Raw genomic sequence first — 72,089 nt, forward strand, 5'->3', positions numbered from 1 at the left:
CATCATTTAGGAAAATATCGTTTACATCCAATTATTTGATGTCCCAATTTCTTGAAATAAACACCATTAACATTATTTGAATGATTGCAACTTTCACTATTTGGCTAAAGGTCTCTTTGAAATCAATTGATCCAAGTGTTTAGTAGAATATTTTAGCAGCTAACCTAGCTTTAAGTCTTCCTACACTTCCATTAGGATCGAGTTTTAGCTTGAACACTTATATGTTTCCAACCATATTGCATTGTGGTAAAGTACAAGGCCCCAAGTATGATTTTGGATCAAGACACCAAATTATTCATCCATTGTCTTCTTCTACCTTGGAAAGGCTAAAACATTTTGTACGCAAATTGATTTACTATCAATTTAAAGGATATTTGGTGGTTATTTTGAAGAGTTTAAATGGTTGGTTGCATAAACTTTTAGTTTGAAAATGTTATTCTTTTATCATGTTTACATAAGATGTCTAGACTAGTTTTGTAGAATTGGTGATATTTGAGATTCAAATAATTCAATTTGTTTAAGGATGATTGGAATTGACTAGATGAGTGGCTAATTTGGTGTTAAAGATTGTGGAGAGGCTACAATTTCTATACTTTGAGAGAATAAGGTTATACGAACTGGAGTTAAAGGTTGGTTTTCGTTTGCAGGAGCTGAAACTAAAGGCTAACTCTTATTTGTACTCTCTTCATTACATACCCGAGACTACATTAATTTTTCTTTAGATTCTAAGATGGACTATTCTTTAAAATATCTAAAAATTGATAGGTAATGTATGGTTGTGTTAAGGGGCTTAACTTTTTAGTTCTACGAAAACCCAAAAAAAAAAAAAAGAATTCATTTTCATTGAACATAACATGTTGAAAAATACAAATTCTACCACTAGGGTAAAGACATAGGTACCCTTTGTGAGAATTGTTGTAGCTTAGGAAGACACACTTGGTAGTGTGAAATTGGAATTTGGTGGATTGAAATGGCCTGAGGTAAGGGAAGCAAGAACACCTTAAAGTTTTAAGAAAAAAGTAACCTAGTTTTATTTTATAAAGTTTTTCTAATGGGAACAAAAAAAAAATTAATATTGGTATAGGCAAGCAATATATAAGGTAGATAGAGGTCTAGAAAACCTCTCACCAAAATCTCAAAGGCATAAAGGCTTGAGTAAAAAGGGTCAAACTCATTTTTACAATGTGTTTGTTTGAATAGGGAAATGTTGAATACACTAGTTATGCCAACATGTGGAATGAGTGCATAAGGATGTCATGCTCAACCTATGTTTCCAATAAAAATTATTTGTTCTTGCATATCTTTGCTCCTGATCATGTGGCCAAGGATGTTGAAATACTACTCCATTGTTCTTAAAATAGTTCTCAAAAGGTCTATACTCATTACTCTAATATGATTGAAGTTTCTTTATTTTTAGTGTCCAAAGTTTTCTTAATTTGATTGTTCTTAAAATAGTTCTCAAAAGGTCTATACTCATTACTCTAATATGATTGAAGTTTCTTTATTTTTAGTGTCCAAAGTTTTCTTAATTTGGTTTTTGAAAAAGATAAAGGAGCTTAGAACTTCATCTTTAGTTTGAAAATGATATATTTAAGTGTATTGAGAGAAATCATCTATGAAGTGAATATAATATTTGTATTCGAAATTTGAAACAATTAGAGCAAGACCTCATTTATCTCTATGGATTAGCTTAAGTAGTGAAGAAGTTTGAGAAAAAAAAGAGTTGAAAGGCAAAGCATGGATTTTTTCAAATTGGCAAGCATTATAAAAGTTGAGTTTTCTATTGATTGAATTATCTAGATTACAAGATTTCTAGACATGACTCAACTCTACTAGATGGACAACCTAACTTTCTATGTAAGACATTAGACCTAATTGAATCAAAGAAGATAAGACATTAGACATCAACCTTTCTTTTTTACTCTACTAAACCTAACCTAATAAAAGGGATGATTGATGGATTCAAATAGGAATGAACAACTGACTTTGTATGATTTTTAGCCTCTAGAATATGCAGTTTATAGAGACAACCTTCAAGCTTCCTTTCCAAGAATACTTGGGGTTTTTCTTGTCTTTCACCAAACAAATATTAAAATAAAATTCAACAAATATTCTATTATTAGTTGTTAAAAAGGAAATACTTAACAAACTCTTTTTAATCTAAGGAACCAATGATATATTTCTCAAATAAAAATGAGAGGATAGAGAAGGTATTTCATTATGACCAACATAAGTAATAGGAAGTTTATTACCATTGTCAATTACATGTTTGTTTTCACCATGATAGTAAGATTTTAGAGAGAAGTTACTCAATTTAGTACTAACATGGTTAGTAGCTCCACTATTAGTGCACCATGATTGGTGAGAGACTAAATCAGCTATGACAATGAATACAAAAGCTTAATTGTTTTTTATGAGCTTAAAAAGCATAATCAAAGCAATAATAGCAATGACGCGTAGGTAAAACACTATTTCCAATGCCTTCCACATCTCATGAGTTGTTGAGAAGTCTACTACCTTAAGTAAAACACACTTTGAAATTGAGGATAATAACCAATACAATAATTTTTTATAGGTTAGGTTGATGTTGAATATGGTTTCACCAGGCTTTTTCGTTGCAGGGATGAGCTTCTTTGGGATGGGTAGCTTCCCAAATAAATAAATAATTGTTTAAGTCATGCCATTTCACAACTAGAATGACAACAAATTCCACATCAAAAAGTTGTTCTAATCTAGTTTTATCAAAGAGTTAAAGCTTATGACATTGCCAAACAGAGAGTTGTTACCAACAATAAAAGATTGAGATAGGGTAGTAGTGTTAATGGATTTGAGTCCATTGTTGTCATTGATATAGAGAGAGAGACAAGAATCTGAGTCAACCATAATTTATATTGATGGTGCATGTTTGTTTTGATATTAGGAAATAAAAAAATAGAGCAAAGAGAATTCTGGGTCTGAATATGGTTGAGCATAAAAATAGTATGCCATTGCACATTCTATTTATATGACTAAGATGATATATAAGGGTTTCTACACTACAAAAACCATGTACAAAAGGTTTTGTATAGGTTTAGAACCTTCATTTTGTTTCCTTAACACGTGCGCTATTAAGTGATCTTTCAGTACTTCATAGTAGTTCCTTGGTAACCCATTGCTACTCATACAACCTACATTTTTTAGCTACCTTGGAAACTCTAGTCGAGAGATTGATGTAGCCACTCATTGTGACCATTGGCAACCTCAGGTTATATCTAGGGTTTTTTTTTCCTTTTTATTTTAGGTTAGCCCTTTTATGTGCACTTTCCTTTTTAGGAAAACATACTTAGGCATTTCCTAGGACACCATTCCCACTTAGGCCTATCTAGGCCCACATAGGCCCATTTAGACACCTCCTTAGGTTGGATTCCACTTAGTTCACTAAGAACTTTTTCCATTTAGGTCACTTAGGCACATTTTAGGTAAGTCCACCCAACCCACTCAGGTTCACTTATATAGATTCTTTAGGCTTTGCACTTAGGTTTGTTTCTTAAGTTGTGATTGCATGATTGTGAGTTTAAGTGAGTATTTGACTTGAATTTTTCGGTTTTTATTGCGTGAATTGAATTTTCAATATCTAGTCATGTGATTTTGACGTTTCATTTTTTTTTTTATCATTAATTACACTAGACTAACATTTGAATTTTGATTGCAATGTTTAGTGTCTATATTATTATTTATTTTTTTTTTATCTATTTTTTTAATATTTACTATCTATTTATTTATGTGTTAGAAAATTGCATGAGGTTAATTTTTTTTTTTTCCAAATATTGCATGAATTGATATTCAAATTTCCTTATAAATGAGCTTGGGTTATTTTGTTTTAATTGAGTTGTGGGTATTTAGATTTTAAGTTGTATGCTTAGGTTATTTTATTTTAATTGGGTTTGGGTTGTCATTCCTCATTTTGGGCTTTGTTTGTTTTGCATGGGCCCATGAGGTTTCTTGGAAATGAATTCTTGAATATTGTATTTAAAGGGCACACAAGCCCTAGGCAAAAAAAAAGGAAAAAAAAAGTCCAAATAGAAAAGATGGTCATCCATGTGTTTTTTTTTTTCTTGTTGTATTCGTATCTTTGAGTTTTACCTTTGAAGGCTTGGTGGAGAGCCATGATTGATTTTGAACTACATTCAGGTGAGTTATTTCTTTCTCATCTCTTTCTTTGTATTTTGTTTCTATTCTTTTTAGGATTTCTTATATTTATCTTGTTTCATATATATTATATTTGTGAGCATTTTGATAGTAAAATATTTTATATATCTCTTTTATTCAATTCTCTACCTATTTCGATTATCTATTCGTTATACTCTATATCCTGTATGTATGCACATTCACCTAATTTTTTTCTACTCATCCATATATTTGTCATATTTATTTATTATTTTGTTGATATATGTTACTATGTGTATTGTATTTTGTTTCAAGTTTTCTATATTTGTGTAATTTATGTCCTAAATTTTCCATAAGTTCGTGGATGTTAGTTATGTTAGTCTTGTTATCTTATATTTCATTTTGTCTTAAATTATCTATAATTCTGTTTATGTTAGCCTTGTTACCTCATCTATCTTAATTTCTCTATAATTTTGTCTATGTTAGTCTTGTTGCCTCATATTTCATTATGTCTTAAATTCTCTGTAATTCTATTTATGTTAGTCTTTTTGCCTCATATTTCATTCGTTGTTATGTTTGGATTTTAATTTATTTTTCGTGCTTGAGTTATTATTTATTGTATTAAATAAATTTTCTAGAAAAATCAGTTTAAATAAAATTTCCCAAAAAATAATTTTTAAGAAATTTTAAAACAATTTTCTTTAATAAATAATCTAGAATTTAGCTTTCCATAAAGTGTAGAAATTTATTTTTTTTTCCAATAACTTGAAATTTTGGCTTTTTTTAATAAATCAGGAAAATTGTCTTTAATAAAAATAGTACAAAAAATCATTTTTAATAAAATGCAGAAAATCTATTTTAATAAAATAAGTTGGAAAAACTATTTTTACTAAATTCAAGAATTTGGTTTAATATAAAATAATTCAAAAAATCATTTTTAATAAATTCATAAAATTCCTTTTTTAATAAAATAATTCAAGAAATTCGTTTTTTATAGTATTCAAAAATGATTTTTAATTTAATAACCCAAAAATTCGTTTTTTGATATATCTAGATTTTTTTTTAATAAAAAATCCTCAAAGTTTGTTTAATGAAAATTCTAAAAATTGTGTTTTAATAAATATCCTTTAGAAATTTGTTTTTTTTTTTTAAATAAACTTGTTAATTGAAATTTGTGTTTTAATAAATGTTTTTTAGAAAATTATTTTTTTTAATAAGTTTGAAAATTCTATGTCATTGACATAAAACATAATAACAATAAAATAATTTGCAGGAGCCTTTGTGTAAAAAGAAAAATTGACTTTTGACTAAAGGTATCTTACAACAAGTAAAACACTTAATGATTTAACAAACCACTAGTGAGATGCTTGCTTAAGACTATAGAAAGACTTATGGAGTTTACAAAGTCAAGTCTCTAATTTTCAAAGAAAACTAGGTGGAATTTACATATAAATATTTTCATCCAAGTCATTATGAAGAAATGCATTATTGACATAAAGATGATGAATATGCTAATTTTTTTTTATAGATATAACAACTATAAGAGCTTTAACAACAATTAACTTCACGACAAGGAGTAAAAGTATCATGGAAATCAAGCCCTTCTTGTTGACTACAACCTTTAGCAATAAGGCAAGCTTTGTAGTATTCAACTATACCATCAAACTTGTATTTTTCATAAACCCACTTGCAATCAATCGTACTTATTTCAAGAAGGATTTGAACTAGACTTTAAACCTTATTTGCCTTGAGAGCATAAATTCTAGAAGCCATGGCATCACATCATTTTGAATCTTAAACAGTTATGTTTAAAAGATTTAGGTTATAACAAGGAAGAAATGACTATACTAAAAACACAATGAGTAGGAGAAAATGAAGCATATGATAAGTAGCAAAATGAAGGGTATGATGTGTTTACTGGGGGGCATCTCTCGAGCAAGATAATTGGTTGCAAATAGTAGCCATACCATAATGGAAATCTTTCAAATAAGTGGGTTAAAGAAGAAAGCGATAAGAATTAGTGATGAAGTACATGTGATGGTGGAGTGCTAGATGATGGTGAGGAACTATGATGGTAAGAGAGGGGAGTCAACAAAATTTGTCGGTGGTAAAGAAAGTATTGGACTAGAAGGAGGGTTGAAATTCATCTAAGAAAAATATAATATTGTGGACCCCGCATTTTGGCTCAATGCGTTTCCCACTCGATGGGGAGCTCGATTTTTATTTTGAAAAAATGATTTATTGATTATGAAAAATGACTTGGAGTCGCCACTTATTTTTGTTTTATTTTTAAAAGGGTAAACAAAATAAGAAAGAAAAACCCTAAGTATGACTCCTTATTTTGGAAAATATGGTCTACGAAAAACCGGATCGGGTTCGGGGGTCAGGTTACTTATCGGGAAGGTACGGTACAGACCGTAGCACCCCGTTAAGTCCCTAAAGTTGGGTCTCTACTAATAAAATGAAGCAATCATGACAATTGATGAGGAAATCAATGAATACTCAGAGTAATCATGCACGTGTAAGAATAATTAAAACATGCATAGAAAATTACCAAATTGGATGTGGATGCGTACCTGGGCAGTGATCCATAAAGTGATTCATGCCTAATTGGTGTCTCAGCTGATTCATGTCCAGCTGGTGCTCCTTGATTGAGGGATTAATCAACAAAATTTATAACCTATTACACCATATACTAGGGTAGCAAAGACAAAGCTACTATAGCATAGTGGCTCTAGGATCGTTCACTGGGATGGGTTTTCACTTCACAAATGATATTAATTCAAAGCTAAATTGGTGCCTTTTCATTTCAAGGTTAGCTTTAAAGGAAAACATAAAGATGTTTGAATGAAAAAGGAAAGATTTGGTTTTAAGCTAACTAAAAATAGTAACTGATTTTACTTATAAAGAAAAGTGTTTCTTGGAGTTTCAGGTCACTAGGCTCAGATTCATCATACAAAAAGGAGAGTTCTGGTCACTTGTTTCATTTCCTCACATTAGAGAATTAACATAAAGTCAATTCTCTAATAGGTGCTGCACAAATGCATCCCTCAATTGGATTTCAGCTTTAATTCTCTCACTGATGCAACTTGCAATGGTTTGAGCCTCTCACTAGCCTTTACCATTCAAGGTGATCTTTAACCTTGGATTACCCGTCAAAAGCTCGCAAGAGGTAACTAATGGATGTCTCCTAAGAGTCCAAAAGCTTACCAAGTGTTGGCTATTCTAGAAAATCCTACCTTCAAGCCACCTCCTAAAGGCTCGCAAGGGGTAAACTAGTGCATCTCCATGGTTGGAGATCACTTGCCTTACCAAGTGTTGGCCCAGGTGATTTAAAGGTGTTTTAAGTTAACTAAAAAGATAAAAACCATCAACGGGTCACACTTTCTCTTCATTAAAAACTAAAACAACAAAACTTCCAATTTATGCATGAGGAAACTTACCCGGTTACCTTAGCTCCAAGAGACAAAGAGTCTAGCCTCTCATCCTCTGAGAAAACATCTCAGAGAATGTTTGGCTAGCAAGAAAATGAAAATGAAAGAGAAAACAAAAATATATATGAAAAGCAGAGCAAGTGCTCTGTAAAATATATTCCTTCCTTTTACATAAGGTTCAACAACCTAACACCCCCAGAACAGGCTCCTCGGGCTCCCTTTAAACCAAAATTACACTTACAGCTATTACCTTGATATTTTTGCCAAATTCCTAACTTAAAAACTAAGGAATCCTATCACTGGTGGTTTACAAGGAGAATTTGGGCATTTAGACAACAAAAATCTAATAAAAAATATCTCCAAGTGTCGGTTACAAATATCGGGAAGCACTCAGGACCACTTCGCAGGTGAAAGGTGAGGTCTGCGAAATTTCGCAGGTGCACAAGAGGAGCTGCGAAATTTCTTCATAGCAGCCAGCTGCTTCAACACCTTAGCAAAGTGGACTTCCATCATGTGGTGTTTGGCTTCCATCGCGGCGTGAAGCTTCAGGGGAATTCCATAACACTGTGCAAAAAGGCTGCGAAACCATTCCGCAACAAGAATGGTGATTTCGCAGCACTTTTCTGAAGCCTTCTTTCAGCTTGGAGCAGTTGTCTTCCAAAGGCTGTAACTTCCTCATTTCAGCTCCAAATCATGCACCGTTTGAAGCATTGGATTCTTGACTTCCTGAGCTTTGAAATGGTATATAGAATGTAGAAAATGGACTTCGGGAAGTGCTCCAAAAGTAGCTGCAGTGACTGTCATCAAGTATGCTTCATGGCTGATTTCTCTTTGCTTTCCCTTTGCATTCCAGACTCGTTTAAAGCAAAAGTGCTTCAAAGCTTTGATTTTTCATGCCTCTAAGCTTCCCATTGCTTGCCAAGGATTCCATAAAACTCTCCTCAATCTCATAGTGCTTTGGTGATCAAAATACTAACAAAAACACCAAAACTTACACAATTTGATTAGAATTGATTGCAAGGGTCCTTAACATGCTAATTGGGTTAAAAGGCACTAACTACTACTCAAAAGTGTTTAAAAGAGTTAATTAAAAGCTATGAAATAGCACTTTTTGAGTAGTAATCATAAAGCGCTATCAAGAAGTGAGGTTAGTGCACAATTAAGAAATAATTTTGAACATGTCATAGAGTATAATAACATCAATCATGCATGTCAATTAAATCAATCAATCAATCAATTATAAAATCACTTATGTGGGGCCCCCACCAAAGCCCATTTATTTTGCATGAATTAATATCACAGATTCCATTATTCTAGAATTATGAAAAGTTCATTCATGCTTATTAAAATCAAGAGGAGCAAAAGATTGTTTGAAAACCAAAGTGGAATTAAAACTATTTGAAAGAAAATTGGATCTTTGAAATTTATTTGAAAAATTGGAGTCCCGAAGATTACTTGAAAATTGGAGTCTTAAAAATTAAATTTAAGAATTAGAATTTTGGATATTAAATTTACAAGAAATTTGATTTTGGATATTCAATTTTAAAAAAATGAAATTTTGGAAATTAAATTTGAAAGAAATTGGAGTTTTAAAAATTAAATTTAGGAAATGGAGTTTTGGAAATTAAATTCAAAAGAAATTGGATTTTGGAAATTAAATTTGAAAGAAATGAAATTTTGGAAATTAGATAGAAGAATTTGAGTTTTGGAAATTAAATTTGAAAGAAATCGGAATTCCGAAAATTAAATTTGAAAGAGATTGGAGTTTTAAAAATTAAATTCAGGAAATGGAATTTAGGAAATTAAATTTGAAAGAAATTGATTTTGGAAATTAAATTTGAAAGAAATCAGAATTTTGGAAATTAAATTTGAAAGAAATTGATTTTGGAAATTAAATTTGAAAGAAATCGGAATTCCGAAAATTAAATTTGAAAAAGATTAGAGTTTTAAAAATTAAATTTAGTTTGGAGCTTTGAAAAGATTAAATCAAAACTGGAGTTTTGAGAAATTATCTTAACATTAAAATTTTGGAAATGAAATTTTTGGGCATCAAAAGTTAAAGAAAGAAAGAAAAAAAAAAACAATAAAACAAAAGCCATATGGTCTTAGAATGGGCCGGAATGGCCCAACGTGTACAAGCACACCTTTAATGAATCAAACAAGTAGAAAAAGGTGTACAGGATCCATGAATGAATAAACAAATAAAAAAAGTGTACATGCACATCCTTTAATGAATAAACAAATAAAAGAATGCACCACAAAATGCTAATCTTGCAGGCTTCACCATGTTGTCCAATACAGGATTCCAACCAAAAACGAAAACGACACAATCTCCCATGCTACATACACTGAAGGTCAACTTTAGAGGGCGCCCTCTGCTCCTTTCCTCTGTCCCCTTCCCCAGAAAAATCTCTCCTCTGTCCTCAACTCTCTAAGGCTCCTCTCCCAGTTGGCCGACCACCAGAAAAAACGCAGCGAAAGCACCCATCGGCAAAATCAAAAGAATAAATACTAGGGCATGAACTAGAGTGAAAACTGAGGGTAGAACAAACAGGTGAGCATCCAACACATGAATGTATAGGATCTCATATCAGGTGATGTTCGTGGGCTCAAAACAGGTGGGATGAGGGAGAAAATTAAATCAATTCACACCAATCCATGTACGTGATAACCTCAAATAGAATGAGATATTGGTAGGGCAAACATATCCAAACAGCAAATGAAACAATCAATGAGCATGTGAACAAGCTAGAGATTAACAAAACTTACACATGACTCTTGTTATCCATCACCAGACAGACAAGCGGGACCCCAAGTAGCAAGAGAAGAAAAATGAAAGATCAATGATAATGAAGATGAACAAGAGGTACACAATAAACTTACCTGAGAGTTCTTTCACAGTTCTTGCCTGGCCAGCGAATCCCCCTTTCCCAGCTAAACGAACACTCCCCCAAGCTCTCTGGTTTCTTTCCCTTTTTCTGCAGCCATCCCCCGTTTTTGTCTTCCTCAACAAGTCATCACCAGTTCCATTGCTCCTCTCGTCAGCAAGAATGGCCTCCTTCATCAGCAACATGGCATCTTTCATCAGTAGCATGGCGTCTATGCTCCTCTCCATCTGCACGTCTCATGCAGACGACATCCCCTCCAGCTGGGGGTCCCCTACCCCTTCTAACAATATAATGAAAATTCCAAAAAAAAACAAACCTCCCGGGTCCTCACCACCAAAGGGGGTCTACAAATATGTTCTCATGAAAAATAACATCATGTAAAACAAATGTAGCATCATTTTCAAGATCATAAAGCTTGTAACCTTTTTGGCCATAAGGATACTTAATAAATATATATCATTTGGCTCATGGATCAAATTTAGTTTGCTTTAAAGCATGGGTGGAAGCATAACAAAGACAACAAAAAACTCTCAAATGGATATAGGAAGGTTTGAAATAAAAAAACATTTCATAAGAAGTTGGCAAAAAAAATCAGTTATGACATTCTATTAATCAAATATGTAGTAGTAAAAATATAATAACCCTAAAATTTAAGTAAAAGATGTACTTGAAAATGTAGAGCATGAGCAACATTAAAAGGGTGATGATGTTTGCATTCAACAACTCCATATTGCTGAGGAGCATTTACACAACTATGTTGATGGATAATTTAATTCTCACCAAAGGAAGTGGTCATGCCAAATTCATCCTTGTTATTTGATTGAATTTCTTTTTTACTCATCAATCAAACTAGTTGTTGATAAGCATGATGAAACATTATACAAGAGAAAGAATTATAAATTTGTGGAACATAAGATTGGCCTATGTAGTACAATTATAATCATCCAACAATGCTAAAAAATATTTTGCACCAGAAAAAGACTCAATATGATAACCTCCCTAAATATCAAAATGAATTAGTTTAAATAGAGCATGAATGAAAATACAATTAAGAGGAGAAGATAAATTAGTTTGTATAGCAAAAAGGAAAACATTATATTGTTGAAAATATGAAGTATTTATTCGCAACATTTAGAAGAAAAAGGTGTTTCAAAATTGCAGGTTAAGATGTGATATATAAACCATTATGTTTTTCACTTTTACAAATCATCTTTCTCAAGCACGTGTGAGTTTACTAACAAAAATGAGGTTAAAATGAAAAAAAAAAGGTACTCAAAGAACATCATAAAGGATAAGGCATAACCTTCATGAAGAATTTTTTAATATGCATTACAAAAGTAAGACAACTATAAGAAAGTTTAATAGTAGAAGAAAGATTTGATGTTATAAAATAAAATAAAAAGTCACAAAATTCACAACATTATTAGTTGTACCATTATCTATTATCTAAAAGGTAATATGAAATGGAGAAAAATTCAAACAAATACTTGATAGGTTAGTAGCGGAAGAACTGCTACCTATTTGGTTTGCCATGACTTAAGGCTTAATGACAGAAAGTAACTATTAAACTTGTTTAGGTGTAAAAGGTGATGCAACAAAGTTGTTTCTAGGGGATTTTTCATCAAAATGTGATTGTTGTGCTACTTGGTTAACAATTGGTTGAGAATTCTTTTTATGAAGACAATGTTCAAGAGGGGTATCCATGAACTTCATAGCACTTGTCAATTATATGACCAACCCACTCACAATAAGCATAGGTGAGACTCTCCTTTTTGAAATTTGATTCCTAATTGTATTGCTTCCTTGCTAATCGGTTTTGTTATTGGGTTATTAATGAAGTTGTTTCAATAGTAGGTTGTCTTGTTGCGATAACATTTCTTTATCTCTCTTCTTTCAAAATAAGAGGACATGCTTGATTCACAAAAGGAAAATGATCCATAGGTAAAATTTGTCCATAGATTACAACATACAAGTTATTTAAATCCATTAAAAATTGTATAAGATGTTACTTTACAAGTACCCTTCGAGCAAAGCATGTACAAGTGGGAAAAAATTGGAAATTTGCAAGTTCATCCCATAAGGCTTTTTAGGCCTATATAACAAGTGATAACAATTCTTGATCTTGTTTGAGTGAGATGATTTCTCTTTCAATCTGAAAAGTCCAGGAACATTTAGTTGAACAAAAACTCATTGAGATTATACCAAATTTCAACTCCAATATCTACATAAATATAGCCTTAGATAAATAATTTAGAATCTAAGATTTTACCATGTTATTACAATGATCCCAAAGACTATAAGTCTGTTTAGCTGTGTGATTAAAAAACACTTTTGTCTTTTAAAAAATAAAAAATTATTTTTAAAATTTCATGAAATTATTTGGCTATTGTTCTCTATTTCTAGTTTTTAAAAATAAAATGAAATAAAAAATAGTTTTTAAAGAACAAGTAGAAGTTATTTTCACAAATTTTTTTTAAAAAAAGGAAAACATAAAGGAATTAAAAAAACCATAAAAACAAATAAAATTGAACATGATATCATTCTTTTCTCTCTCCATAATCCAATACCAATACTAAAAATATTCAAATATGATATTCTTTTAAATTACTCATGTTTTTATAAATTTTCTTTAACTTAATAAAAATTTTCATTAATCAAATAAATTCCAAATCAAGCTATAGTTTATACATAAAATATATTAGTTTTTAAAAAATAATTCAAAACTCAAAACTTATTTAATTAGAACTGGAAAGTCATGAAACTCAATAACATTAAAAAAATCATAAACCAAAATTCATAAGGAAATGTCTTGGCTAGTTCTTCTTTGCATATAATCATGTATGTGTAAATTCTTTTTTACTAGGCAAATAAAATCCAAATTAAATAGGACTTAAAGCATTGGATTAATTAACAAGTCTAATTATTTTTAAAAATAACTTAAAACTTAAATAATGATCCAACTACTACCAGAAATTTATGAACACAAATTAGTTTAGAACAACTCTATTGTTTCTCTTCTATATAGAATTAATTTTTTTTCCACTAAGAAAATAAAATCCAAATTACACAAGACTAAAAACATTATATTCATTAATGAGTCTATTAATTTTTAAAAATAATTTTTTAGTCAAATGGAGAACCCATTAATACCATAAATGTGTGGATAAAAATTGGTTCAAAATGATATTTTATTTTTTTTACACATAATTATATTTTTATAAATTTTTATATTAGAGAAATGAATTTCAAATCAAGCAACACCTTTTATTAAATTTATTACTGAGTTTAATTTTTTTTTTTTAAAAAATAAGTTAGAACTCAAAAATAAATCTAACCATAATAAAAATAATATAAAAAAAGTTGATATATTATAAGTCATGATTTTACCGTTTTTCTTATCTACACAACCATATTTTTTTAATTTTCTCAATAGGTAAATTGATTCTAAATTAAATAAGACATAATTAATAATTTTTTAAAAAAATAATGAATATTTTCATTTTTAAGAATAATCTGGAATTAAAATTTTGATATAATTAATTACATATTAAATAAAAACACTTCATAATACTGTATTCATAATTGAGTACTAAATGTTTACATGTAATGAAATTTTTAACTCATTAACATGTTAAAAAAATTAATCTTTATTCTTATTTATTATAATAAAATATTATTAACAATTATTGTTTTATTATTATTATTATTATTATTCATTTTTAACAAAAAAGACATCTTAGGAAAAATGTTAATATCTATTTTTTAACATATACTAAAATAGTATATTTTTATTAAAAAATATAATTTATGATTTTATTATAATATTACTATTCATGTTTTACTAAAAACTATTCATTTTTTAATTTATTTATAATCACAGTCCAAATTCATTTTTAATAAAACTTGAATTACATTTAATTAATATTATTTAAAAAATCAAAATCAAAAATTATTTTTAAAAACAAATTATTCAAACAAGTTTTTTATTTTTTATTTTTAAAAATAATTTTCCAGGTACCTTATTTTTTATAAAATTAAAAAAAATGTTTTTAATTCTCTAACTTAAAAACAATTTTTAAAAACACAAAACATAAAAAAAAAAAAAAAAAAAAAAAAAAAAAAAAAAAAAAAACATGGTTAAATAGGCCCTTTAATTTGGATTTATTCTCTATAATTTGGATTTATTGAGAACGCTTTGTGAATTAAACCATTAATGAAATTGACTTGTTTTTTTTGCACTCAAAGCCATAAGCATAGCCCTGCTCTAAGTTGAATAGTTTCCACGACAAGAAATTGAGACATAAACATAAATACTAGGTTATCAAGTGCTCTAATACCATATGATAAAAGCTTGTATCGAAAACCTATTAACAACAATCATAACATTTTAACCAATTTAAATTTAAATTTATAAAATATCAAATCTAAAATATTTTTTGGCTACTTCAACTTTCAACTTTTAATTTCTAAAATCTTACTTAATTTAAGTGTTTAAATCTAATTATAATGTGTTTACTTATATAAAAAATAAATTAAAATTTCAATTTTGCACTTGTTTATTATGTAATTTAATTTTTTAATTATAAAATGTTTTAATCTTTATAATAAAATATTACTTCAATTATATTACATTTATAATTAAAAGAATATGTTTAATTTTTATAATTTTTAAATATATAAAACTAATACATTTAAATGGTTAAACCATGAAACATGATGAGTCATAAACATGTCATTTTAACACAATTAAATAAACAGATTTGATGAGTTGAAAAAGTAACATGACCCATGTCAACCCATTTGTTATGGTAATTGACATAATTATGGCTCGAATAGGATTATACTAGTGGATGTTCCCTAAACCAATTTAATAACTTAAAACAACTTAAGAACTTAATTTAAGTTATTAAGAAAATTAAGTATGTTTGGTAATATAACTTAAAGTAAAAAAATAAAAATAATTAATTTATTCTTAAGTTTATATCTTCATTTTATATTTTTACCCTCACTCATCATAATTATGTTCACGATCTCTTTTATTACTCTATATTTTCACTTTTACTCAATCTGCTTTACCTTAATTATAAATTTTTAGGATAAATATGTTAATTTGATGATTTAAAATATATTTAAATAAAATATATCGAACAACTTTAATATTTAAAAGAAAAATTAAGTAATAAATTTTAAATTAATAACTTATAAGTATAATTTAACTTAAAATTAATTTAAATTATCGAATAATAAGTATTAAGTTTTATTAGACGGTCGCATATCAAAATCACTAACCTTGCTGTATGGGGGCATACAAAACAGTGGTCAATCGGAAATGCTTATATACGTTAAAAATTCTTACTTGGGCGAAGGATTTGATTTGTTTATACCAAAGATCCAATTTGCTTTGGTTGGACATAGAATAGGGAGGGGGGTAAAGGGTTAATGTTCGTAATTTCACCTTAATTTTGGTGGAAGGCTATTTTTGTGAAGCATTCGAAATCTATGAGAAGGAGCGTGTGGCCTCCATAGAGTGGAATTGAAGCAGTTCTCAACAAAGATAGAGAAGGGGACGAAGGAGGCTTTGCCCCTCATTTCTTTCGGCCTATTGAAGAAGAAGAAGTGAGAGTGGAGAATGGCGAGAACAGCATGCCACACTCTCCTTCCAACTTTGGCCTTCCCATTCAAGTCTTCTTTCTTCACAAAATCTCCAATCCTCTGTCCTTCACAGTCTCTGTTCTTCCATGCCTTTCCCAAGCCTTTTTCCTCTTCTTCTTCGGCCAAGATAAGCATGAGCTTGAAGGCAGGCATCGTCGGACTCCCTAACGTTGGCAAATCCACTCTCTTCAACGCCGTTGTAAGCCCCTTCGTAATCTCTCTCGTGAATTCAGCTTGTTGTCGTGGGAAAATGCAATATATTTGAGGATTTTGGTTTTAGATTTTTCGTTATTTGGGATATTAGGAATAGAAGAGCTTGGTAAAATAGGGCCTCTGCTTGCATTTTGTGTTAGCTTATTTGTTAACGAAACACTGATTGATTGTTGGGAGAAATGAAGGCAAAGCAAAGAAATTGAGGTTTTGAGTTTTTGATTTTAGGTTTGTCTTTGTTTAGGATATCAGAAATGGAAAAGCCTATGTTTCTCGGTTTTCTGGGCAACCAAACGGGGAAATGGAGAGAATAGAGCCTCTGTTTGCTTTTTCTGTCAGTTTATTTATTGAACCGAACAAGAGATGTGCTTCATTTTACTTCTCTTTGAATGTCTATCTGTAGGTGTTGTTGTTATTCATAGACTCTGTGGTTGTTGTGAAGAGAGAAAAAAAAAAAAACAAATGGCATAAGATTTTGAGTTTTGGGATTTTCACTGTTTGGAAATTGAAAACACAGGTCCTCTACTGGCATTTTGTGTTGCCTTATTTGTAAGCAAATCAGAACTTGAATTTGTGTTTTAGTCCCTCAATTAAGCAATTTTTTCGGTGCATAGATTATGTAGTCAGGGAGACTTGGTTGATCCTTCCTACTTTGTTGAGATGCCTTGATATTAAGTAGGATTTTGGCTAGCTATATATGTAAGATCTGGGCCGTGTTTATTACATAAATCCTCAAGTGGATGTTCATGTGGTTCTGGGATGGTATCTCTTTTTGAATAGTATTTTTCCAGTGTACCAAAAAAATGTGGATCATTTTTGTTTCTGGGCTTCAACATTATTGATATATCATAAATGTTTACTGTTGGTATTTACCATCTAGTTACAAAGTTATGGACTTGAGATGGTTATACAATCACATGCATTCTTATCAGCTGAAGGACTACAGTTGATTCCAATTATGATAGCAAATGCCTTAATCTAGTGCATGAGGTTCTAATATGTCCTGAATTACCTCTCTGAATTAATAGCCAACATGATACTACAGTTGTTGTTTTTTGTTTTTTTTCTATTCTCTTTATTTTTATTTGTTATATTGCTAACTGATTCTCTTGCTCTGCTTCCCAGTTTTTAATTTTTTTTTAATCAGGCATCTAGTATTAATAAGATAACATATTTCAGGTTGAAAATGGGAAGGCTCAAGCTGCAAATTTCCCCTTTTGTACAATAGAGCCAAATGTAGGGATTGTTGCTGTTCCAGATCCACGCCTCCATGTACTTTCTGATATCAGCAAATCTCAACGAGCAGTTCCAGCATCTATAGAATTTGTAGATATTGCTGGGCTTGTAAAGGGAGCCAGTCAAGGGGAGGTGAAAGTTTCTTGATTTCTTGTAGTATTGTGTTTTTTTGATATTCATAGTTTGCCTTTTCGGTTGTCTTACTTTTAAGTTATTCAACTTAACAAATTTTCGAAAACTCAATCTTTCAATTGTAGGGTTTGGGTAATAAGTTCTTATCACATATTCGGGAAGTGGACTCCATACTTCAGGTTCTTGTCTACCTTCATGCATTGACGTTTTTTGTTCCTGTTTAAAATGATTTACTCCTTTTATTTTATGGAATCTTTTGCCTGTTTTTTAGTTTCAACAATGACATGATTCAGGAAAACTTGTAGATAGAAATTCAGAATGGCACTATTTTTTTAATGGTTCAGAAAGGAATTATTTACTTTGTCTATTTTTCTTTTTGCATGTTTACACCATGGTTAAGTTTTTGCCTCATTTCCTTCCTTTTTTTATTGTTCTATAGATGCTTGTGGTTATATTGATAAACATTTAATTTCTCTTAAGTTGGATTCTTTGTGAAAATATGATAGAACTTAGCAAATGTATATTTTTGCTCTATGTTAACTGAAATGGTTATGTCAGTGTGGCCTTAGTAGTGGTTGAAAATTTTTAGGGTCTACCTTTAGCACACCTGGGTTCTGAAACTTAAAAGACCACCATTGTTTCAATAGCTAGTTTGAAATGCATACACTTAGATTGGTCATTTGAGGTGTCTACTTTTCATTTCTGGGTAGTAGGTCCATGGATTTGTCAATTTTTGCCAGTGGATATTGGGTTGTATAGAAGTTAGGAACTTAGGAATTAGCAGGTGTTTGCTGTAAGTGGGACATGAGTTGTTAAAGTTGTGAAGAAGTTGGTTTTCAGTAGGAGTTTTTGAATGAATTGTATTCTGTGTTTAAGAGAAACTAATCTTGTCTTATGCCCTTTGGCCTTGCCTCACTTAGTAGGGATTGAAATTTCCTTACATCATGCTTTTGTTTTCAAGAACACTGGTGTGTTTTAGATTTAGTAATTTTATGCTTGAAACATTTGAAGAAGGGGAATATTTTTTGAAATTCTGGTGCTCAAGAAGTTACTGGGATAGTGATCTTGTCTACAAATTGGGGCTGCTTGATGTAAATGAAGGTTGGTAACAGTTTCATTTTCTTGCATGTGGGAGAAATAGAAGTTTGAACTCAGGCCTACTGAATACACATGGGTGACCTTGTAACTGCATCCTTGCAACATGCATATCCTTGTAGAGTGCTGTTTTACAATTTTTACATGCCTTGTATTTCCTGGTAGTCATTCCTCACCATTCCATGCCTTAACTGTTTCAATTTACTCAACTGCAGAAATTCCTCTTAGTACTACGGCCATGACTCTCAAATACAAATAATTATTTTCACGCACTCACATAGGCTGGAAAGGGGAAATGAAGTGACTAGGAAAGCTATCTTCATGAGAAGTTGCTATTCTTATCCAATGCTAGATCTGGCAAACCATTCAATAAATACTTTGAGCACCTTTTGAACTATTGGCTATTTCATACAACCGGACTTGTAATTGCAGTGCAGAGAGTGCTGAATGACTGAATATGAATCATCATAAAGCTTTGTCAAACTAGTTTGCATGTGGAACTATCAGGTTTTCTATGGAGATGTTTGCGGACTCATATAAATGGATGTGAAGGGTTCATCCTTTAATGAAGAAACCAAGTTGTATTGCATGGACTACAAAGTTTTTGTTATATGTTTTACTTATTTGGAGTTATCTTTAATTGATCAATCAGATGAATTATCCATTAGCATGTACTATCATTCATAATGTGAAGATAAAGTTGTAAAAGCCATGTCATGAAGATCATGCATATCGTTTTGGAGAGTGTTTTTGTTCATTCCTTTTCTGTATTATGTTATAAAGGCCTGCTGTTCGTTGGTTAATTATTGAGCTGTTGATTATAATTTCAGGTTGTACGCTGTTTTGAGGACAATGACATTGTTCATGTGAATGGGAAAGTTGATCCAAAGTCTGATATTGATGTCATCAACTTAGAGCTAGTTTTCTCAGATTTAGATCAGGTATGCCACTGGGAGGTTGTTGCCCAGTTGAAGTTCAATTCTGGAATTACTTAAATACCAGTTACCAGCACTATGTGATTTTCATGAGGGTGGCATTCTCATGACTTTGCTTGCTATTTAGTGGATATGACATGAAATCTTCCTATCGAATATTGCATAATATTTATAATTTTGTTGTCTGATGTAGCCATGTCATGTAATTTTGCTGTATGATTTGCGCTTTTCATCATAGGAATTGTATTTTCTGGACTGTTCAACATATCCTATAACACATAGAAACTTCTGTTTGTCTTCAACATACATCAATAACATATTATGATAGGGTGAACTGATAGAACTAAATTGCACCTTCTACAAGAAATGCAGATAGAGAAAAGAATGGAGAAGCTGAAAAAAGGCAAAGCAAAGGATTCACAATCTAAACTGAAGGTAGGATAATTTCCATGTCTCAAGTTACTACATGAGTAAATGTTTCATCGATAACCTTCTTTCAATATTTATTTTAGCCCAAGGCAATAGTAGTTTTAAATATACAGCTGCAATCTCTTAATTTCAGGAGGAAGCTGAGAAATCAGCCCTGGAAAGAATTCGGGAAGCACTTATGGATGGAAAACCAGCACGATCAGTAACTTTAACCGATTTTGAGAAAGATGCTATAAAGCATCTTTGTTTGCTTACAATGAAACCAATCATATATGTGGCTAATGTTGCAGAATCTGACTTAGCTGAGCCTGGAAGTAATCCCTATGTTAAAGAAGTGATGAACCTTTCATCTGAGTTGCTATCTGGAATTGTAACAATCTCAGCACAGGTTGAATGGACCTTTGAACATAATCTTTTTCATTCTTGATTACTAAAAAGGATTATGGACATGTGCTTACCTGTATTTCTTTCAAATTGTTTTTTTAAGTTTTTCTCTCGAGAGGGTTTTGTTTTGCATGTGTGAAGGGAGAAAAGCTAGTTATTTCTCAATATTTCATCCTTTACTAATATAATAAGTTTGTGCTTACCTGTAAAAGAATTGTTTCCTTTTTGTTTCCATTAGCTTTTGCCAAATGCTGATACAAGTGTTTAGGTTGCTTACCTCCAAATTAGATAATTAAATTTGGGAAGCATGTTATTGCAGGTTGAGTCAGAACTTACTGAACTTCCATCTGAAGAAAGAACAGAATTTCTGAAATCCCTTGGTGTCAGTGAAAGTGGCCTTGGAAACCTTATTAGAGCAACGTATAGCCTTTTGGGGCTGCGTACATATTTTACTTCTGGCGAAAAGGTGATAAAGACAATTCCAAAGTGCATTTTCCAATTTAGTTATTATTATTTTCATAACTACTTGTTTTAAATTGTTTTCATGTTGTATGTAGGAAACAAAAGCATGGACCATACTTGCAGGTTAGTTTTGGTTATTCTTGTAGCGAATTATATTCTAAAAACCATAACAGAATTCTTTGTACTAGACCTTTACTTACTCTTTGGTAGTTTTAATGAAGGTTGTACCCTTGTATTGATCTGATGTTATATGGTCAATTTCCTGTTGGTGGAGATTGTATTGAACTGCTACTGGTCAATGGAAAACAAATATTTGACTGCTATTTATTGAACTTCGTTTGGTTTTTGTTAGGAATGACTGCACCTCAAGCTGCTGGAGTTATTCACTCAGACTTTGAGAAGGGTTTCATACGAGCTGAGACGGTAAACTTCATTCTTGAAAATTGTTATAATGATATCTCCCCAAGGCTGATATAATGAATGGTGAATATTTAATGGTTTTATTTCATCAGGTGGCTTATGATGATTTTGTTGCTGCTGGTTCACTTGCAGCTGCTAGGGAAAAAGGACTTGTGAGTTGGTTGCTTTATCTTTGGCACAATTTTTTTTTAGAGAGGGTTTTGCAATTGCACATAAACATGTTATATCACATTTGCTGACTCTTATGGAACCTCATACTTTTGTTTCCGTGTGTTTCACTTGCCCATTTATAGTAACGTAAGGAGATATATCCTTTTGACAAAATATTGCCAATATTTTTTAAATAGCAATGAATAGGTGGAAGAAAGAGAAGACATTTCACTTGTTCTAAGGCATATTGTCACAACTTTCTCAAATGACCCTTCCTTAAGCTTATATATATATATATATATATGTGAATAGAAAGCTTTTGGAACCTCTTAGAGTTATCTACAATAGTGGAGGAGTGTGGAAGGTTTTAGAGAAGCCTAGAGATGTCCACATATCTCTACACTAAGGTGGAAGACAAGGGAAGAGTGTGTGAAACTATTTAGAGAGTTCTAGAGGTCTCTTGTAAATACTTGTACATAGCCTTTGTATAGAGAATTCTAGGGAATTTTAGGGTAGAGTGGAACCTTTGTGGGTTCCAAAGAATTCCATAGGTTCTTATAAATAGAAGGTGGCCTTATTTGGCCAAGGCACCTTGACATTTTGTGGATATTGTCATGGATGTTTCTGTATATTTGCATTATTAATATTTCCATCAGTTTTGATGTTTTGACCTTTGATTATTAGTTCTGAACCTTTCTCAATCATAACTTCAACTTCTCTTCTAAGATCAAGAAGCTAGGCATGATAAGACATTTTTTTGATAGGAAACAACATTTTATTAAGGAAAGGGAATCTTTACAAAGAAAGATGAGGTATCCTTCAAACTCTACTAAGATAATACTTCCAATATAATTTTTGAGTTAAAGGAAATTGTATATATGTTTATTTTTGAAATTACAAGTATTATGTATATATTGTATGGAATACTTAGAATTCCTGTGACAAATAATTCTTTTTTTTTTGGTAGTTAAAATGAGAATATATATAAAAGGACTAGAAAAAGGGCCCACCAAAGTACACAACTAATAATTCCCAACTTGGTCCATTCAAACCAAAGCCTCAAAAAACAAAAAAGGAGAGCTGCAATGGCAGTTTCTTTTTTCTTTTCATTGATTTTGCAATAGTGTTGAGAGATGGTTATTTAGGCAAATGTTGTGAAATTATGTCACAGTTTATAATTATTTCCCTTGAGGAGTATCAGGGAGAACTTGTGAATCTAAAACCATATTGTAAAATGACCCCTAACCAACCAGAGCTTCTCACATTTCTTTCTTGCCTGTTGATATGATTACTAGCTCAGCGTTTTAACATAAAATTTCAACATGTAGTACTTTGGCATGACTAAACCTTATAATAGCAAAAGATAATTGCATGAAAAGACCTCCATTTATGCCATTCCCTCCTAATTTAGCAGAGTTTCAAAAAGCTATTCAAACTCTCAAATCCCAATTCCAACACCACAACAAAACCAACTAACCACATGGTCACAAAGAAATTCCTAGTGATGCAACTACAATAATGTATTTCTCTATGTTGAACTTTCATTTAGGAAAATTGATTGTCTAACATGAAATAAGAGTCTTGTTTGGTGGGAAGCCATATGTTCGAACCTTACCGCATCTTTATTTCCTCAATTTATTAAGCCTAAAAGAGGTCATTTTATTTCTCCACTTTATTAAGCTTACATGTAAACCCAAAGGGGCTACATGTGAGGGAGGGTGTTAGAATGCATGATTTACATTGTGGGTCCAAATCCTATAATCTTAAACTTTTAAGAAAATTGGTCAACGCTTATCCTATATTTGGTCGATCAAATATCTTTGTGTTTCTAGCGTCCCAGACAATGAAAAGTCTTAGTATTAAAAAGTTCTTCTCTTTCCTACATTTTTTCCAGCAATTTGATGGATTTGGAATAAAATGAAAAACTGTAGATCCCATCATCAACATTGGTGTTAATAAAGTAACCTTGCATCCACCCATCACATAGGACTGGCCGAAAGATCCTGTGTTAAAAATGGGTTTGCTAATGCATATCCTTAATGTTGCTTTGGGTTCAAGCAATTTCCTTTGTGGGAAATTCAACTACAAATTTTTCTGTGCTTCTCAACAGAAAAAAGAGGTCCTTGGAAGTTGGATTTCTTGTGGTGGAGGAAATTTGGGTTATCCTCTGAGCTAAGCTACTCCTTTTTATGGATTCCACGCTCCACCAACCATTTGACAGATTATTTGGTGGAGCACGGTGCTTCTAGTTTGGAGGTTTTGTTGGCGAGTTCATGCCTCCTTGCTCTATGGTCTTTGTTTTGGTTTTTTTGTTCTACCAGGGGCTTTTGCCTTTATATTCTTGTTCATTTTTCTCCTCTTTGGTGGATGTCATCTCTTCCAGCATTTTGTTCTTCCCTTTTTTATCAGATCTTGTATTTCTATGAATGATATAATCTTTGTACTTTCTAATTCAGCCTATAAAATGAGTTTTTATTTCTGATAAAAAGAAGGCACACCACATTCACAAACTTATGCATGTGCACACACAAGCATGAAGAACTTTTTTTTTCCTCAAAGATACATGCTGATTTGCTGAAACTATTGGTGTTTGACAGTTGAGATCCGAGGGGAAAGATTACATTGTACAAGAAGGAGATGTAATGCTGTTTCGTTTCAATGTTTGACCTCAATATTGCTTCTCATTGCTTTACCCAATCAAGCTGGTAGACAATTCAGGATATAGCTCATTTTATATGATCTTGGAAGTTCCTGATGAATGGGATTGTCTTAGATGGAAAGGCCTGTGCTGACCGCAAAACAGTAAGGTATTCTTTCATTTTTATGTCCAGAGGGAAGTCAGAAATTTTGCTTGTTGAGGAAATACTTTAACTGATGTGAATCCAGTTGGTTACATCTTTGTAAAACTAAGTAATTTTAACAGGAAACTAAACTAAGAGGAAACAGTGAAGTCAATAATACTAAAAAGATATTAAGTTTTTTCTTCCTTCTTTCCCCCTTAATATTTGGATATCATGTCATAACCTGCTCAAATGACCCTTTCTTGAACTTATACAAGAGAGCAGGAAGCTTTTGAAACCTTCTAGAGTCATCTACACTTAGTTACTAGTGGAGAAGTGTGGAAGCTTTTAGAGAAGCCTAGATATGTCCACACATCTCTACGCAAGAATGAAAGGTAAGGGAAGTGTGCGGGGCATTTAAGAGAGTTCCAGAGTACTCTTGTAAATACTTGTATATAGGATTTGTATAGGTGTTTCTAGAGAATAAGGAGGTTACCTCATTTGGCCAAGACACCAAGCAAGTTGAAAGCTTCCTAGCATTGTAAGCATTCTTGTACAATACAAAGCTTCCTTTTTTTTGGTGTTACCTTTGTTTCGCATCCTAGCTACCAAGTCATGTAGCATTGCTTAACATATCAAGTTAAAGGTTAGGGAAAGGCTGACTTAGCAACATCAAATGGTTAAATTGTTTAAGTGCCACACGTGAGCTTAGGAAAGGCCTAAGTTTGTAACAATCAGGTACTGTTGTTCAGTTAACTGTTTTATGGCCAACTTGAGGGAAAGATTTTACTTGCTTTGTTTTGTCAGTATATTTGAAAAATCCAATATATGTGCTGATTTGATTAAGCTGCTGAAATTTAAAGAAAAAATCTGGGAAATATTCACATGATTAGAGTCATAAGTAATCTGATGTTGACAAATATAAATTAGAGACAAAAGGAATTAAACGAAATAGGGTGAAATAGTATGCAATTTGTATAGACTAATGATGAGATGTCTTTATCTTCAACTTTATAGTGTTATTTGTGATGATTAAGGCTGTTGCCCTGTTTTGAATCTTTATTGATTTGATTGATGATGTTTTTTGCCTTTAAGCAAACACAAAGTCCTGAAGCTTTCACTTGGAAGCTAAGCTGAAAACAAGCTTTATCACTTCCCAAATCTACACTCTTTAAGAAAATCTAAGATCACATTCAATGATCAAACCCTAATACTAGGATTTTTCTATCTATTTTCCATAGTCCCAAACATAAAAGTATACAAGTCACCAGTTTTTATCCTTGTCACATCCATCATTTTCCTTTATTGTAGGTCCTCTTTAGGATGTGATTTATTCCTCAGTGCTGTTTGTTCCAAGATGAGAAATGGAAGAAAATAACACTGGTTTTGAACTGTTGATGGGTTCAGAACCTGTATTATGAAGTTAATAAAAAAGCTTAAACTATGAGGTTATGGATTAATAATGTTTTTTATTGGGCACTGATTATTTCCAATTTCCAGCTGTGTGGTGGTTGTAGAAAGACATAGAAACCAAGGAGAATGATTGAGCTTTAGAATGGATTGGTGTGCAATAATTTACTTAGGATAGAATTAGAGACGGCAGATCTGGCATATTGCATTTGGGACGCAAGAGGATGTATAGAGTTGTGAAAGGGCAAGCATGAGCCCTAATGAGGAAACCATTTGGAATGGTGTTAAGCTTTAAGACAAAAATGTGCATGTGCATACCCATTTTCATATAACCATTAGGGACAAGGCATCTGCTCAAATCTTCCATGCCTGTGGGGCACTTTTCTCAAACAGATGGCTCTTTCTATTGTTCTTGTGCAACACATTGAGACCATCTGCAATGGTTCTGTAAAATTTAGAAGGTTAGGTCTCATTTGTTTGTTTGTCTGTTTGTTAGTTCAAATGTTAGTATAAAGCTTGTTTTAAAGTTAAGTTTTATTTACATATATTTTATTTGAATATAAAATGATAAAAATAAAAAAGAAAAATCTAACTTTTATCTAAGGCTATGTTTTCCAAAATGTTGAGGAAAATGCTATGGAAAGAAAATAAAAAGGAAAGTGGAAGAAAAAAAAAAAAGTGAAAGGAAATGAAAAATGTATTTAAATTTAATAAATTATTTTTATATATTATTTAATTTTTTATTTTTTATCTTTTTTATATAAAGATTACATAATTTGAAAATAAGTAACTTTTTAACTAATTTTAGTTATATTTAATTTTTTATTTTTTATAATATAATCAAATATGGGAAAATAATTTTTTTAGTATTTTTTTTTCTTTCTTCATTTTTAAAACCAAATATAACATTTGAAGTCAAAATGGAATTTATAGGTTGATTAATATTCAAATTTTCGATAAGTTTAAGTAATGTAACTTTAATGTCTCTTTTCGTTCCCAATGAAGTACTTTTTTTAAAGTCCCAAGATAATGTATTCTTGAATATTGAAATGTATTTATAAATACATAAAAAAATAAAAGAAAATATAAAATAAATTTAAAACCAATAAATTATTTTTATATACTATTTTAAGTTAATTTTATTTATTTTAGCTCTTATATATACTTAAAATAATTTAAGATTATAAAAATTTTAATTAATTTAACTGCATTTTATTTTATTTTTCTCACATTTTTTTTTCATAATAAAATCAAACAGGAAAAAAAAAAAAATCATTTTTCTTAAAAAAAAATTCTTTAAATCAAACATAGCATTTGAGTGCAAATGTTTTCTTTAAAATGGTTCCATGCATAATTAAACACTTTGTAAAGCTCTATAATAATGAAAAAGCTTCTATGCATGGCTAAACGTTGTGTAAAGCTCTCTAATAATCAAAAAGCTTTTAAGCAATTAACATGTTGCAATAATGGTAAGTTAGCCCGGAGTTTGTGAGGTTTAAAAGAGTATATTAACAATAAAAGTGTTAATTTCATTCACTCGAGGTTTCGATTAAATACATCTAGTCTTTATAGATTTAAAATTTCATCAAATACTTTATCTATCATTTTCATTTTTTATTTTCATTCATCTTACTTCTTTTTCAAAATAAGGGAGGTTGATGGTAAATTTTCAAACTTATGGAGGTTAGATGTATTTAATTAAAATAGTAAGAAGATGAATGAAGTTAACCCATAATAAAACCTTATTTATTTTGTGTTTGATAATACTTTAAAAGTTCTTGTTTATCAAGATGTTAGAATTTAAAAGTTGTAACATGTCAAGCTTATATCATCTTTTTAAGAAGTTAAGGAATTGTTTTGTAATATTTTTAAAATTAGTTCTAAAAATACAATTTTTGATAACAATTATTAAGAGCAATTTTCAAGAATAAAATTTTATTTAAAAATTCAAATAAGAAAAACAATTCTCTCGGTTTATTCTCTACAAAGGTATTATATACTTGATCATAAAAGGGTTTGTAAGACTTGTTTGACAACTTTTGAGAATAGTTTTCTATTCTTATATATATATATATATATATATATATATATATATATATATATAAACATGTTTGATAATTAGAAATTATTTTTTATTTTTATTTTATGTTCTTAAAAAAAAAAACATGGCATTTTCATAAAACATCTTTTAGTTGTCTTTTGTTGTTTTCACTTGTTTTCGAAGAATTATTTTGGAAAATAATTATACAAGTATATGAAATGATTAAAAATAAAGTACTTGATATAAAAATTATTTTTAAAATATATTTAAAAATATTAAAAATAAATTTAAAATATTTGAAGTTCTCAGTATAAAAAATTAAAGAATAGTTTTAAAAAATGTTCTCGAAAATTATTTTTCAAAACTATTTTCGAAAATAGTTACCAAATAAGTCCTAAATTATTATTATTATTTTATATTTCAATTGTTTCTTAAAATAATGTAAAAAAAAAAAAAAACCTAAAAAAAATTTGCCCTAGAAAAATAAACTTGTTATTATAACAATGTTTCTAAAAAATCATTTTTTTTTTTTTGGTAACGAAAGACTATTTCCAAGTATAGCTCCCAAACAAATCCTCATTTTAAAGAGAGGATATCATCACTTATTGTGGAAGCTATTTCTAGCATTAAGTTGTCTCATATTTAATTGAATTTTATATACATATGAAGTGGGCTTTTATTACATTAGAGTTAGAGTTATGCTTAAGTATCTGAGATGCCTTTATCTTTTCAGCGTTTCTTATCTTTTGAGATCAGGGGTCACCCCGTTTGGTTGGTAGGGAGCAAAATTGCCTTTTCGTTTTGAAAGAAACAAACCAAAATTCCCTATCTTTAGGTTTAATTTATGGGACCATCCCATCCCCCTTCACCTTCAGGGCCTAGTTTTCTCCTTAAACCCACCAATTCTTTGAGTCAAGTCATGGAAAAGGCATATGAAAAATCATTCCATGAGGGGATTTTTGGGTAACTACAATATTTTCAAAATTATTAGTAGAAAATCCTTCCTTAAGAGTGACAAATTTAGTATATTAAAAGTTTTATTAAAAATAAAATAAAAATCCTCAACTCAATGTACTGGGTCTGATTTTCTCCTCCATGCCCACAAAAACTGTTGGTATCAGATCCAACCCTCTTACCTAAAACCAATCCATGATAGAAAGAATGAACAAGAGTTTAGTTGGATTGTGACACTCAATCCACTAAAGTGGTTAAAACCCACAATTCAAATAATATTATTGTTATTATTTTTATAAAAAGAAAGTAAATGAAAAAAGAAAAAGAAAAAAAAAAGGAAGAACAGTACATATTGTGGCAACTTGGACACATGACTTGTGGCCCAAAGCTACAAATAGAAGATGGCATGTTGATATCATTTGAAAAATGTTTTGTTGCAGGTGGTTCCCACAATCCAAGCACCCAGAAACAATGACATTGCACCCACTTCACACCACCCAATTCTTCATTCCCTCATTCTATATGGAGCTTCTCCTTTTATTTCATCCACTTTGATCTGTTCATTCCTTACAAGAAGAAGAAGAAGCAGCAGAAGATGAAGAAGATCAACTTGATACTCAGGAAGTGCAAGACCCTGTCAAGGCAGCTTGGGAGATCTTCATCCTACAGCAGCCTGAGATCCAAATCCACCCGAGAAAATGTATGGGGAGACATGCATGAAGAAGAACACAGGGAAGCCATACTGGTAGGGAGCTCAAAAAGGAGATACATGATAAGTTCTAAGTACTTAAACCACCCTCTCTTGAACGCCCTCATTGATAAATCAAAGCAAAGGCCCGGAGAGGCTTTACTGGTGAAGTGTGAGGTGGTTCTCTTTGATCATCTCTTGTGGATGCTTGAGAATGGTGATCCAAACCTCAGTTCTGAGTCCTTAGAAGAACTGGCCGAGCTCTACGTGCTCTGAGGCCACGCCAATGATGAAGTATTCGACTAGTTTAGAAGCTTAATCTGTCCATGGTAGGCTGCAGCTTCATTCTGGATTATTTGGGAGGTGATATTCGGGGTTTTTTTTCTATGCATTTGTTCTATAGTTGTTGGTAATTAATCTCTTCTTGTCTAAGTTTCTAACTCACTGTTTGTGAAGATGCAACAGTTTATTTTTTGCCATGTACTTGGGGTTTTGTTGTGTTATATGATTCTTGATGCCTACATTTCAATAAAATTCTCCAAAGGAATCTTGCCAAGAAATGATGTTTCGATGTTGGTGGAGGAATTAATTAACAAACTATAGTTTGATGCAGTGATTCAATTGTTTGTTGATATTCAAATGGACCCACTTGGGTGTTTGTATTGTAGTTTCAATTGAGTGCATGTTGAGAGCAAAACTGCATTGAGTGAACAATGAAATTTGAATAGTTTTGTGCTGTTTTTACCAACATTTATGGTGTCCTTGGAAGTTGGAATTGGAAACAAGAATAGCAAATTCATTCCATCTTCTATTTATCACTTCTTATGAGGAATGAGAATAGCTATTACTATATTTAGAGTTCATACTAGGAATGAGGATAAGAATAAAGAAATTTGGAGTTGATTAACCATGTTTTCGAAAATAGTTCTCAAAATAATTCTTAAAAACAATTTTTAATTGCTTTTAGAAACATAATTTTATTTGGAAACTCAAATATGAAAAATAGTTATCCCAACTTATTCTTTATTAATTAATAGAGAGAACAACGTTAAAATTCAGAATGAGTCAATTTCATGCTGATCTCTTGTTCCGTTTATATAAATTCATTCTCATCTTCTTCTAATTAAAGATTTAAATAGGACGGAATAGAAATGATACGAGAATTTCCCATAATTGCCACACCATGCTTATTTTTATTTTTTTTTAATTTTTGTTTTTTCTAAATTTTTTAATTACGTTAAAAATAAGTTATATATTTTTATAACTTATTTTGTTTGAGGAGTAGCTTTTTTAAGTCATTTGTGTTAAAAATGGAAAAATGAAAAAAAAAAAAAACAAATTTTAATTTAATTAAATCTGTAATTGAGTTGAGTTGAATATGACAAGACAATATTCAAACCCGTTCCAAGTTTTTTGAAAAAAAAAAAAAAAAAAACTCAAACTCATCCCTTACTGGTTTATTTTCATCCATATAAAATTTTTTGAAATATTCTTTATATTTTTAATCATTTCTTAGAAAAGTTCACAATAAACAACTGAATTGCCTCAATTTTATTTAAAAAATAATAACATAACTTCATAAAAAAAAAAAAAATAAACTATTTTTAGTAAAATATTTGCCAAAATACTTTTGTAAGTTGGAAAACTACTTTCAAGAATAGTTTTCAAACTCAAAACTTAATTTTATTAGGATTTTGAATGTTGTCTTTCAGATGATACAATGATGCATTTCGATCCATCCACTAGAAAATTCTATCATTTATTTTATGGGGATCATGATCCACAAGATTTTCATATGTTTTCAGTATTTCAACTCACAATTTAAAAATAAGTTTTTTTAAAATAAAATAAAATAAAAGAGGGATTTCAAAATGATTTGAGAAAATTTTACAATTTATTATTTTATTTACTTTTTATAGTCAATTAATTATTGATAAGATCTGTCATGCCACATTAGCAAACAATAAAAAAAAAAATCAAAATTTTTTTATTACATGTTTTTCGATTTTTTTTTTCCTCTTCCATTTAAATAATTAAGAGTTAGAAAATACTTACATTTTTAAAATAATTTTTTTTTTCTGTGTTTTCTACGCAAGCTAAAACTACAGAATTTGGGTTCTTTCTTGATTTTTATTTGGATTAATTGATTAAAAATGACAAAAAGATTTCAAATTTGTAAAACTAATATCTTGATTTCATTTATTATCGACATTTTAAGATTTACCTGTGTTTCTCAATCAATTACTCTTCCATTGAAGTGGTATTAATAGAAGTTGATTCGTTGTCTATGTTAGACTCGTTCATCATCTGGTTGAGCTCAATAGTGGATAAGGGTTGTTTTTTTTGTAGACCCCTGCAATTGGTATGGACATGAGGTGTCTTTGTATACACTATGTATACTTCAATGCACTCTTCTATTAGGCAATGTATACATAAAACCATAGCATTCTTCTCATAACATTCTAGTTGATGATTCAAAACATTAGATTATGTTCGAGTTATGTTGTAATTTGAGTAAGGAGAGTTGATCCTCGAGTCCTTAGAAGTTGATAACCATCGTCGCTTAAATGTTTCAAATTTTCTCCTCACCATACAATTCCGTCCAATATGTAAAGCCCATCATTTGTCTAACTTGAATTTGCAATCAACCTAAGACAAGACGAGATATAGCATGAGATATAATAATTCTAAGTTAAGATATACGATATACATATGTCATGGAGCATAAATTTATTAATCTCTTTCTATTTCTTCATTTTTTTTCTCATTTATTTTATATCACTTTGCAAAACAAAAAATAGAATTAGAAAATTAAGAGTGTGTTTGGTAGTAATTCTACAAAACGTTTCTAGCCTTTCTAACACTTGAATGATAAAATTTTTAAAGTGTTAAAAATATTAGAAGCGCTTTCTAAAATCACTATCAAACAGGCACTAATCATTTGTTGAGATTCAATTCCTATTTTTTGTTTTGAAAATAAGAAATATTTTATGAGTAGAATATCTTGTACAAAAAGTATATATTTACCTTATATCTTCAAAATCACTTTAAAAAATTTTAATATTTGAGGTAGTAAAAGCTTTTTATACCTCCAAATCATGTGAAGTCACTAGTCATTAAATATTAAGTTTTATCAAATGCTCACTAAGTTCAGAGTTTAATAGGATGTTTGAGTCCCTATGTGGTTCCCAATCATTCCTTTTTGCTTTCCCAGTACTAACTTGGATTCAAACTATTCAACCTTTCTTTTCTTTCCTTCTTGGGTCCTAATTGCATCTTTGGCATACAGTTTTTCTCCTAATCACTCTTCTACTTGATTTAGAGCATCATTTCTAATATGCATTAACGAACTCTAACCGGCTGAGGATATGATTAATCTCTAGTTGAATAGCTAAAAGTTGGGTTACCCGATCTATGATATCTCTAAAACTGAATTAAAAAGGTCATTCAGTCAGGCTAGCCATGGAGCTAGAGGCTATAATAATACTGGTTCAAAGCTGTCTTATTCACTGCTCTAACTCAATATCATCTATATGCAAAGGGACAGTGTACCTGGGCTCAGGCCAGAAGACCAATTCATTTTGTTTATCCTGTATTGGAAGAAGGATCCAACCGCGTCCTCTTTGGCTCGTGGTCACCTAGCTGCAATGAAATCGCTGCTCCATCATCTTCATCAGTGTCATGCTTCAATGCAGAAAGATTCTCAGGAGTCACCCTCGCCTGTTCAATGTTTTCATGGAGAGGAGGTGCTTCAGGGAAGCTAGGTATGAACTGATGCTCAAAACAAGGACAAACCCTCACCCCATCTTCCAGAAGAAACTCTGCTTCCACTAATGGTCGATTCAAATCTGGGCTGCCAAGTCCATCATCCCATGGGTCATGCTGGATTTGAAAACCCTCAGACTCGAATTTCTCTTCAGCTCTGTCCTTTGGAAGCATTTTATCCTGGGGTGATGAGTCCCCAACTGTGGAGCCTATTGCTGTTGCAGAGGCAGCCATTTGTTCCTGCAATGCCACTACAGCACATACACAAAATAAAGATGAGTCTTTATACAAAAAAATGTAGCTGACACAAGCTCCCTTACATTTTACCATATTCAATTTCATGTCCATGTGTTAGGTTTTTGTTTATCCTCCTCAAGTTGAGCATATGACTGCATTTATACCCCCAAAAGACCCAATATTTCATGTAACAATGCTTTCTCAGCCTCTAACGTAAAAATAAATGAATAAATAAGAAAATACAACTACTTATATTCTCCTTCAAAACAAGTTCATCAACTGAAATGACATTGATCCCTCGTTATTGAGATTATATTATGGTATTTCTTCTCTAACTTCAACTCTAAAAAAGAAAAACAAAAAAAAAAAAAATTGACGGTAAAAAGCAAGAGTTGATGAAATCAGAGAGGGATAGGGAAAAAAAATTAGACTATCAAGGAGGAATATTACAATAAAACACAAGGGAACTGATATAAGGCATTAGGGAAAGGACAAACCTCTGAGCCCTTCACTAGTTGTGATGAGATCAAGTTCAAGGAGATTTAGAAGGCGCCCAATATCAACTGCACTTGTCCAATTCTCTAGGGGTAAGCCAGCTTTCAACTTAACTCGGCCACGGTTACCATTTCCACCCCATATGATGCCAATTGGCCTTGCCTTTTCTCCATCCTGGCCAGTTAACACAATGAGGCTTCCACTGTCTCCTTCAAGGTCAAATGTCTGTTGGTTCTCACCAACAACAATCAAATCTGTTAAGAGGCACATCCCTCTCTCATCGATGTACTCAAGGGCATAAGCAAATATAGTTCCAGTTGTCAACCCAGAACTTCTCCCAACCTTCACCACTTGTTTTCCAATAATGCTATTCATTGGAGACTGCAAGTCTATTTTCTTGACATCTCCTATCTCTCCTACACCTTTTACCAATGTTGTTATTGTGCTCATGTCAAAATCATCAGCAAATGGTATGAATGCCCCATCTGCTCTCACAAATGTCTCTGCAAATGCAGCAAACCGTAATTTGTACTATGGGGTTCAGGAGATGACAAGATTATCAAATTACTGGGAAACCAATTTGTCAAAATAGTCAATTTTATCTATTACCCCAAGGAGCCTATGTATCAAAACGGGGAAAATAGACGTTGTGTTAAGAGGTCCAGGACAAAACTACATTATCAAATTTACTGGGAAACCAGTTTGTCAAAATAGTCAATTTTATCTATCACCCCAAGGAAGCCTATGTATCAAAATGGGGAAAATAAGGAAAACATGTTAAGAGTCTAAAACACACACACACATATCATAGATCGGATGCATTAGATTGAGGTCTGATCAATATGAGTGCCCTGTTTATTGCAGTATGATGTCAGACTAGGATAGATGCAGTATGTTAATAATTTGGGACAAGAGGGCAATCTCAGTCCCGAAAATGCTGTGATGACTATGGTACATATATTTTCCGGAAATTTGGGGATCAAGACATGATTTTTGAACCCAGCTAAGTGAGAGCAAAGTCAAGTTTCCATGAACATGCATGGTCCAAGAGAGGGATAATTAGGTAAACTCTACCACTGTAATTCTATTGATATAATAGGGCCAGGTAAAATCAGGGAACACCTCTCATCCCATATCCCCTGTTGCAATAAACTCCATTTCTAAGAACTTAAACTTGTTTCAGCAAAAGCTGAGTGAAGGTATGACAAAACATTTAGAAAACAAAATTTGAAGTTCTCATGATCACATGAGCACTCATAATAAAAGTGTAAAAGTGTAGTTTATCATCTCTAGAAGCCACATATGTCATGATAACTAGCCACACAAATTGGAAACACATTACCTGGGTTTATTCCAGCAAAGATGCCAAACCAAAGATCATCTGTGATGAATGAAGTAGCCCTCTCCACTGCACCAAGATATACCCCAGGTCCAAGTGTTGGTGGCAAAGGATGAAACATCTTCTGACTTGGGTAATCTAAGTTAACTGCAACATGCCGGTTTGTGAGAAAACCAACTTGTCTGTTGCCAGTTTGACTCCTCACAATAGCACCTAACGTTCCAAAACCGTCTTGGGATGCAACCTGAGCATATAGCTTCCAGCCTATCAGATGGGAAGCACAAATAGCTACTCTAAAGAACCATCTCAAGTAAAAGAAACAAATCAATCAATAGACAAAGCAAAGGAGACATGCATAATTGTGAAGTACCTAAAAGGTGGCAAAACAAATAATATCTCATAATAGGCATTCTCAGTGATGCCTTATAAGTCTCATCTTCAAATTCTAAGATACCCTCAGGTGGACTGCTCAGTTGACTGAATAATACAACAATCACTATACCAGCATCGGTAGATAATTAGCAAACACAAAATATTTTAAAAATAAAATTGAAACCCACTTATAGCAATAATACCATGAGAGAAGAGAAAATTTATGGAGAAATATCTCTTAACTTCTTTGTTCGGATACCAAAATGCCCTGAAGCGATTTTTTGGTTTTTCCAAGCAATACAATTAACACTATAAATTAGATCATATCTTCAGCTATGAACTAGCATTTTTGGCATTCCTGCTTAGAGGCTTGCAAAGTTCACAGTTCTCTTATGACAAGCCTGTGATTCTAGCTTGACAAGTTGGAAATACATTCAAGCTCTTAATAAACTAATTTTTCTACCCAGTTTTCCAAAAGGAAAAAAATAAAAAGAAAGAGAAAAAGAAAAAGAAAAGCAAAGGAAACATAATCTATCATTTAATTATGAGTCAAGCTCAATCCAAAATTTTCTATCCAGTTTTTCAAAAGGAAAAAAATAAGGAAAAAAAAAAAAGGCAAAATAAACAGGATCTATCATTTAATTATTAGTCAAGCTCAATCCAACAACATACTGTCTTGAAGTTGGATGCATAAATTCCATTTTTCATATCTCTGTCTAGGGTCATATCTTCCACTGCATGTTTAGGTCATCATGCCTTTCAGACCTAAACATGTTCTTGATTTTCCCCTTATCCTTGTAGTGCCATCAACTTGACCAAAGAATCTTCATCAACTTTCTCTCAGCTTGTCCTCTAAGTCACATGTGTATGTATGTATGTATGACATTCAGCAGTATTTTTTTTGGATATTTTCCACATACCCTAAAACGTTTGAGCTTCCCAACGGCTAGCACCTGATTGGTCGCACAATTTGTGCTTCCAGGGTCTACACAAACAGCTAAACCCTAACCATTTTTTAGAAGAATACTACAATTGTAATGATCCCTACAAAAACACTAAACAGAAGATGCAGGTTATAATGCAAAACAAGATTATATTATACCATGCAAACATAGGTTAGGGATATGGATAAATAACAGATACAGTAACCCACATCGTTCTATTTAATACAAGTGACTTCAATGACTCAAAAGAGATGAATAAAAGTTTGTTATGCCTGGTTATACTTATGAAAAGTAGTGACAACTGTATGAACTCTAAATATTCGTACATTGTGAAAAAAATAAATGGATAGACAAAGTTAAATACGTGCAATCAAATTACACCAGTTGGTTAATAAAAAACGAAAGAACAATTTGTAAGTGCAAGTGTGTGTGTGTATTGAGATTAACTTTGCAAATGCAACTGCAAAAGGAGGAAGAAGAGGAGGAAGAATTTTGCAACTGCAATGAAAGCATAGAGATGTCTGCACCAATTTCTAACATTTTAAAGGCAGTATGCAGAAAAAATTTAAGAAGAAGGAGAAGAAGAAGAAGAAGAGTTTCTAGATTGCCAAGTTTACTTCAAAACAATTATGACATTGGATAAACAGAACATTATTATCTCAGTCAAAGCTGAAGGTTGGTTGGATAAACAAAAGATTATATCTCAGTCCCATTTTGAAGGGGAATAAGGTATAATTTTCGTGCAGAGATAAAACTACCACCCTCCCATCAATGGACCAGTTTAATTAAAACAGAAAGGCTGGAAGAGGCCCTGAGAATACCTGAGAACCTGAACCGATACATGGATCACCCCCACGCAGGTCATCCATAATCTCAGTATAATACTGTTCTTTGGGAGCTAACTCAGGTGCACCAAAATAAGCAAATTCAACCACATCCACATCACACCATAGACCTCCAGGCCCCTGATAGAAGGAAGCAATTCAACATCAAAATAAAACACATGTCAAATCATACAGGACATGCATTGAAAAATATCAAACAATTCAAAACCAAAAGGGGAAAGGGGAAAAAAATTGCATGCATCACTAACATCTTCAAACTTATTCCATCCTTATGACTTAGCCAATTCTGTACCCTCCTCAATTAACAAAGAAAAATCAATGTGGACAGAAGTTAGGTGAACAGCCTTTCCTCACCTCTAGCACATTGGGAAAACACTGGATGGGGTTCAGCCATTGCTTGTGGACTTTCCGGGAAACAAAAACAAGAATGGCTGGTATGTCAGTCAGCATGCCCCTTCGAATACGGAACCCAATTGCAGTGCCAAGACTGTAACAACGCAAGATTTTGCTATGAAATGCCCTTATGGTCATGACCTCAAGCAAGGAGGTCGCTTGCTGCCCTTTTGGCAATGGACCAGGAGTTTCGGATAGCACTGCTTTTTGAAGGTTGGAAAAATAATTTGCCCTCTCTTCAGCAGCATCATTTAATCTGCTAGAGGTAGGCCAAGAGAAGTAAGCAGCATTACTTTCCGAGTGCTGTCCAGCTGATGCAAAGGGTTGAAGTGTAGGTAGACTTGAGGAAGGCAGATGAGAATGACAGCAACAGTTCCTTTCCTGATTTGGTGCTGATTCTTCCGACAATGTGGAACCAGAACAGCGAAGCCTCAAATGCAGTTTGGTCTGATCCATCTTTTGGTTCACCTGCAGAAATAATTTTAGTGCCACTTAAAACATCTAAGATAGTGGTTCCAATACTCGTAATTAGCAAACTTCTCATTCCATAAAATCCCTTTTTTGTTCCTCGTCTGTTTTCTTGTATCTCATATTTAGAATTTTAAGCATAAAAAGTAGCATGAAAGATCAAAAAGTAAATTTCTAACGATACTCAAGCTACAAATAAAAGGCTTAACTTCAGTCCTACCTCAAAAATATTCAAATATGTTGACTGAGAGAAAGGAGAAAATAATAGCATTGCTTTAGTTGAAGAAATAAAGAACTCGGTGAATAAATAAACATCAAAACAAACCAAAGTCAGAGAATCAAGAAGAAAAGAAACAAAAGACTTTAGGAAATGAAAAGCGGTGCTCCAGGAAAATACAAAAGGAAAGCAAATATAAGGAAGGATGAATGATGGTAACAAACAGCTGATATAAATCTTCCACTTCATCCATACATCAAAAGCTGGCAAAGCTCAACATGATTTGGATAGTACCCCAAGCTTGAAGAAAGAAATTGCCTAATCTCAACATCAATGTCTAGCTAATAGAATAGGTGAATTATAAGGATAACTTATCAACCTCAAACTAGGCCAAACTGTCTAAAGCATTGAAATGGAAACAGAAGAAAATAAACTGTCAATGAACACTTTATCCAATGCAGACTAAATCCTGCTCTTGTGTACCTTGCTAGTTCTTTAATTAATGTTTCTTTCTAAATAAAAGGTAAAAATAGAAAATAAAAGGTGATTTGCAGGAAAAATAAACAATATAAAAGTTAAAATGAGCACACACACACACACAAAAACCCACTAAATTCAGTGTCATTTTTTTTTAATTAGAGATGACAATTTTACTGCAGTCTAATAAAAACGTACAAGAAGAATTCTTCACATAAGTAATAAAAACTTCAAGGACTGCCAAAGATGTGTCAGATGCCAGTAGCTGTCATAGTGATACAGAGGAAAATAATCAAGGAAGAAAGGACTCTCCTACAATATCCTCTATACTAAATGCACCTCACTTGGCCAATGAGTCTACCATGTAAGTTGAGCATGATAACCACAAAAGGAGCATCCCAACCCAGTAGACTAATCAAGGATCTTACATAACATGGAATCTAATTTCCAAAGCACCCTTCTCAATTTACTCATGCAAGTGCCAACTTCTCCCAAATAATTACAAAACACATCCTTCATTTCCATGATTTGTATCATCTCCCTCTTCCCCTTTCCCCAAGAATAAATAAATATGCACATACATTCACAAATCCTCAATTTGGGTCCTAGATTTTTCCACAAGAACTAACTTATTAGCTCCTAGTTCTAGATGAGTCTTTAAATCAAGTTACTTCATAAAATAACTTGGTTTCAATTTTCTTTCTTTCTTTTTCATTTTTTTCTTTTGGCTGGTGGTGATGGGGGTGGCTTGTGTGAAAGGGTAGAGTTCACATGCTAACAAGAAATGTGTGTTTACATTTACATCACAAACTTAAGAGAAAGTAACCATTTTAGCAATTATATGGCAGAGTAATCATAACCAATGACAATCATACCACTAAAACTTTCTTAAAATACATATCCTGTTTTCTAATACCATAAAAAAAAGACTAGATACAAAACCATCCAAACAAAAAGCATGACATACAACAATTATAAGGAGTTACAGTTGAACCATTAATGCTTTCTTAAAAGGTTCAAATCCCTAAATATATATATATATATATCTATATATATATATATATATATATATATAAATTCCTTCTATGGTAATATAGCAATATGCCTTCTCTAAAGGAGATTAAGAAAAAGAAAACATGCTTAAAAACCTAAGTACTATCTGAATAGCAGATTAACAATAGAAAACCAAGCAAAAACCCCAAGAATGAAGCACATTGGACCAACAAAGAGAAACAATCTGCTCCAATTCTGTTTGGTTGCTAAGAAAACCGGGGAACAGAAAAGGAAACACAGTTTGAAGTTCATATGATCTCTGCTGTCGAATTCCATTAAGAAACAATAAGATTAGAAATGTTTGCTTCTAAATCAAACCAACAGAAATAAAAAAAAGGTATCAATTTATTTTCTCTGGTCCTCCATTTTCTCAGCAACCAAACAATGCACAAAGGTACTTTGTTTAACAAAAATGAAAACAACAAAATGGTGATTACCAAAATCCTGTCTGAAGATATCAAAGGGTAAAAATCTTTAAAAATGGGTATATGAGGACTGATTGAACAGAAAAAGATCCCTAGAAGTGTAAACAAAACACTAATTTGCAAAGAAGATCAAACCACCAGCATCCGAATAAACAAATGACAGCAACAAAGTTCTCGTACCATGGTATACAAGTACTTGTACCTTGGCTAAAAATGTCAAACTCTGGGCAATAAGAGTAGCAATTCACTTTTCAAGGGCACTCTAGATTTTTTTCCTTATAGAGAAAGATTCTGCTTTTAATTTGAAAGTGGGTATCTAAGGAAACGAAAAAACCATCAGAAAATCATTTACATAAAAGCTTTATGGATCAATGTACATATACAATGTATATGATCAGCACAAAATAACATACAGAAAAGAAAAAGAAAAAGAAGCAAATGAGAATAAGACATATTAGAAGTATGAATAACAAGCTCAAGCATGATCCCGTTCAAGAAATCAAACAGAAGACTCACTGATGGAAATGGAGGAGAAGATGCAGAAGGGTAAAGGTATAGTGACCCTATTTATAATGTAGCGTCTGGTGGCACCATGTTTGACACCATGCACATTGACCATCTGCCAAATTGCTTTAGGAAACATTCAAAGACAAAAAGAGCATTCATGGGGCACAAATTTAATAAAAGAAAATATTTTTAATATATATTTCTCCCATCCTATTAATGAAAAATCTGATGTCAGCAGCATTCAATAATTTACATGATATTGTAGAAGGGTAAAATTTAACCTTTAACAATTTACCATGTGCTCAAATCATGTTAATCATGGACCCAAAAAAAATATTAAATGTTCATAATTAATTAAGTTGTGGTCAAATAAAAATCACCATGTGTCATAAAATACATAATAAAATAACACGAGGCAAAATAAAAGTTGTCACCTGGCAATAACTTCATCAAATCAAATTGTTACATATGTCACATGGGCTCCACATAAAAGGAAGACAGCTTGCCTTTGATTTAAGTAAAAAAACATATATTCTAACGATTAAAATATAAATGTTAAAATAAATAAATAATGACAAGTTTGATAATTATAAAAAATAAAAACTATCATCTTGTCAAGAAATACGCTAAAGACTACTAAATATAGTCTTCCAAATCTCCTTAAATGTTATTTTTAATTAAAGAATAATATTTCAAAGGGTTAAGACTATCAAATATGGTCTTTTAAATCTCCTTAAATATTAGCATTAATTAAAGAGTAATGTTTTGAAGGAATCAGAAAACCATTCAAATATAGTGTTTCCAATCCCTTAAATTAGGGTTAATTCCAAAGCTTTCAAAACAATTCAGAAGACGGTGGAACTATAAAGTTGGAGAGATCACTTCATAGCCTCAAGTGTTCTTCAAGTCTTGTCTTGGATTTTCAAATTCAAGTTCGAAGATTCAAAGATTTGATGATCAAGTTTGAAGAATCTTCAATCAGAGATTAAGCATTAGTACCCTCAATGAACGTGAGTCAAGCCAAAGTACAAGCTCGGCCCAAGACACTCCATGTTCCAAGCCTGGCCCAAGACACGCCAAGGTTCAAACCGAGTCAAGGCCCAAGTCAAGTACCTTCACAAAAGAATCAGAGGTCTAGTAAAGATGGTACCATATTCCTAAAATTAATCAAATTTCAACTTGGCCACGAATTTTTCTTTAAGAGAAATTTATGTATGCTTATATTCTTCTAATTATTGAGAGAGTGACCATTTCAAAAGATATTATTTTCCATTGTGCATTTTGGTGTGGCTTATAAAAGGTTTGGTTGCATTTTCAGGTAATCACTTGAGTTAGGCCCAACAAATAAGATCTTCCCTCTAGAGACTAAAATTATACCTTTCTCCATTCTGATTTAGTTTTTGGTAATAAATCATCCTGGTTAGTCAATTGTTATTGACACTAATGAAAAATGATATACTTAAATTTCTACAAAATTATAATAGCCCGTGTAAAGTGTGGAGATGCTCATTTGCACTGTTATTGCCATTACATGAAGTGAAGCTTCTCAAACAGTGAATGTTATGATCTAGGTATGATCTAATACCATTACCATTATTTGCAGAGTAACAATATCATATAGCAATGAAGATATCTTTTAATATGTCATTGATATACAATATTTATGATAAAAAAAAAATCAAAAGAAACACAGAAAGTACAAGCAAAGGATGAATCATCTATCCCTCAAAATGAACGATAATTTTTTTATTAGGGTCTTTATTTAGTACCTGCTTACTTACGAGGTAAGGGAGGGGCTTTAAAGGTCAGTGCCTTGCCAATCGGTTCATGAGCGACTGTTATAGATACCGATCTGAAATGAAAGTCTCCATTATAGATGCAGTTCCATTAGCGCAGTCATAAAGATCGGATTTCAATATTTTGAGAGCTCTTAGGGACCCTTGGATTTCTTATTTGCAGCCTTACAATTCTCAGGTTTGTTTGTGCCCGATAACACACCACAATCACCACATAAAGCAGGTACCAAAACCCATTCATACTCGACTGGAATTCTAGTTTGAATCCTGTTCATCAGTAGATTTTGGTAATTCTGAATTCGGCATAATCTCTCTCTCTGAGTGGTGGGAGAGTCACACTGCCTATCTGCCCAGAAATTCTGCTTAGCATCTTGTTTCCTCAAAATGAAAGCCCGAGGCCCCGGAATTTCACCCAGACTGACCGCAGTTCGGGGAATACGAATACGAAGGAACTCCAAAATTTTTAAGCACTAAAAGTCGGCCATTCACGAACCAACTCTCGAGGGCGCACCTACTCTTACTAAATCAATGAAAAAACGATTAATCTATCTATTCTAGTGGTTTAGTTTCCCCAAAAGGGAAGAACTGGACCAGGATTCTCTGGCTGCCTACGTACCCCTTGCTCCTTACGGGATCAAGTCACACGTAGTTCTATTCCTTGGACGATTCTAGAAAGACAGCCACAAAAAGAATAAAACAGAAAAAAAAAAAAAAAAAAGATTTTTACTTTTTACGAACCATCTGCCTCCACATCTTCTAAAGAACCAAGAGACACAAAGGGGAAGGGAGTCATTAACAAACCCCCAGACGATGAGGCCCTACAATGCCTGACCAACCAGGTTTGCCTAAAGCATAATCATCAAAGTTTAAACTTGAATCCCCTTCAAAAAGGAGAAGCCCTTAAGTAACAAATTCCTCATTTTTCTTACCTAATCAAGCAGCCATCCAACTCAAAAGAGATGAGGCTCAAACGAATACCTAAATTTCTGTGATTATAGTCAACCAAGAGATGGCAAAGACCTAAATCTATATCCCATCTATCATGAACCGATCCCCTTTTGTCCTTAAAGATCCTAGAGTTCCTTTCTAGCCAATCACCCTACGTAGAACACAGCCTCTTCTTAACATCTTTGGAGGAAAGCATTCTTCACATCCATCTACCACAACTTGAAGAAATGGTCTGGGAGTGCAATTAGGTCTCTCACTTATCATTGTGACCTAGCTACCATGCTAGATGATTCATCATAATTCAATTCATAGTGTTAAGAAAATACTCAATCCACTAATCAAAGTCTTATAGCTCTCTAGCAATCCATCAAGATAAGTTTTCAGCCTCTCACACCCATTTAAATTATATGGATTTCACATGTTTGGGCATAGGAACTAAGTTCCAAGTTTTATTTTGCTTTGGGGTACAGATCTTTTCTTTTATTGTCTGACACTCTGTGCTTTGGGATGCCTTTTAAAAAAAAATGTTGTGGGTTCTCTTGGGATTTCTTACCTACAGCAGCATGTGTACGCCTTGAGTTCGTTTTTGTGCTCTAGCCGACCTTCAAGGCTAGAAATCCGACTTCTTTGTGCTGACTTGGTCAAACCTCTAATGAAGTCTCATCATTTATACTGGTCTGTCATAGACTTGTAGATTCATCCAGCATCCTTAAACAAAGACTTCTGAACTCAAGTGCATTTTATCTATGGTCTCTTCTAACAGACAATTCAAGTGCACAAGATGGACAAGTAATTTGCAGTGTCTACAGGACTAAATCAAAAGCCATGTAATAGCCAGAATGGGAAGCATGGGTCATTATCCATACAAGAGGGAAACTGGTGGAGTTTTTCTGGGCCACTGATAGGCTCATTTCATGAACAAATAAATAAAATTAATAAATATATAAAAACTCTCCAACAGCACCCAGTTTACTCTGTGAGCTTGTTCCACTAAGGCTTCGTATTGTATTGGAGACTTGAGAGCTATTTTTTCTTGCTTCTTCCTCAACTAATTCTCAGTATCTTCACCCTATTCACAACAACATAATGAAACTCTATGACTTCGGCTAACTCAAACAACTTTCTCCTCTGGAAACCCAAATTCTTGCTTGATTCACAGCCAAGATATCATAGACTTATCTGGAGAAGAACCTGCTCGTGACCATGATGTAGAATTAAATGAAGACAATATCCCAGTCCTAACTTTCATGTCTAAAGGAAATCAATGGATTGGTCAAGACATGAATTATAATTACTTTGTTCAAAGTGGTGCCAAAACTAGATATCTGTCTCATGATTCCTGGAGATGCTTGTAAGGCCCACACAACTTGTCAGCACAAGATTCTCAAATAAGAGAATGTGAGGTATCTTGGGTTACAAATGCTAGAGATATAGGCTGCTGCCTGTTATTTTAAAGCGTCTGAGAAGTTAATTGTTATTAGCAAAACAATATGTTCATCTTCTTTATCTAAATCAAAAGTATGAAACCTTCATCATGACAATACTGAAGCCATCAATCCCATCCTTCACTGAACTTGTGCTATTACTGCAAAGGAACTACCAATGGGAATCCTCTGCACTCTCCAGGAAGGAGGATCAACCATATCCTATGGCACAGCCACCAAAATCAGAAGAACAAGGTAGATTATCAATAGCAGATCATAACCTGTTAACTGACTTTAGATCTTAGAAGGCTAATAGAAGCTCTCACCCATTGTATGGCCCAAATATAAGCGGTTCATCAAGATAAGCTTGTACTCAAGGAAAAAATATTGAATATGCTGAAAGAGAAGGATTTTAATAATCCCTTCTTTAAAAAGCATTTTGACCGATAATCATGTACATGTTGAGAAGAAATTCTGAAATAAGGGCTTTAGAGTTCAATTCCAGAATTTAGAGGAGATCTTGAAGGTGAAAGAGTGATCAATTGGTTATAAACTAGGTACAGAGAATTTGACGTCAAAGAGGTGCTGTCAAGCAAAAAGGTTAAGCTGATAACAGTTTTGCCAAAACAAAGAGCCACAGCTTGGTGGGATCAACTTGCTATTACATGGTTCAAAGTCGCAGTATCGATCATTGACTCGGAGGGCTCCGAGGCACATCGGTCTCGGCATCTCAACTCGGTATCAGATGATATGCAAAATAAGACAGATTAAGAAGTTCAAAAAATTATAAAAATATTATGAAAATTATTTTAAAAAATAAATATAATTAAATAAAATTTAGAAACTAATAAAATTAAAAACATATTAATATAATAATAAATTGAATGGTTTCAATATGTTATTAATAATCAATTAGCGTATAAAATAATACATCAGATATGATATAATTACCATATAAAATAATAATACATTAACCAAATTGAAGCAATTCATACCATACCTTAGCATATAAAATAATAATCTTCAAATTCCCATTCATAACACACATGAGCATTTGAAGTAATAAATTATTTTTATATAGAATAATGCATTTACCCCTTTTATCTTCAAATTCCCAATTCCCCCCTTTATCTTCAAATTCCCAATCCCACACTGTAAACAAAGAGTACCGATTTTGGCAGAGGTAAAGAGCCTCCTCTATAACGAACAACCATACTACCTACAACACTACCGTAGCAAAGAGAGGCAACACCAACATGCAGAGATTGTCATTAATGGAAGAATTTGGTGTTTCTCACCAATCAGGCAGCCACCACAACAATGTCGCTAGCAGGAAAGATGTCTTCTTTCTTCTTCTTCTTCAACATAGGTAAGGTCATGGGTTTTAAAACTCTTCCTTTTGAAGAGAATCTCTGATCTTTCAGAGATTTCTAAATTTTGGTTGCTCCTTATTGTGATTTGAAAGGCCAAAAAAATGACTTTTGGGTAAAACTGGGGAATATTTGGATATCTCAGATGATTCAACTAAGTTAACTTGAAATCTTGATTGAGTCAACTGAGTTTAACTGGTTCTTAGCCGAGTCTATGATTAAGATGGCATCGGGTATCAAACTCGGCGTAGAAAGGTTCAAGGCAGATATGACTCGGCCGAGTCATACCGGACTCAACCAATACTTTGAACCTTGGGATGAGCAGCTCTTCATCAACTTCAAGAAGTGTTGCTTCTTGATCAAGAAAGTTCCATTTCTAGGATATGAAGTCGGTTCAGTAGACATTCAGATAGACCAATTTACAAGCTATGCCCAATTGGCCTACACCCACCATGACATGTTGGGCTTGAAGTATCCATCACTTGGCATCTTTACATGTTTATATAGACAACTGTTTATGACATGAATTTGTAGCATATAGTAAAAGAATTGTCCAATTATCCACACAAATCTCAGCTATTGCCGTTAATTGTCAGTTTAATCGTGGAAGTGCCAGATTATCCTAGATATTTACAATGCAAAATCAAGCAAAAATTTCAAGAATTAAGCATAGCGAACCAGAAAAGAGATAATTTCTTTGTCTTTTTTCTTTACATTGGAACCAATAACACAGAATACTATGAAGCATCAAAATCATTTTTTCCTTCCCTCTATTTCTCAGCAACCAAACAGAGAAAAACGGTGTTTTGTATCAACAGAAGGCAGGAAAAATAGAACTTTGCATCAAAAGTAAAATTTTGAAATGGGTATATTGAAAATGGATTGAACAGAAAAAAAGTACCAAAAAGTGTAAACTAAAAGCAAATTCCTAAAGTTATCCAAAACAACCTAGTCATGGGTGAAACACTGTACCTTATGCTCAAAATGTTGTACCCTTGTGCTTTCTGAATTCCAACTCCTATTTCATTTTCATGGGTACTCTTAAAATTTTTCATTTTTTTCTTCGTTTAATAAAATTCAAAGCGAAAAATTGCATGATTCTAACTTGAAACTGGGTTTCTAAGAAAATGACAAAACATCACAACATAATCATCAAAACCACAAAGAACTTAAACAAGAACACGCCTTTACATAACATGACCCAGTTCAAGAAATCAAAGAGGAAGTTCAAAAAAAAAAAAAAAAGACTCACTGATCAGCAATGGAGGAGATGGTGAAGATACCAGACCTAGTTGAGACTATCCCACATCACCCATATGTAGGATTGGAAAGAAACCCTGCTCAAAACCTGCACAGTGTCCCACTTTGAGTGGTTTACATAAAGGAATGCTTTAGAGAAACCCATGAGCTGAGAACACCCAAACAGGGCTTGGTTGTGAAGCTGCAGTGGGGGGTTTGCTTTTAGATGTTTATATATTTGGGAAGAGAAAGAATGAAAAAGGAGGTGGTGGGTTGCTCCAGAATTTAAAAATAATGTAAAGGAATGTGGGGAAGAGCTCATGTGTGAATGGGGCACGCTTGCTAGTTTTTTAATGGGGGGTTTTCATCTTTTCCCTTGTCATGGGTTCAGTGTTTTACACCTCCTTTTAATCAAGGGCTTTAGTCAATCCACATTTCAAAGTATCATATAATGCTGATTAGGAGTGAATAGTTTATGTAAAAGCTTCATAGTTGATTTATTGCTGTCAATTTGTGATCATCCGATGGTATTTAAGGGCTGGTTTGAGCATTAATTGATGGAGGGGCAAGGGATTAGGAGGAATGTTTTCCAAAACTTGCTTTCAAAAATCAGTTTTTGATATAAAATATTAATTTAAGTTCTTACTTGTTCTTTATAACAAAGTTCCATTTAAAACCCTAAATATAAAAAATAATTTTTTTTTATCTATTTTACATGATAATATAAAATATATTTTTTTTTTCTATTCAATTAAAATATTTGATTTTTTTCATTCAGTCAAAAATAATTTATTGATATCAATTAATATAATTAAACTAAAATTATTGATACCAAGTTCTTTTTAATTATATTGATTGATATTAATATGTTACTTCTAATTGAATAGAAAATATCAAATATTTTTTATTCAATTAAAAAAAACACGAGCTTAGTCGTAAACCATATACAAATAATTTGAAAACTTCTCAAAATTTTATTTAATTTTTTTATCAAACATTTTTTTAGTTATATATGGAAACGAGTATCTAAATGGAGTAAAGTTTTTCCTCAAGATTATTTTTACCTTGTGTCAAGAGTTTCTCTAATATTAAATGGAATTTTTTTTATGTTTGTCACTCTTTTTAGTTTTTACCGTTTACATCAAATGACTAGTTATGATTAAAAAAATGGGGGGATTTTTTAGTACATATAAAAAAATTTAGCATCCAATCTTCTAGAAGTGATTATGCATCAAAAAATTTATTCTTATAATACTAAAATTGTGCTTTAAAAAATGATTTTAGTTTTATTATTGACTTCTACTAAATGCTAAAGGTAAGAAGTTACTTCAAGTAAAGATCATGTTTAGCTTGTCTTCTATTCTAAGGAACAAAAAAGTATTTTTACACTTATAATTAAGAGTTGTTTGGATAATTTTGTCAAAAAAAAAAACTTTTGGTTTAAAAGGTATTTTCATATTAAAGTCAAGAACTTATATAAAAAATTATTTAATATTTAATAAAAAATTTATAATAATAATAATAATATTTTTAGATGGTGTTTTCTTTTTCGGCTAAATAAAAAAAACTAATATATTTTGCTTTTCTATCCAACTAAAAGTAACATGTTAATATCAACTAACATAATTAAAGTAAATTTATTATTAATGAGTTTAGTTTAATTATATTGGTTGATATCAACACGTTACTTTTAACTAAATGGAAAAAATCAAATATTTTGGTTTTTCCATTTAGTAAAAAAAAAAAAACAAATACCACCTTAGAAATTCTTGATTTTTTATAGTTAAATCCAAAAACAAAATTTTATTTCAATTATATAAAAATCTACTATAAAAATAATTTAAAAAAAAAAGCTTTCATTAAAAATAAAAATATTTCATGTGAGCAAGTTGAAGGTTTTACAATATTCTCTCAATCAAGGGTTACCCTACATTTTAAAACATGGCATTTTATTCTATGTTTAAGAATAAGGGAAAATATAATCCCAAAGATAAAATGAATAATTTTACTTAAAGGTTTAATTGTTGTTTGGCTGTTGTCAATTTGCAATTGAGTTGGCTTATTGGTTTAGGGGGGGTTTCAAATTAAAATTTATGTGCATATTTAAAAACAATTTTTTTAAAAAAAATACTTGTCTATTAGAAAAATTATATTATAGGATTATGAACTAAACATAGATAAATAATCTACTAAAATCAAGACAATGCTAATTTAAGAATTAAGATAAAGATTGACATGAAATTTGGTTTAGTGGCAAATGCTTTGATTTTGAAGAAATGATAATCACTAATGAAGTGTTTGTTTGAACATACTTAAGTTATGTTTGGTTCCAAAAAAATTGAGAGAAAATATAAAAGAAATAAAATATAAAAGAAAATTAGAAGGAAAATAAAAAAACTAATTATTTTTATTTTCTATTTCAAACTCATTTTATTTATTTTAAGTCATCAATATAATAATTAAATAATTTTAAAAAAGATAAACTTCTAACTAATTTTAATTATATTTGATTTTTTTAATATATATTTTTTCTTTCCTATTTTCTAGAACCAAACATAACCTTCATGATTTTTTGTTTTTAAAAATATAAATGTCTATATAAAAAGTAAAACCTCTTATACAAAAATATAAACTTATTTTATATTCTTAAAACTTGCTTTAAAAATTTTTTAATTTGAGATTGTAGAATTTTTTTAGTCAATTATTAAAAAAGTTTTAAATTTGAGGTGGTAAAAGATCTTTTTAGTCAATTTTTTAAAAATCATTATATTTTTAATATAAGCTTTTAAAAGTTTTTATATTTTATATAAAAGAAAATAAGAAGTATATCCAAACAGACCTGAAGTTTGTAATTATTTATGAACACTTTTTCAAATCCACTATTTTATTTGGGGTGACTTGTTCACCAATTTAGCCAAAAACACCATATAATATTTTGGCAAAGTTTAAATGTGAATGCTGTTATATTTATATAAATATATATATTGTTGGTTAAAAATAAAGTGTAAGAAGAGTTACACTTTTGAAAAAATAACCTTTGAAAATAAAAGTGTAAGAAGGGTTACACTTTTAAAGTGTGAATTAAACACATGATTAAGTTTTGAAATGTTACAAAACTTGAAAGGTTAAGGAAGACAATGAGTCTTCTCATCTTTGTAACTTTACAAAACTTAAGAGGTATTTACACATATGATTAAGTTTTGAAATGTTACAAAACTTGAAAGGTTAAGGAAGACAATGAGTCTTCTCATCTTTGTAACTTTACAAAGCTTAAGAGGTTAAGTGTAAGAGAGTTACACATTTGAGATTAAATCATGTTTAATGTGTGAATTAAACATATGATTTAATTTTGAATGTTACAAAGATGAAGAGATTGAGGAAGACAATGGGTTTTTTCTCATCCTTGTAACCTTTTTTCAACCCTAAGAGTGCTATATATATGACTTTTCTTCTTTTGAAATCTTATGCAGAAAAGTGAAAAGGCTTGATCAATCCCAAGACTATTTCCATTAGTTCCCTAAAGATTTCTAGAGGTGGGAGGAAATAGAGTCTTTGGACAAAGTTCCAAGAACTTGTTTGAGCCTTTCTTGTGTTCTTCTTCTTGTTCTTCTTATTTTGTATCTTTGAGAGTTTCATTGTATCAAAGTGAGTGTGTGAGAGTGTTTCTTTTCTCCATTGTATCCAATTTTCGTCAACAATCAAAGACTCTACTCACAATGGAAGGAGAGACTATCAAGATTATGAACCAAGACCTTGTGAGGTTGGATCGTTTTGATGGTTCCAACTTCACTAGGTGGCAAGACAAGGTGAGATTCCTTCTCACAGCACTCAAGATTTTCTACATCCTTGATCCTACCTTGGCACCGTTACCGGAACCAAAGGAAAATGACACACCTCAAGTGGTGGCGGCAAGGAAGAAGAGGGAGGAGGATGAGCTCATATGTAGGGGTCATATTTTGAACGCCTTATCCGATAGGCTATATGATCTCTACACCAACACCAATTCCGCGAGGGAGATTTGGGAGGCTCTTGAAAACAAGTACAAAGCCGAGGAAGAAGTACCAAAAAGTTTCTTATTTCTCAATACATAGATTTCAAATTTTTTGATGAAAAGCCTCTCTTACCACAAATTCATGAGTTGCAAGTAATTGTGAATAAGTTGAAAGTTCTCAAAATTGAACTTCCGGAGGCCTTCCAAGTTGGTGCTATTGTGGCTAAATTACCATCAAGTTGGAAAGGTTACCGGAAGAGGATTCTCCACAAGAGCGAAGATTACTCCTTGGAGGAGATTCAAAAACATCTTCGCATTGAGGAAGAATCGAGATCAAGAGACAAAATGGTGGAAGAGTCCAATGGTGGGACTAACAAAGCCAATGCGGTTTCAAAGGCCAATCATCCTAGAGGTAAAAATAACAACGTCAAAAGGAATTCCGGAAATTATATGAGCCCCAAGAAAAATCAAGAGCAATTTAAGGGCAAGAAAGGTCCTTGTTTTGTGTGTGGAAAACCCGGGCATTATGCTAGGGAGTGTAGGTTCCGAAAGGACCAAAAAGGGGCTGTGGTGAATGCAATTGATGAGGAGATCATTGCAACACTAAGCGAAGTGTGCGTTGTCCAAGGAAAGGTGCAAGGATGGTGGTATGATACTTGTGCCACAATTCATGTTACCTATGACAAATCTCTTTTCAAGACCTTTGAAGATGCAAAGGGAGATCAAGAGGTTCAAATGGGCAATGAAGGAAGATCCAAGGTGTTTGGCAAGGGCACTATTGAAGTTGTTTTTACCTCCGGCAAAAAGGTTACCCTTACAAATGTATTGTATGTCCCCGATATGAATAAAAATTTGGTTAGTGGGATTTGCTTGGCAAACCGGGTATCAAAGCGGTGTTTGAATCCGGTAAGCTAATTTTATCCAAATCGGGGAACTTTGTGGGAAAGGGTATTCTTGTGATGGGATGATCAAACTTTGTACCAATGACAATACCTATAAAATGGCTTCTACTTCCGCTTATATGTGTGATTCAAATTCTTTACTTTTGTGGCATAATAGGCTTGCACATGTTGGTTTAAGCACTATTAAAAGGATTGTGAAATGTGGTTTGATTGCTTGTGATACCAAGAAATTTGAAAAGTGTGAAATATGTGTTAAATCAAAGATGATTAAAAAGCCTTTTCATAGTGTTGAGAGATCATCTAATTTGCTTGATTTAATACATAGTGATCTTTGTGAACTTAATGGCATGTTAACAAGAGGTGGAAATAGGTATTTTCTTACATTCATAGATGATTGTTCTAGATTTACCTATGTGTTTTTGTTGAAAAACAAAAGTGAAACTTTCAATGCCTTTAAAGTTTACAAAGCCGAAGTTGAAAATCAACTAGGAAAAATATTAAGGTGCTTAGAAGTGATAGAGGTGGTGAATATTTCTCTAGTGAATTCAATTCTTTTTGTGAAGAATATGGCATAATACATGAGTGCACCGCACCCTATACACCTCAACACAATGGCATAGCGGAGAGAAAGAATAGAACATTCTTGGAAATGGTGAATGCTATGTTATTGCATGCTAAATTGAATTTCAATTTGTGGGGTGAAGCTTTATTGACTGCTTGCCATATTTTGAATAGAATTCCTATGAAGAAAAATGAGATATCTCCATATGAGTTATGGAAAGGAAGGAAGCCTAATATAGGTTACTTCAAAGTGTGGGGTGTCTTGCTTATTGCAAGAAAACGGATCCAAATAAAACAAAATTGGGTCCAAGAGCCATTAAGTGTGCATTTGTAGGCTATGCCTCAAATAGCAAAGCTTATAGGCTATTAGACTTGGAGTCTAATGTGATAATTGAATCAAGAGAAGTAGAGTTCTTGAGAATTTGTTGAGTGATAGCAATTCTCAAGTGCCTACTAGTGTTGGAGAGTCTCAAGAGGAGACACCTTCAAAGGTTGTTGAGCAACCCATTGTGCCTCGGAAAAGCCAAAGAGCTAGAAAAGAGAAAGTGTTGGGATCGGATGAGATTGATTCTCAAAGAATTTCCTTTTACTTAGTAGAAGGAAATAGAGAAGATATTATAAGAAAAATTCCTATAGTACTTCAAATAGAGGAGGATCCCAAAACATACAAAGAAGCTATGGCTTCTAGAGATGTTGCTTTTTGGAAAGAGGCCATCAATGATGAAATGGATTCAATTATGTCCAACCAAACATGGGAATTGGTAGACCTTCCACCAGGATCTAAACCAATAGGGTGCAAGTGGGTATTTCGAAGGAAATATCACACTGATGGTATGATTCAAACCTTTAAGGCTAGATTAGTAGCTAAGGGGTTTAAACAAAGAGAAGGTATTGATTATTTTGATACCTATGCGCCGGTGGCTAGAACAACATCGATTAGGATATTGTTTGCTTTGGCATCAATTCATAATCTATTTGTTCATCAAATGGATGTCAAAACGGCATTCTTGAATGGGAATCTCAATGAGGAGGTCTACATGGAACAACCGGAAGGTTTTGTTCTACTAGGGAATGAAAACAAAGTGTGTAAGCTTGTCAAATCATTATATGGTTTAAAACAAGCTCCCAAACAATGGCACGAAAAATTTGATCATGCTATTCTTTCGGATGGATTTAGACACAACAATGCGGACAAGTGCTTATATTCTAAGACTTGTGATGACTATATGGTCATAGTGTGTCTATATGTGGATGACATGTTAATCTTGAGTGATGACATGAAAGGAATAATAGAAACGAAAAGGTTTCTATCCTCAACCTTCAAGATGAAAGATCTTGGAGAAGTTGATACTATATTGGGTATCAAAGTGAAAAGAAATAGTGTGGGTTATGCTTTGAACCAAACCCACTATATTGAGAAAGTAGTTAGCAAATTTAGTCATCTCAAGATTAAAAATGCTAATACTCCATTTGATTCAAGTATAAAACTTGAAAAGAATGATGGTAGATCGGTGGCTCAACTTGAGTATGCAAGTGCAATTGGAAGTCTTATGTATGCTGCTCAGTGTACTAGGGCTGACATTTCATTTGCAGTTAGTAAACTAAGTAGGTTTACTAGCAATCCAAGCGTGGAACATTGGAAAGCTATTGGTAGAGTTCTTGGTTACCTAAAGAATACCAAAGAACTAAGCCTCCAATATTCAAAGTTTCCTGCTATACTTGAAGGGTATTCAGATGCAAGCTGGATATCGAGTGTGGGAGATAATTTATCTACCACAGGTTGGGTTTTTACACTTGGTGGTGGGGCTGTCTCTTGGGATCCAAGAAACAGACTTGTATATCACACTCAACCATGGAGGCAGAGTTTATAGCTCTAGCTGCAACTGGAAAAGAAGCTGAGTGGCTTAGGGATCTCATGATGGACATCCCTTTTACTGCAAATAATGTGTCAACAGTGTCGATACATTGTGACAGTCAAGCCACTCTAGCTCGTGCGTACAGTGGAGTGTACAATGGGAAGTCTAGACATATAAGCATTAGACATGATTATGTGAGACAATTGATTCAAAATGGAATCATCTCAATCTCATTTGTGAGGTCAAGTGGAAACTTGGCGGATCCTTTTACTAAACCTCTTACAAGAGATTTAGTAAGGATAACATCTAGAGGGATGGGACTAAAACTCCTTAAATAAAACTCACCAATGATGGTAACCCAACTTAATACTAAGAAATGACTAGTCTTAAGTTCAATGGGTAAAAACAAGTCATTGATAAGTGGGTTGTGGCAGCATTAGAACATGTGAGTTCCATCCGTGATGATTAATGCTGGTTGTTACCGTTGGAGGGTTAAGCTTAAAGCTTTTAATGAAATTCAGTCTATGTGTGACAAGCATCTTAAAGGTAACAAGGATGCTGGAAGAATTTCACCTATGTGAACTTAGGGGTGGTGCCGCCTCTCATGAGAGTTAGAGTTTCTTTCAAGAAAGTTCATGAATGGATTGAGCACATGGCCATAAAAGTGCTAAGCAAGAAAATAATGGGCACTCGTGTGGTTAGTGGAAGTGTGTGTGTTGTTACCGGTTTCGTTACAAGGAATAACTGGTTCAATGCTACAAGCAACCTGGGATTTCAACGGAGCTTTGTGACAATTACACTAAGGTAAAATTCAAATCGAAAGATATTTTATTTATGCATTTTCACTGTTAAGGTTATAAGGGTTGATGTTTATTTTTAACCAAGTGGGGGATTGTTATATTTATATAAATATATATATTGTTGGTTAAAAATAAAGTGTAAGAAGAGTTACACTTTTGAAAAAATAACCTTTGAAAATAAAAGTGTAAGAAGGGTTACACTTTTAAAGTGTGAATTAAACACATGATTAAGTTTTGAAATGTTACAAAACTTGAAAGGTTAAGGAAGACAATGAGTCTTCTCATCTTTGTAACTTTACAAAACTTAAGAGGTATTTACACATATGATTAAGTTTTGAAATGTTACAAAACTTGAAAGGTTAAGGAAGACAATGAGTCTTCTCATCTTTGTAACTTTACAAAGCTTAAGAGGTTAAGTGTAAGAGAGTTACACATTTGAGATTAAATCATGTTTAATGTGTGAATTAAACATATGATTTAATTTTTGAATGTTACAAAGATGAAGAGATTGAGGAAGACAATGGGTTTTTTCTCATCCTTGTAACCTTTTTTCAACCCTAAGAGTGCTATATATATGACTTTTCTTCTTTTGAAATCTTATGCAGAAAAGTGAAAAGGCTTGATCAATCCCAAGACTATTTCCATTAGTTCCCTAAAGATTTCTAGAGGTGGGAGGAAATAGAGTCTTTGGACAAAGTTCCAAGAACTTGTTTGAGCCTTTCTTGTGTTCTTCTTCTTGTTCTTCTTATTTTGTATCTTTGAGAGTTTCATTGTATCAAAGTGAGTGTGTGAGAGTGTTTCTTTTCTCCATTGTATCCAATTTTCGTCAACAAATGCTACTTAAATGAGCATGTCATGATCATCTTTCAATTGACTCAAACTATAGTGTAAGCTTATATTGTGTGGCTCAATGAAAATGTTAAATAATTGTAAAGCCATTTGTAATCATTTCTTAACCAACCCATCATTTTCTTTTTATTAATCAACTCCATAATTCTCTCCTTGAAAAGGTGGTATGATTCTTTCCATTTACTAGTGGAGTCAAACCAATAAATGAATGCATACTTTAAGAAAAAAAAATCCTAATTCAGAAAATATCACATTAATCTAGAAATTATAAATTTCATTCCATGTGGGTTAAATATCAAAATAAGTTACTTCCATACTCAAAATATTGTTGAAATATTTATTTCTAAATCATCACTTTTTAAAAATAATTTTTTCTTGATGAAACAATATTTCTTTTTACTTTTTTATCAATAAAAAAGTCAAATTTTCTTCTTAGATCACTAGCTCCCACTCTAAATTTATTATTGAAATAAATATTAAGTAAAATAATGTTTTTAAAATTGGAAAAATTATGTAAACATGTACCTGGGTGAATTTAGAATCCAAAACAGTAACTTTCATAAGATGTGCATTTTGAGAAAAATAATTCTCATTTCATGTACTAAAATAGTAATTTTGTGCATGTTTCCAAAACTACCTTCCAACCAATTGATGGTGGGTTGCCACTTGTACAAAACAAGTTGATAGGTGCAAGTAATTGAACCCCATATGTGCGGCTATCATATCACTCATCATCACTTCAACTTTATATCAAATATACCACGGTGGTAACATTGTTTTTGCTTAGTAACTAAAAATATTGCTCTAGATAATAAGATATACTAGCTTATTAATTACTTATCACCACTTTAGCATCTATACCAAACATATCATTGGAGATAGTAATATTGTTTTTACCTAAAAGTAATAATATCATAAACTAAAAGTATTATTGTAGACAGTAGGATATGCTAGTATATTTAGTTTTTTATTATCATTGCTATGACTTTGATAACTATTATTAAATAATATGTCAAAAAACACATATAATATATTTTTTTTTAAACATCATTTATTAAAAATAAAAACAATTTTCATGGCTTCACTTTTTAATTAAACAAAAACATATTTTTTTACATATTTAATAAAAAAAAACATTAGTTTTTGTTTTTTCCTTTTTAAATATCAATGTATTATATGATTAGAATTGTGAATTTATATTCAAAAATTTAATGTAAACACTTTTAAAATTTTAATTTTACCTACTTTCCAAATATTACTTTTAAAGTTAATACTTTTAAAAAATCTTCATTACTAATTTTTTGTTGAATGAAATTAAAGGTAAGTTTTATATATATATATATATATATATATATATATATATATATATATATATATATATATTCTGATTTTATTTTGAAGAAAACAAAAACTTTAGTTTCAACACATGTGAATAATGTTTTTTATTTTTTAAAATTTAGGTTTAATATTCTATACAAAATTTAAAAATAAAAATATAAAAAATGAGATCCAAATGTGAAGAGTATAAATATAAAAATATTATGAATACAAAGCAAAATAAAATATTATATATATATTTGAAATAAATATGATTTAAAATATTAATATTTATTTGTTTATTAAATTATTAATTATGATAGGTGAGTATATTTTTATATTAAAAACTAATTAATTTAATGCATTAATTACACATGACGTTAAAATAAAAATTTAATAAAGAAAATGAAGAAATAATGAATAAATGAATTGTACTTTTAAAAAATAAAGTCTACTTTTTTAATTAAATCAATTTTGAAAAAAAGGATAACAAGAATTATTTTACAAAATTAATTAAAGTCAAAGTATTAAAAAATTACAAAACTTAATTCATTTAATCGTACTAAAAAAATAATTTAATTTGGTGAGAAGGTGGGAATGGTTGGCGATTCGCAATGGGAAGGGAAAAAACCAAAGAACAAAGAAAAAAAACGTGGGGAAAGGCCATAAATTGAGCCGCTAAAGTGAAAAAAGAAAAGAAAATGAAAATTAAGGTAAAAAAAAAAGTACAAAGAGTACACCTTCAATTGCTTCGAGGGTAATATTGAAAATATACAAAGTTACTATTCTAATGCATTGAATGAATGAGAATTATTTTTCTAAAAATATATTTCCCATTAAAATAACCTTTTTGGGGTTTTAAATTCATTAATATTTTATGCATAGTACATACTTATATGATTCCCCTTTAAAATTTTATTAGCATAATAAATTTTAGAATTTTGAAATACCCAAAAATATGTTAAATAATAATTATTTTGTTGAGTTATTAGTTTTTAAATATCATATCTTAATTAATAAAATAATACAAAATATGACTTATTTTTATGAAGGTAAATTTATGGGATTACTAATTTTTAAATATTTTTAGCATGTAAATAAGAAACTTAATAAAGATGGTGGGAAGTAAGCCTTGACAAAAGAGGAGGAAATAAGTTGTGGAGGGTATTGATGGACTATAAAAAGGAAGAGAATATTTTACTATAGCCTTAAGTGGAAAAGGGAGGACACAACATATTTTCGGAAAAAGGGAGAAATATAATTATCTACCAAAAAGATATAAAAAGTTGACTTGTTAACTCACAATCCTCGATCGAGTCCTACTTAAATTGTTTATAAGAATATTTTCTACCAAAATGACCTTTTTTGTCCCTTTTTCTACCATTTTATCTTTGTTTTTTTTATTGTTGTAGAATAAAGTGGAAGAAGAAGAAGAAGAGAAGAAAGAAGTACCATGATGAAAATGAGAATCCATGAGCTGTTTGAGAGATACCCAATCATCTGAAGTGATACAGAAGTACTACCGACGGTACTCTAGCCATGACTTCATCCACCTATAGCTCCATTCGAGAAAGTCCTTCATAAGACGATTCCTCTCAAGACCATCCACACTATTCCAATAGGAACAATTGAATCTTCAACTCTCTAGACGGGAACTCTTCTCCGGGAAAAAGGCACTCGCCAGCAACTCTTAGAGACGACCGAGCTCACGCTTGTGTACATCCTTGGGTCCTTCAACCAGGGTCCCATGGAAAGAATAAGATGGGTCCTTGGATTCCACTAAAAGAGCATAAAGAAAGACTTGAAATAGAATGGAAGAAGAAAAATCGAAAGAATTTTCATTATCCATCTTTTTCTATAGGAAGTCATTTTCAAGTCTGTCTCTCTCTAAGATTATAAATGAATGAAGATTGTAGCAAAAGGAGAAATCAATAGTGTGGAGCACTATAACGTCGAACAAGACACTTTTCTTTTTCGAAATGGAATTTGTGTTCAATATACCCAAGGGTACATTACAAGAATGAAGTGAAGAATATTCTTTGCCTATGGTAGGAAATTTTTTATGAAAAGCCTTCTTTCAAAAGCATAAGTCCATTATTTCCTTCGATGGTGAAACCAGTGGTTCAGGCGAGTTTGTTGATTTCAAACTTGTAGTGTCAAAAAGGTTAAAGCAAACAAAGGCTAAGGATTAAAAGATAGTTTTTTTTTATAGCTACCTCCCCCCTCCCCTCTATTAAATTATTTGTTCCTTGTCAACATAATCACCAATAATAAATAAATGTTAAAACAATAGTTTTAGTCATTGTTTTACTTTCTTTTCATTCTACTTTATATCCTGTTTCTATTCTTTTGCTAAAGTTCGCATCCTTAAATTTTCTTTAGAGATTCCTCCAAACTCATTGCTAGTTTTAAACATTCAAGAACTCGAGTTATGCAAAACTGTTTTTGTCATTGCTCTGTTTAAGAAAATATCTTTTTATGGATGAAAGAAGGATACAAACTCTTTTTCCACAACTTCAATCTAAGTTCATTAAAGTTTCCTGTTAGAAAAATTCAAAACTGAAATTATCGAAACGTTGATTTCAGACTTCCTAATTATCCTTACAGTTCTTAAACTTCAACCAAATAACTACATATTATTGGAGCATTGAAGCACTATTTCTCCATAATGATCGCACTAAGTCTTGTGATGGTATCGGTATCAATTGATGTTCTACCCATTCCTTTCATTATAGGTGGTTCGCTAGCAAGATAGGTAATTGACTTAAAGGTAAAAGAAAACATAATATTATCATTGCAAACCCTCCATAATATAATTCAGATTATAACAGGATAATAAATTTTTAATTAGCCCAAAAGCTAGATATGTTAAAATATTAACAAAATTCCAACCGGCTATTTTCAATTTTTTAGTTACTAGCCCCTCATGATACATGCATTCCAAATTAAAGGGGCCTAAAATATAATAAGCCATTTCCTACCACAAATCTAAGTGGGGGTACAACACCTATCTCACATTACATCAACCAGACACCAACTTGGCTAAGACTAGTAACTACAAAGCAGAAACATATTCTACTCAACATATTTGAATTAAATTAAATGTGGGTTCCATAATTAAACACAACATTGATTTGGACCAACAGGCACAAACCAAAGACACCATCTAGTAAACAAATTTGTAGAAACTCAGAACCATCACACAAAAGCCAAATAGAAGCATGAATTGGATTTCATTTCTTATTCAACCAAACAAAATAAAACAAATCAAAGTAAATCTCAAAACTAACAAAGGTTCCCTAGCAAATTGAAGAAAATACAACAAAATTTAACCCTCAAGCCCACGCCTTAACTCCTATTTCCCAAAGAAATTGCAACCCCTTCACTCTCATTTTGCATTTGATTTGTAACAAAAACAAAAAATAAATCATAAATAAAAATAGCTTGAGGTTTTTTGCTTTTTTATTTTTATTTTTTTTATTTTACTTGTTTTTACTATCGTAGTTAGGTATGTGAATGTTTTTTCTAGTGCTTCTCTACCCATCTCACCATGATGGAAATCAAGCAATAGATTTTTACGTTCCTCTCTCCATTCTCTCAACTAAAAAATAAATTAGAGAGAAAATCTAAAATGATAAATAGTGAAATAAATAATAATAATAAATAAATAAAAAAAAAGAAGCCCTAGAAACTTTAACAAATTTTTTTTGAAAACTAAACACTTACCTTCAACCATCCAAAGCTTCACTAGTGGTTAGAGACAAGTTCTCTTGGAAATCCTCCAATTTGCTTAGAGCTCATCTATGGCAAATCTTAGCTTATATTAAGTTTAGTTTGTTAAGAGGAAATGAGATGGGATTTTGAAATCCCTAGATAAGCATATCCTATATTAATGTATGAGATTTTTAAATCCTCATAGAGAGGATTAAAAATGAGTTTTAGATTAGTAATTCCCATTTATTTTCTATCTAGTCATAATCGAAACATGAGATGAAATTTTAAATCTTATCCCACCATTTAATCCAACCAAACATATTGTAAAGGAATTAGTACGACTATAATTTACATTATCACAAGTCCTTAAGATCACTCAAAATGACATACTTTCTCAATCTCATGAGATATTAGGGTGCTTATCTTGAGAGTATTTGTTACTACATGCTTTAATCAATAGTGATACAATTCGTAAGGAATATATATCCACCTTAAGGTCTCACTCATAAGTCAAAACAACTAAAGATTTCAACATTAATTCAATGCTCTTTCAAGGTTAAGAGTCCATGCAATATGATAACTTAGTTAATCATGACTACTTGATAACTAGTGTCATAATTCACCATAGGTTTAATCTAATGTGTAGTCATACAAACTAATGTGTAGTGTATTATTATATTTTGATGGATTGCCTAATTCCATGAATTGACAATGAACAACTCATTATCTTGTAAGGAACCTATGACTCAGTTTTTGTGCAACTCTAATGCACTTAAGTCATATATAATGTAAGTGATATAGACTTGAATGCTATATAATTAATTAATACAATCAAAGATATAAATGAGAACAAAAAATCATACTAAATATATATTAATGAAATATTTTTCTGCTATATTATTTCATACTTTTAAGGGCTTTATTCTAATAGTTTTAGTAATAAAAGTTAACAAATAGCACAAAAGGAGAATCTTAGAGCCTTAAATAATGTATATGAAAGGTAAATTGAGTTGAAAAGAATAAGGATTTGTTTGATAGCTATACCTCGATAATATAAAAAAACAGGTTTGATAGACTTTTGATAGAAAACAATTTTTTTAATAATATATTATGAAAGTTTATTATTTTTTAAAACAAATTTGAAGTTTTTTTAGTTGTTTTTTGTAGAGTATTTTGAGTAATGATTAAAAAAAATGAAGAATATTTTATAAACTTTTATGTTGTGCATAATTACATAACACCTTCATAGAGAACAAGTTCAGAAAATTATTTTTTATTTTTGAGTTCTAAAACAAAATTTTGTTCTTGAAAACAATTAAGAACTAATTATTTTTTTAAAAAATTGCTTTCTAAGAATAGTTTCGAAAATATTCCAAAACAAAACCCTAAATGTTGGACGGATGAGCAAAATAATCAAAGCAAGCCTTGAACATCTGTCACTAAAGAGAAAACAATCAATCATGATTAGTCATTTTGTCTTGAGATTAAAGAATGATCGATGAAAACTAAAGGTTGAAGAGAAGGGGTGAAGAAAATAATAATCATCCTCTTAATTGTTCTTGTTGAAGAAACAATCATCCATTATATCAAAGGATTATTGATCATTCATTTGCTATATTGGGATGACCAAAGCACACTAAAGGCAATCAAAATGACAATCAATCGTTCCAATTGACCTATAATTGTCCTTGAATAAATCAACAACCATCAACTTATGCTAAGAACATCAATATATCGCTTCCACCAACTCTTTAGCTTTTTTTGTGTGATCTCTTAAAAAGAGGGAGTAGGAAAAAAAAAAGAAAAAGGAAAAGATTGATGTATTTAACATAACCTATAAAAGTCAATCCAAACTTGTTTAATTTCCTAGCATCCAAACACATGACTAGGGATGGCAATGGGGCGGGTCATTTCGGGTACCCGCCCCGCCCCGCCCCTAATGGGATGGGATATTATTTTTATAAACGGGTATGGGACGGGTTTGGGATTTTTTTTGAAACCCGGGGCGGGTTCGGGTATGCCCCCGCCCCGCCCCGATTATATATAAAATTAAAATTAAATTAAAATTTAATTTAAAATTTAAAATTAATTTAATTTAATTTTTATTTTATTATTTTTAATATATAAATAATAATAAATCATTTTTAATAAACTAAGTTATAAAAAATATAATAATTTAATTATTTATAAAATATATTTATTTTAATATAATTAAAAATTTTAAAAGTAATTTTTAAAAAAAATTAAAATTAAAATTAAATAAAAAGTTAAACGGGGCGGGTATGGGAATGTAGCATACCCGCCCGCCCCGCCCCGCCCCGTTTAATTTTTTTAAATGGGACGGGGATGGGAATTCCTTTAAATAAACGGGGCGGGGTTGGGAGGGGGGCGCCCCGCCCCGAACCCGCCCGTTGCCATCCCTACACATGACAATAGATTGGCATACGAGTTGGGCTCGATAGGGCTCCCTCTTGGTGGGGATTTGAGCTCCCTCTAATTGAGCCCAATTGGACATTAGGGCCAGGCTTAAACCATACAAGGAATTTAACTCTAAGCCCAAGCTTAACCATAAGCCTAACTTTTGATACATAGAATTACATTTATAAATAAAAATAATACAAAATTAACGTAATACTTAGTATATCAAAATTTCCACCTTTTTACTTTATTCATATCTCATCCTATTTAGCTATAGTATTTCTAGATTTTTTTTCCTCATCCTATATGATATTTATGAATTTCTTGTTTTAATGCTTGGGTTGACTTAGACAAGCCTGTGGGCCAGGCTTGGGCTTAAAAAATGAGTTCAGAGTATCAAGGTGGGCTGGGGCTCTTCAAATGAGCTTGAAATGAAAAAAGAATTAACGGATCCGTCCAGACTCCCGCCGCATCCAACCGTCGAACCTTCTTGTATATTTGCTTTACTCCCCAAGAGCGGATGGGGCAGAGGCGAAGATGAAGACCCAGTTATGAGAAATTGTGTGATGTGAAACCCTTGAAACGATGTCGAAGCGAGGAGGAGTAGGAAACAACCAGGCCATCACCGATCGCCTCCTTACCTGCCACCAACGCCTTTACAGTTCTCTCAATTTTGGATTCAGGTCTTCGTTCCCTTTTATTTATTTTTTATTTTTTTATTCAGATGAATTTGAGCGTCTGTTTGGCTTCCAAGAAAGAAAATGATTGTTTTAGAGTTACTAAGAATTTGATAGGAAAGAGAAATGTGGACAATCTATAGTTTCGGGTTCTGGGTTTTATATATATATATATCTTTTCATGAATTGACTCTTGTTTTGGTTGCCGAGAAAGGGAAGGAACTGAGAACAGTAAAAATTGTTGAAGATTTAGGATAGATTTGAAAAGAAAGAGAAATCTGGAAGTTCTTAGTCCCGGATTCAGGCTTTGATTTTTGTATTACAAAAGGGTATATCTTTCTCGGTTATTAGAAAATCTTTTCCAGTTGAATTTGAAGAGCAAGTCAAGTTTCTTTGAAAGTGAAGCATTGGGTTTTTTGGAAACTTGATTTGTTTAAAAGATAGTATACCTTCAAACTAGGCTTGAAGTAGTAGTCTGCAAGAATCTTTTAAGTAAATAATTTACTGGAATTATGTCACAAAAGGTGACTTTCTTTGCAAATTAGAGAATTTTTGTAGTTGAATTCTGAGTCCATTTTCTTTAAAAAATGAAAGCAAATCTGAATCAGCGTTTGGTTCTCTTTTGGAACCTGATTCATTTCCAAAAGATAATAGGCAGACCAAAAAAACTTGTATGTTTTGAGATCCAAGCCAAATTAAGTGTCATGCAAGTTTTACTCTTGCCCAGGAGATTATCATGATGCTTACCAAAGGAACAAAAATGATTCTCAAACTGTTCTCTAAGAACTCTCTGCTAAAAACACCCTGGTCAGGTTGGAGTTCAAAACATTGGATCTGTCATGAATTGGACATTGATCAAATTCCAAATGAAAATAGTGCTGCATAAAGTGAATTTTAATACCAAAATCATATTACTCTCTTCAAACATACAATTTCTTCTATTACTGCAAAAAAATGGTAAAGTGCAAATAAGTAGAAGCTTTGCTCCTCAAGTTTGTTGCTCTAATCACAACAATCAATCTGAAACATGTAAGCCAATGCAATCCACTGGAAGCTCAGAAAAGTTTAAACTTGTATCATGCAAGAATGTCGTCCTGCTCGAAATAAGAAATTCCTATATATCTTTGTCTCACTGTTTTCCTGTATCACTATCCTAGATTTCACATGGTAATGATCACACCTGTGACAGACCTAAACTGTTCAGCATTTCCTTCTTTGCTTATGGATTGCAACTGTAGGTAGAAATCTTAATCATCCTACCTATCTTTACTTTCTTGCTCCTAGTCATAAAGTGCTGTCAGGCTAGAACTTCCTTTTCTGAGTGAAAGAGCACCTATTCCTAGAGAAGCAAAACCCTCCATAGAGCAGAGGCAGAAGGACAACATGGAAGGAGATGATGGTCTATGTCTGGATGTGATATGCACATGATATAATAATTTAGAAATAATCCACTCACTAAGATCTTGCCCATTATCACTAACCATACGGTAATGAAACTTTTGACTATTGTTTCCATTTTCTGATCCTGTTAGTAGAATGCATGAATATTTATGTGTTATCTATTCACTGGATGGTTTTTTGTGGTATGACTGTTAAAATCGAAACTATGTTACCATATTCCTAATTTGTTTTGTGCCCCAGAAGTTCTTATGATGACAAAGAAAGGAAATGGCGGTGCCCAGATATTGAGATGCAGAAGCATGTATTGCACTCTATTGGTGCATTTCTTGGATTTATTTCAGCAGACACTTGTCAACATCCACTTGTAAAGGTAATTAACAGTATCCATTTCTTATAAAGCTTAAAGGCCAAAGAACAACTTGATGTTGTTACAATTGATGTGTGGGGCTTCACAATAGTTTAAATTTGTCATTGTGCTACATTTAGATGCCTGTATCTCTGTCCAAACTGTTATACATTTTTTATTTTTCTCAAGTCTTTTTTGTATGTATAGTCATAATTTGGAATGGACAAGCACCATTCTCCTTGTGACATGAATGCAGGCATCTCATTGTGGCTATAAAGGTGGTATTCTCATTCTGAAGATTACCAGAATGGTCATGCCAATTCCAATTCCTGACACCAGTCATTCAAACACAGCCTAACAATAACTATTGCTATTAAAATCTGGAGGTTCTACTCCAAATATAACTTACTAATATTCTCTTTTTATAATTATTTCACTATGAACATGTGCTTTTATTTTTATTTTTTATTACTAAGAAGCTATTGGGAATGACCATTAACTTCAATTTTTGAACTTCATAAGTTTTAGGTTCTAGCTTCATCCTGGTAGAGAAATAGATAATGCTGAAGTTTAATTTGAAGAGCCGGAACAAAGAGGTTTTTGGCAATGTGGTAGTAGGAAAGAATTTGGCTCTTTCCCAAGTGGGTTTTTGGGATTCTAAAGAGAGGATGAGGGCTTTATCTCAAGAGGAGGTGGTTGCTATGGAGGAATCAAGGGTGGGTTATTGTAAATGGGCTCTCAAAAAAGGCTCATCAGTTTGCTTCCCAATGAAGATAATAGGCAGGATGTAGCAAAGTTGGAGGAGCCTTTTTTAGAGGAAGAGGTGTTCATTTCTCTATTAGATCTGAATGGGGACAAAGCTTTAAGGTTGGACAATTTCTTAATAGCTTTTTAGCAATTTAGTTGGGGCTTTTGTCAAGGAAGAGGTGATGGGCTTTTTAGGGACTTTCATGAGCAGGGTAGATCAGTAAAAAGCCTCAACGCAACATTTTTGGTTTTGGTTCCAAAGAAAAAGGGGAAAAGGAGGCGGGGGCTGGGGGTGGGGAAGGTGGATAAGATCTTAAAGATTTTAGACCTATAAATTTGGTTGATAACCTTTATAAGTTAATGGCTAAAGTGTTGGCAAATAGGCTTAAAAAGATGGTGATCAAAGTGGTCTTTAAATTCTAGAATGCATTTGTGGAGGGCTTCTAAACGTTTTGCTTATAGTTAATGAGGCAATTGACTCAATGTTGAAAAGCAACAATTCTAGGGTACTGCATTAGCTTGACATTGAGAAGACTTATGATCCTATTAATTGAGACTTTTTGCTCTCAGTTTAGGATAAGATGAGATTTGGGAAGAAGTGAATTAGTTGGATTAGATGGTGCAATGCAAAAATAAGTTTCTCGACTCTTGTGAATGATACCTCTTCTGGCTTTTTTCAAAGATCTATAGCCTGAAGTAGGGGAATCCAATCTTGTTGTATTTGTTTGTGCTAGCCATGGAGGCACTCTGTTGCCTTCTTAAGAGGGTTAGGGATGGGGTTTTTTTATTTGATTTCAAGGTGAATGGTAGGGTTGGAGAGGGAATGGAGGTCTCTCATTTGTTGTTTGCCGATGATACTTTGATGTTTTGTGATGCCACTCAAGCCTAAATAACTTATTTAAGCTGGTTACTTATGTAATTTGAGGCCATTTTGGGCTTGAAAATAAATCTTACCAAGAGCAAGCTTATTCTAGTGGGGAGGGGGGAGAACTTGGAAGAGTTGGCTTTTGAATTAGGTTGTAATTTTATAGTGGTTCAGCGCAACCCAGCCTACATCCACTCTCCTCTAGCTTCAATCCTAAGCTCGAGGTTCCACTAATTCAAGGCTTCCAAACTAAGCTTTCAAGCAATACAATTGGATTATGGTTTCAATCAACCCTTTTAGACGTTTGGTTCCAAGCATTCTTTATAATTCTCAAGAGATACCTCACTCTTGAACAACCCTTCAAGTGATACCCCATATTTGGGAATCCCTAAGTGATACCTCACAGTTAAATTTTTCCTTCCAAAGATTTACAAATATAGGAAATATTCTCACAAAATGCTAGTACAAAATTTAGGTTTAAATGATACAAGATAAACTAGGATTGAATGGTGTACTAATGATATGCAAGTTTTAGAACGGGGTGTATTAAAAAACACTCCCCCAAAGACTCAAATATATTTAAGAAAGATTTAGGAAGGTTAAACTCTTTAAAACATTGAAGTTTGGAGTCTTTTTATATAGAAGAGAGGTCAAACTAGCCATTGGGAGTTTGTCTGGTCGAGCTTCGGTTTGACTAGCTGTTGGAATTCAAATACTGTTAGTGACTGTTGGACCTCAACAACAAGTGTTTTGGAAGAGAGAAGGTTTTGCACCCCTTGATTGGTTCTTGATCGGGAAAGAGCAACTGGTTGACCGGTTCACTAATACCCATGATCGGTTGGACTGTTTTTGGCTCAACAACCATTTTTTTAAACTTAAAACCTTTTAAACAAGTTTAGAATGCTTTTGATACAAGGTTTTAATTAAAAACATGAAATCGTCCGATTTTAAAAGATTTTAAAGCAATTTAACTCTTGAATGATTTTGGTGCATAAGTAAAAAAGTAATGCATGAAAAACCTAGTGTATCATCAACCTTACAAAGAGATCTCATGAAACTTAAATCTTTAAAAACACTTTTTTTTTAGGTCTTCTTCTTCTTCTTTTCCTTGATTTCCCTTTGGATTAGTTTTGTTTTTGTAATTGTCACATTGGAAATCATCTTGCCTAATCACAGTTGAAATATAATCATTAGTTCCAAATTTTATTTTGTTATTATTAAAACCAAAATTAACGAAACATTGGTTTCACAGTTTACATGAGCCTACTCCTTGGCTTTGAGGATGTGTATGGCTTTGATAAGATGTGCAAGCTGAGAAAGTCCTTTATGGTCTAAAGCAATCTCCACACGCTTGGTTCGAGAGGTTCACAAAGTCAGTTTGTGACCATGGTTACACTTAAAGTCAAGCAAACCACACAATGTTTTACAAAACATTCAAACAATGGAGGTATTTCCATTTCATTGTTTATGTTGATATTATTGTGACTAGTAATAGTGTTATAGAGATGGAGAGACTAAAGCAGATCTTAGCCAAAGTTTTTGCAATAAAGGATCTTGGTTAGCTAAGATACTTCTTGGGCATGAAGATAGCTAGATCAAAGAATGGGATCTTTCTCTCTCAAAGGAAGTACACCTTAGATCTCTTAAAAGAAATAGGGATGCTTGGTTGCGAACCTACTGATACTCTAATTAATGTTAATCATGGGTTGGGGTTGTCACAAAGAGCTACAGTAGATATAGGAAGATATCAAAGGCTGGTAAGAAAGTTGATCTACCTCACTCATACTTAACCTGACTTGGCATTTGTAGTGAGTGTGGTTAGCCAATTTATGCATTCCCCTCGTGAAGAACATCTTCAAGCAGTGTACAAGATTCTTAGATATTAGAGAAGACACCAGGAAAGGGATTATTATTCAAAAAGGGAGATCATGTGAGTGTTGAGGCCTTTACTGATGCTAATTAGGCTGGATCTATGAGTTACAAGAGGTTAAGATATTATACCTTTGTTGGAGGTAATTTGGTCACGTGGAGAAGCAAGAAGCAATCAATTGTTTCTAAAAGTAGCGTTGAAGCAAAGTTTAGAGCATTAGCACTTGACATTTGTGAACTCTTATGGCTAAGAAGACTTCTTGAAGAATTGAGGATATCAATTGAAACTTCTATGAAATTATATTGTGACAATAAGGCAGCAATCAACATTGTTCATAACCCTATATATCATGACAAAACCAAGCATGTCGCAGTGGACAAACATTTCATTGTAGAAAACATAAAAAATGGAGTGATTTGTACGCCTTTTATTTCTACAAAGAAGCAATTGATAGATGTTCTTACAAAGGGACTTCAAAGAGATTCATTCGAGTCATTAACTTGCAATCTGGGAATGAATGATATCTTCATGCCAACTTGAGGGGGAGTGTGGGGAATCCTATCATTGATGAATCTCTTTCCTATTTTTTAGGTCCAAATTTTATGGGACGAGAATGAAAAGTTGATTAGGATGTTATACGTCTATCTGTACAAAGTTTGTTTCCTATTTTCTAGGTTTTAGGTTTTTTTTTCATTTTTTACCCTTTGTAACTAGTCTATAAAAAGGGCTCATTTGTAAGCATAAAATATATGAGAAAAGATTAGGTTTTCTCAAAGGTGCAATTTTTTCAGTTACTTTTTTAGATTTCAAGATAAGGTGATGAATAAGAAGGAGAGGATAAGGTGATTTGGTTGGTGACAAAGAGCGAAAGTTTCTCCTTTATGTTCCTTTATTCTAGAGCTTAAGAGATTAGTGCCTTTTCCAATAAGGGTTGTTTGGAATGTATTGGTTCCACCTAAGGCTAGTTTTTTTTGCTTGGCAGGAGTCTTGGGGAAAAACTTTGATGCTAGATCAACTTGAGAGGAGAAGATGAACATTAGCTGACAGATGTTTCCTTTTTCATATTCAAGAGGAGTTAATTGACCATATCTTGCTACATGTGGCAAGGTGAGGGTTTTGTGGCAACTTTTGTTCTCCTTTTTTGGTATTTCTTGGGTGTTACCTTCCTCGGTAAGAGACTTTGTTAGGATGATGTGGTTCCTTTGTAGGAAAGAAATGAAAAAAAAGTTGGGGAACAACCCCTTTGTACTTTTTTGGACAATTTGAATGGAGAGAAATAGATGATCTTTTGAAAACAAGGAACTCTCTAACCAAAGGCTGAAAACCTTGGTTCTTTGTAACTAGTTATTTTAAACCAAGTTGTATATAGCTGGAGGGCTAATGTCCTTATATTACTTCATTGAGGGAGGAAGTTGTTTTTTGTTATCCTTTTTCCTTTTTTTTTTTAACACCTTCTGGCGACCCCTATATACATCTTGTGTACTTTGGTGAGCCCTTTGGCTCTTTATTAATACTATTTCCCATTACTTATTAAAAATAAATAAATAAATAAATAAAATAAAAAATAAAACTCTAAAATAGATTTGTAATTTTTCTTTTGTTGATAAAATAGTGGGCTTAGAGCTGGCAATGCACATGGGTAAAAGATTGCAATAAGATGGATATTTGATGTTAAGCGTTACAATGAAATGGCATGTAATGAACTTTCATTTTTGGCATTAAAGAGAAGAATCATGCAAAAAAAAGTTAGTTAATTTGATGTACACCTAGTGTATACTGAAAGAATATGTCAAATTTTATTGGCTTTTGAAGTTTATGTTTGGAACTATTGAGGAAGGTTGCAATTAAATTGAAGAGAGATTTAATGAATGATAGAAGATTGTGTCTCTGAGAGAGTGAGAATGACAGAGAGAGAAGAGGGGGGGTAGGGGAGGAGAGGCACAGCTAGCGTGGAACATTTTATTAGGAATTGAACAAAGAGTTGGTTGATTCTTGGTTGTTGGTAAATGCTAAAT

At 32.1% G+C, this 72,089-nt stretch overlaps 4 protein-coding genes across 9 annotated transcripts in view; 3 read left to right on the forward strand and 1 right to left on the reverse strand.

The window, feature by feature from the left end:
* The first annotated feature begins 15,941 nt into the window (after window positions 1–15,941).
* On the forward strand, window positions 15,942–24,559 carry LOC117908399 (ribosome-binding ATPase YchF). The gene is made up of 11 exons (XM_034821978.1): window positions 15,942–16,319; window positions 17,510–17,698; window positions 17,824–17,877; window positions 19,624–19,734; window positions 20,101–20,163; window positions 20,291–20,545; window positions 20,861–21,007; window positions 21,099–21,126; window positions 21,356–21,426; window positions 21,516–21,575; window positions 24,171–24,559. Exons 1-11 carry the CDS (start codon window positions 16,098–16,100, stop codon window positions 24,237–24,239), a joined length of 1,269 nt encoding a protein of 422 aa, XP_034677869.1. The 5' UTR covers window positions 15,942–16,097; the 3' UTR covers window positions 24,240–24,559.
* Window positions 24,560–29,204: 4,645 nt separating this feature from the next.
* LOC117909464 (auxin-responsive protein SAUR77) lies at window positions 29,205–30,142 on the forward strand. The gene has a single exon (XM_034823512.1). The coding sequence runs from the start codon at window positions 29,354–29,356 to the stop codon at window positions 29,720–29,722; it is 369 nt and encodes a 122-aa protein (XP_034679403.1). The 5' UTR covers window positions 29,205–29,353; the 3' UTR covers window positions 29,723–30,142.
* Window positions 30,143–31,841: 1,699 nt separating this feature from the next.
* LOC117909403 (protein NARROW LEAF 1-like) lies at window positions 31,842–48,036 on the reverse strand. Of its 4 annotated transcripts, XM_034823440.1 has the most exons (8): window positions 47,774–48,036; window positions 40,993–41,095; window positions 37,798–38,304; window positions 37,420–37,563; window positions 35,286–35,526; window positions 33,946–34,446; window positions 32,999–33,462; window positions 31,842–32,095 (listed from the first exon to the last, which is right to left on the reverse strand). In XM_034823440.1, the coding sequence occupies exons 3-7, from the start codon at window positions 38,290–38,292 to the stop codon at window positions 33,032–33,034; spliced, it is 1,812 nt and encodes a 603-aa protein (XP_034679331.1). In that variant the 5' UTR covers window positions 38,293–38,304; window positions 40,993–41,095; window positions 47,774–48,036; the 3' UTR covers window positions 31,842–32,095; window positions 32,999–33,031. The 4 variants fall into 4 exon arrangements, with proteins under 4 accessions (XP_034679331.1, XP_034679333.1, XP_034679329.1 ...); XM_034823442.1 differs by lacking the exon at window positions 40,993–41,095 and having other exon boundaries at window positions 47,810–48,036; XM_034823438.1 differs by lacking the exon at window positions 40,993–41,095.
* A 16,572-nt stretch (window positions 48,037–64,608) lies between these two features.
* Window positions 64,609–72,089, forward strand: part of LOC117909022 (BTB/POZ domain-containing protein At1g04390-like) — a 13,205-nt gene continuing 5,724 nt past the window's right edge. Inside the window, exons 1-2 of one of the 3 annotated variants that reach the window (XM_034822920.1) lie at window positions 64,609–64,851; window positions 66,487–66,616. In XM_034822920.1, coding sequence (XP_034678811.1) covers window positions 64,754–64,851; window positions 66,487–66,616 — 228 coding nt within the window. In that variant the 5' untranslated portion in view covers window positions 64,609–64,753. Of the gene's footprint in view, window positions 64,852–66,486; window positions 66,617–69,456; window positions 69,652–72,089 lie in introns of those variants that run through there. The other 2 variants (XM_034822921.1, XM_034822922.1) reach the window with 2 other exon arrangements.

This window comes from Vitis riparia, chromosome 19 (assembly GCF_004353265.1).
Source record: "Vitis riparia cultivar Riparia Gloire de Montpellier isolate 1030 chromosome 19, EGFV_Vit.rip_1.0, whole genome shotgun sequence".
Classification (NCBI taxonomy): Eukaryota; Viridiplantae; Streptophyta; class Magnoliopsida; order Vitales; family Vitaceae; genus Vitis; species Vitis riparia.

What these genes read in the sequence shown, in the direction of transcription:
- LOC117908399 (XM_034821978.1), top strand. Translation starts at nt 16,098, where the DNA reads ATGGCGAGAACAGCATGCCACACTCTCCTTCCAACTTTGGCCTTCCCA. An exon ending in AAGTGGACTCCATACTTCAG is followed by an intron (nt 17,878 to 19,623) that starts GTTCTTGTCTAC and finishes TTATAATTTCAG; the next exon opens with GTTGTACGCTGTTTTGAGGA. An exon ending in TTTTCTCAGATTTAGATCAG is followed by an intron (nt 19,735 to 20,100) that starts GTATGCCACTGG and finishes CAAGAAATGCAG; the next exon opens with ATAGAGAAAAGAATGGAGAA.
- LOC117909464 (XM_034823512.1), top strand. Translation starts at nt 29,354, where the DNA reads ATGAAGAAGATCAACTTGATACTCAGGAAGTGCAAGACCCTGTCAAGG.
- LOC117909403 (XM_034823442.1), bottom strand. Translation starts at nt 38,292, where the DNA reads ATGGATCAGACCAAACTGCATTTGAGGCTTCGCTGTTCTGGTTCCACA. An exon ending in CTTTGCTGGAATAAACCCAG is followed by an intron (nt 34,447 to 35,285) that starts GTAATGTGTTTC and finishes CTGCATTTGCAG; the next exon opens with AGACATTTGTGAGAGCAGAT. An exon ending in AACTAGTGAAGGGCTCAGAG is followed by an intron (nt 33,463 to 33,945) that starts GTTTGTCCTTTC and finishes TATGTGCTGTAG; the next exon opens with TGGCATTGCAGGAACAAATG.